The sequence below is a fragment of the Vulpes vulpes genome, chromosome 8 (assembly GCF_048418805.1).
Source record: "Vulpes vulpes isolate BD-2025 chromosome 8, VulVul3, whole genome shotgun sequence".
NCBI classification, from domain to species: Eukaryota; Metazoa; Chordata; class Mammalia; order Carnivora; family Canidae; genus Vulpes; species Vulpes vulpes.
In genome coordinates, this window is record NC_132787.1 from 98047910 (window position 1) to 98119998 (window position 72089).

General features: G+C 39.3%; 2 protein-coding genes, 1 long non-coding RNA gene, 1 other non-coding gene and 1 pseudogene across 6 annotated transcripts in view; 3 read left to right on the forward strand and 2 right to left on the reverse strand.

Annotated features, from left to right (window-relative positions):
* Nucleotides 1-6681, reverse strand: part of LOC112932096 (uncharacterized) — a 212897-nt gene extending 206216 nt beyond the window's left edge. Inside the window, exon 1 of the long non-coding RNA XR_012003227.1 lies at nucleotides 6547-6681. This is a non-coding gene — a long non-coding RNA (uncharacterized lncRNA). The remainder of the gene's footprint in view (nucleotides 1-6546) is intronic.
* Nucleotides 6682-10003: 3322 nt separating this feature from the next.
* On the forward strand, nucleotides 10004-36219 carry NT5C1B (5'-nucleotidase, cytosolic IB). Its single transcript, XM_072767659.1, has 9 exons — nucleotides 10004-13426; nucleotides 15454-15543; nucleotides 16681-16818; nucleotides 18376-18849; nucleotides 19143-19310; nucleotides 20821-20950; nucleotides 23583-23705; nucleotides 24135-24319; nucleotides 33175-36219. Exons 1-9 carry the CDS (start codon nucleotides 13394-13396, stop codon nucleotides 33496-33498), a joined length of 1665 nt encoding a protein of 554 aa, XP_072623760.1. The 5' UTR covers nucleotides 10004-13393; the 3' UTR covers nucleotides 33499-36219.
* LOC112932149 (U6 spliceosomal RNA) lies at nucleotides 20345-20445 on the forward strand (annotated as a pseudogene).
* A 333-nt stretch (nucleotides 36220-36552) lies between the features above and the next one.
* RDH14 (retinol dehydrogenase 14) lies at nucleotides 36553-41812 on the forward strand. 3 transcript variants are annotated; one of them, XM_026014943.2, is made up of 2 exons: nucleotides 36553-37028; nucleotides 40737-41812. In XM_026014943.2, exons 1-2 carry the CDS (start codon nucleotides 36636-36638, stop codon nucleotides 41352-41354), a joined length of 1011 nt encoding a protein of 336 aa, XP_025870728.1. In that variant the 5' UTR covers nucleotides 36553-36635; the 3' UTR covers nucleotides 41355-41812. The 3 variants fall into 3 exon arrangements, with proteins under 3 accessions (XP_025870728.1, XP_072623761.1, XP_072623763.1); XM_072767660.1 differs by having other exon boundaries at nucleotides 36553-37019; XM_072767662.1 differs by having other exon boundaries at nucleotides 36553-36998.
* Nucleotides 41813-63188: 21376 nt separating this feature from the next.
* On the reverse strand, nucleotides 63189-63256 carry LOC112932150 (small nucleolar RNA SNORD52). Its single transcript, XR_003237430.1, has one exon. It is a non-coding gene; the product is annotated as a small nucleolar RNA SNORD52 (small nucleolar RNA).
* Between the last annotated feature and the right edge of the window lie 8833 nt (nucleotides 63257-72089).

The following is a 72089-nucleotide window of genomic DNA, read 5'->3' on the forward strand; positions in this document are numbered from 1 at the left end:
GACATTATTCCAAGAATAAGTATCCTGAATCTAATGATAAGGAACTGTCAGAAAAACCCAACTGAGGAGCATTTTAAAGAATATTTTTCTAATAATTTTCAAAATGCAGAGTCAAAAACAAAACAACATAGAAAGTCTGAAGAATGGTACCATTGATAGAAGATTAAAGATACATATAAACTAATGTGTAACATGTGATCCTGGCTTAGATCCTAGACAAGAAAAACAATAACTATAAGAGACATTATGCTGTCAGTTGCCAGATAGGAATAGAAGCCCAGGATTAGATAATAATATTATATCAATATTAACTTTTCTGATTTTAATAACTACATTGCAGTTATGCAAGAGAACATCCTATATTAGTAAATGCACACTGAAATATTTAGGGGTATAAGGGGGCACAGTTTATCCAACTCCCAAATCATCAAAAAAACCTCTATCTATCTATCTATCTATCTATCTATCTATCTATCTATCTATCATCTATCTATCCAGGAAGAGTGAGGAAGAAAGGGAAAGAGAAGTAAACAGGATAAAATATAAATAGTCAGTGAATCTGAATAAAGGGAATTCAAGAGTTGCTTTTAGTATTTACTTATCTGTAAATTTCAAATTACATTGAAATCAACTATATCATGCATTTACTCAATGAACCTAATTCTGGCTCTCAATCAGTTCACAGTACAATAGCAAGAATTTAAACAACTTCATGAACACCTTGTGCTGGTAGAGATATTTACTGGCATAGTGGTGACCCAAAATTAGAAGTAGTCACCTCTGCTTGAGGAAATCAGTGAACTTAGTTCAGAAGTTCCTGTCAGAAGTGATGAGGGCTGAAACCAGAGGAGGGGACAGGTTCAAGAGATATTGTGAAAGTTGAATCAGTAAAACTGACCAAATAAATGGCTGGATAGCAGAGCTAGGAGAAGCTTTGTATGCCTCTTGTGCTCCTGCTCAGGTAACAGAGCTCACCAGCATAAGAAACACAGAATGAAGAAAAGATATTAGAGGAAGAGAATAAATCCAATTATGGAAATGTTGAATCATCACACTGATCATCAGGCAGCAATGACACCTCTGTTTATTTAGAATAGACTCTGTCAGGCTATCAAGTAGACTAATTAATCACTGAGGACATCTGGCCGAGAGTTGGAAAACCCCAAATAGGTACAATGTCATTCAAGCCTCATGTTGGTGGAAATAGGATTGGGATCTAATTATAGGATCACAGAAACCACCTCCTCAAATGCTAGCCTGACCTCTGACATTGAAAGTCTTTCCAGGGGACACAACGTCTTGACATTCATTTTTTAATTCATCCAGGAAACATTTACTTCAAACACTGTACAAGGCAGTGGAGATACAGAGATGATTAATTCACAGGCCCTGTCCCCCAAGGTTTATCACAGACTAGTGGAAAAGAAAAATAATTATAAACCAGAGTGCTTAGGGTGGAGGCTGCACCGAATGGTGTGGAAGGGAATAGAGTATGACAGTGAACATGCATTTGGGGGTGTGGCTGGTCTTGAAGATATTAAGGAAATCACGCTAAAAGATGCTAAGAAGTGACCTGACCTAATATGACAGAGAGTAAGAGGCAGGACAGATTTTACCTGAGCTACTGGAAGGATGGTCGTACCAGTGACAGGAATAAGAACACAGGAATAGAAGCAAGCTTTTTGTTTTAATGGGGAGGAGGAAGTGGCCAGCAGAGGGGACTAACTAAAAAAACCAAAAACCAAAAAATGTCACAAACACCAATTTAGTCCAAATGCATTACCAAAAACACCAAATGCAAGCTGGAGTGGATTCAGGACTCTACTCTGAGCTGTGATGCACCAAGGGACATTTGTCATTGACCTATATTTTGCAATAATACCAAGGGGGAGGGGAGCGGAGGACCTCTAGAAACAAGCTGTTTGCTCCTTAAATAGCAAACACACATATTTTCTCACCAGGAAATCACACAGACCCCAAATCAAAAACAAGCCAAAAGAAAACAGAGAGACAAGCCTCCTAGTCTCCTGTTCATGGGGCACTGAAGTTCAGGGCAAGGCCCTCTCTAGGTGGTCACACGGTCCAGATAAAATCCTTCCAGAGCCCCTGAAATTTGTTTATGCAGGTGAGTAAGGAGTCAGGGTCCCTGGAAAGGGGATGGTTACTGAGTGCCTGCTCTGTGCCAGGCACTGTGCTTCACCCTCCACGTTCTGCATTTCCTGTCTCTCTAGGAGGTCAGTATAATTATCATTCCTATTTCACAAAGGAAGAAACAGGCTGTGGGGTTAAGCAACTCACAGAGGCCCTTGGGCAGTGGCAGCACTAATGTTCAACGCTAAGCCTGCAGATGACAAAGCTGTTTGTTTTCTCAGCAATGTGTTGCCTGTCTCACTGAGGTAAGCATGCTTGCTTGGGAGCTCCTGGTGGCTGGAAATGAAGCACCTGGGACTGCCATCTCTGATGTGGGAAACAAAGGCAGAAGAAAACACAGATAACATTAGATGTGCTTATAAACCTGCTGCCCATTGACAAATATTTGAGCCAGGCAGAGTACAAGTTTCCTCCAGAAAATCCCCAACTGTCCTACATGTAATGTCTTGCAAGAGGGTAAAATAACTTGGTTTGACAATAGCAAAGCCTCCAGGATCCCTTGAGTCTTCTTTAGCATGTGAAAACCCCTGGGGGACCTCTCCTACCCTTTCTTTCCCCAACCCCAAAGTATATAATCAGTTGCTCCTCACAGTTTTGTGGCAGCAGCTCTTTCTGCCCATGGGTCCTATTCCCATGCTTTAATGAAACCACCTTTTTGCGCCGAAGGCCTCTCAAGAATTCTTTCTGGCAGTCATCTCCCAGTCCCAACAACATTACTCCAAAAACCACATCATCTCCACACATGAAATAACCTGAGGACAATGCAGGGACAGTGTGATGAGTGTGTGTATTAGTAGGTGTCTCAGCCATTCCCTTTGTTGTTTTCTTTCTTTCTTTCTTTCTTTCTTTCTTTCTTTCTTTCTTTCTTTCTTTCTTCTTTCTTTCTTTCTTTCTTTCTTTCTTTCTTTCTTTCTTTTCTTCTTTCTTTCTTTTCTTCCTTTTTTTTTTTTGATACCTAATAGAGAAAGCCCCTCAGTCCCTACAGTCCCTCTCAGATTTTGGGTTTTCTGAGCAAGCTGATAAAGTCCTGAAGGCCAGGAGGCATTTCCCTGCTTTGTTCTACTCAAAACTTGACTCTGGAAAACAGAAGCATCAGAATATCACACAGAACCAGACAGCTCAGACGGCTGCTGTGAAATCCAAAATACGTCCTCTTTAACACACAGGAGTTCCAGGTGCGGCAGTTACGTGCCCTCAACATAAGGAGGGCACATACTGAAGTCCTATTTAGCACTTGGTTCATCTGACCGGCATGCAGCAGGAAACTGGATAATTTTTTTTTTTTTCCCTTGGATGAGGCATAGCAAGCTGATTAATGATGTGAGGGAGAGTGGGCTAAGGAGGGGAGTTTTCCAAATGTTTCCTTTAGGAGAGCCATGGCAGGCATGGGGAAAGAAAGGTGTGCATTGTAAGGGGGTGGCAGGCAGTATTTGGCTAATTAGGGTTCGGTTAATGCTGGTGAGTGTCGAACATTCCTGCTAATGGCTGTTACTAATGGGAGAAATGGGATCATTTGTTAACTTTACTTAGGAAAGTGAGTGTTGAAGGCAGGATGGAGAAAAAAAGGTGAGCATGGCCCACTTTGCCTAAGCCAAATGAAAAGTGGAAAAAACTCCTCATGATTTTCTTTAAAAAAGCAAGACCCTGATTTCACAGGGATACCAAGCTCCTTTGCCTTTATAAGAAAGTGGTCACCAATTTCTACTTTGCCTGCCTGATTTTCAGGCCCTTTGGCCATCTTCCAATTGACCTTTCCTCCCTGTTCGACATGCAGATTTTTAAATGGAAGTTGTCTTGGAGGCATGTGTTATTAAGAACTTACTGTGAACTATGCTCTGTGCTTTGACTTGCATGATTTCATTCAAGTTTTACAGCACAATTGTGAGATGTATATATGCATCTAATTCCTATTTTACAGATGAAAAGATTGAAACCCAAAGCCCTAATCTACACAACTAAGTGGTACTTTTATTTTTCAAGGCCTTATGTTTTATAGAGTATTTTTACCTTTAAGACTCCCCCAGGATAACCTTTAAAACTTATTTTCTAAAGTACAAGTATTCTTCTTTTCTTTTAATTCTTTCCCAATCCTTCGGACATATTCCATTCCAGTGTCCCACAGAAAGATTTCTCTGGCCATTTGAATTCATGGTAACCCCTGAGTCATGTGGGTAATCAAGATGGACTGATCCAAGAAATATGAACTTGAAAAACAACTTATTCTTCCCTAGTAATTCTGAATGACATACTCCTCTCTGAAGAGCCTTCTCAGAACAATGTATGATGCAGCCATGACCTGCGTAGGTGGAAGGCTGACTTTAAAAGTCATCTAGGTAGAGCCTAGTAAATATGCACATTGGCCTCCAGTCAATATTTTGAATAAGGAATTTCCATTTATCAGCTTTCAGCAAGAGTACTCTCCATATATACTATGAATAGGGTTGATATGATAAGCTGCTCCTTAATCATGCTCTCAGACCTGTAAAGACATGGTCTCAACTGATAAGGTTTATATTTACAAATATGAAGACTCATTCTCTAGACTATTTTATTAACTGCATAGGATTTCAGATTGAGGTGTTGTTAACCTTGGTATTGGAGAAGCTCCCTCAAGAGGAAGTTCAATTAAGCAGTTAGTCACTGAAGCTTTAGACAGGTAGGACTGAGAATCTTGATTCTACCAATTGTCTATTTTGTGACTTTGGACAATTTGCTTTACTCTGCTTGGTAGTTGAAAAGTAGCAAATAGTATAAAATGTGTAAAGTGTCTCTTAATTCATAAAGATTTCAAACCATTCCTATGGCATTTGTATCTCAAAAAGGAAAAAAAAAAAAAGGTAGTCACTGCAAACCTTTGAAGACCTGGGTTTTGGCACTTATACAATGTTACTGCCCCAGCATTATATAAGATAAAGCACGTCGCAGGCAGACCTGAATTCAAGGAATGGGAAACAGACTGCACTTCCTGATGAGAATATCTGCAAAATATTATGCATGACTTAGCCACAGAACCGGGTACTCTTAGTCAAACATGCTACATGTATTGCCCATATATTTCTCCCTAAAACACCCTGAAACTAGGTGTTACAGGCCCATTTTATAAATGTGAAAAACAAGGCTTAGAGACATTAAGAACTTATCTGAGATTAACCAAGTAGTGAATAGCAGGTCTAGATCTTAAACAGAGGTTTCTGTTTTATTGTTTTGTTTTGTTTTTTAATTTTTTATTTATTTTTATTTTTTTTATTGGAGTTCAATTTGCCAACATATAGCATAACATCCAGTGCTCATCCCGCCAAGTGCCCCCTCAGTGCCCATCACCAGTCACCCCAACCCCCCACCCACCTCCCCTTCCACTACTCCTTGTTCATTTCCCAGAGTTAGGTGTCTCTCATGTTTTGTCACCCTCACTGATATTTTCACTCATTTTCTCTCCTTCCCCTTTATTCCCTTTCACTAATTTTTATATTCCCCAAATGAATGAGACAATATAATGTTTGTCCTTTTCTGATTGACTTATTTCACTCAGCATAATACCCTCCAGGTCCATCAACATCGAAGCAAATGGTGGGTATTTATCATTTCTAATGGCTGAGTAATATTCCATTGTATACATAAACCACATCTTCTTTATCCATTCATCTTTCAATGGACACCGAGGCTCCTTCCACAGTTTGGCTATTGTGGACATTGCTGCTATAAACATCGGGGTGTAGGTGTCCCGGCTTAAACAGAGGTTTTACTCCAAAACTAACACTGATAACTCATATATACTTTAAAGAATATTCATTCATAAGCAATGCTTCCATGTCTATAGGAAGGAGCAAAGAAACATAAAGTACTTTATTATCACATTTCTTTTTTAGGATTATTCCAAAAAAAAAACCCAAATTAAGTATATAAACTCCCTATTTAGGTGTCAAGGTGCTTCCAAGTCTGTTCCATGCCAGCCTCAAAAATCTATAGAGAAGTGTCCACCACTCCTCCAAAAATGTCCAAAGACATGAATCCAAGGAACTTAGAAATAGGCTCAAACAATGCTTTATATATTACTTTTCTCAGCCTCATACTCTCAAAAAATAGGAAATGTCTTTAAATGAAGTGCCAAGAGCAGCCCTAGTTAGCCCATATCCCCAGAAAGATGATGGTGATCATCAATTTGCAAACTTAGATTTTATTCATTTAGTTCAAAATTGAAAGCTCATTAAGGTCAAGTCAGTTAAATGAATGTTGTAGGCAATAGTCTAAGATGGTTTGTCCACAAAAAAAAAAAAAAAAGCCCACCCTCATCCTTGAATAATTCCCTTTCCTGTGAATACAATGGGACATTACTCCCATGATTACGTTATTGTATATGGAAAAAGGGATTTTGTAGCTATAATTAAGGTTACTTACCAGTTGACTCTGAGTTAATTGAAAAGGAGATTATCCGGGTAGGCAAAATCTAATCATGTGAATTCCTTAAAAACAGAGTTTTCTGTCTGGTAACATAAGAAAAAGGCAGCAAGATTCAAAACATGAGAAAAATTCAACCAAGGCAGGTTCTCTATTAATGAGATGGAAAACGTGGGGCAAGAATCTGAGAATGGCCTCCAGGAGCTGAGAATAACCCTTGACCAAAATCCAACAACTTGGACTTCAGTCCCACAATCACAAGATACTAGATTCTGCCAACAACATGAATGGGCTTGGAAGTAGATTTTTCCCCAGAACTTCCAGATAAGAGCCCAGCCTGGCTAACACCTTGATTTCAGCCTTAGGAGACCCTGAGCAGAGGACCCAAATGAGCCTATCTAGATTTCTGTTTTGCGGAACTGTGAGATAATAAATTGACATTGTTTTAAGCCATTAAATGAGTCGGGATTTGTCATATGGCAGTAGAAAATGAAAACAGCAAGCTGATTCAAGTGGCAGATGGAGACAATGGAAAACCTGAGTCTTTCCCTTTCTCCACAACCCCCCTCTGTTATCTCAACGAGGTACATCTGTGTTGACTAATCTTAGGCCTGATATTCCCCAAACTGTTTACTTTGTAATATGGATGGTATCCATGGATTACTATATCAAATATTCTAATAGTCTTGATTTGAAATATATCATCAGGCCACATAGTCTCATTTTCAATAACTTGCCTTATTAGTAAAGCTTTGGTCATAGGTCATAGTAATGTTTTATGCAAAGTTCTGTTCATAATTCATCAAAACAAAATGATAATTAACACGCATTATTGCTAGGCACCTTATTATGCTATCAGTAATCTTTACAACCTCTCTGACAGATAGATATTATTCCAGTTTGGAGGTCAACAGAACTGAAATTTGAATAAACTAAGTGGTCCAAAGATACTGACCATCAGAAGTAGGATTTGAACCCAGCTCAGTCTTAATCCTAAACTCAGAACTCTATGAGAGAGTGGTGCATAGATCTGTAAAATGGGCTGCCCAGAAAGGAGATTAGTGATTACTTCATGCTGGAAATGGGTATATAGGAGATGATGACAATATTCTAAAATTAACTATAATAATGGTTGACATCTCTATGAATACACTAAAAACTAACGAATTATATACTTTATTTTTTGAATTATATACTTTAAAAGGATATTGTATAGCATGTTAATTATGTCTCAAGCAGTTTTCTAAAAAGAAAATTGAGAAGGATTTTGTAGGATAAGTTGAGTTATCTAAGGTGAGGGAAGCAGGTGTAGAGTGGGTATGGGCTAAGTTATGGAAAGCCTTGCATATCAGACTAATCTAACTGAAATCTATTCCTTCAAAAATAATGGCTCCACACAAAGGGTTTTAAATAAGGGAGTGAAAAATTCTATGAGTTTTTTAGAAAGATACCTCCAATGGTTACATACAGATGAATTTGAGAAGAGGGACATAATACTGTGCATTAGGAAGCTGGCAAAGAGACTCTTGCTTAACTCATTGAAAAGATAGACTTAACCTAAAGCTGATGGAATGGAAGAAGGCCTGGTGTTTGAGGAAAAATGCAGAGAGAAAAGAGCTGTAACTTTTTAAGAGCCTGAGATAAGGAAGAAGGAGAAGTGAAAGACAACTGGGCTTTCTAGTTTGAGAGGCCAGCTTTGTAAGGACAATGCTGCCTGGCCTTTTGTAGAGCATGGGGAACTGGACCCAAGGAAATTGTGGGAGGTAGAGGGAAGGGGAATTGGTACCTAGAAATTCTACTCAGATCCTAGGGCTCAGCCCTCTGGCTGAACACAAATGATGCTGATATGTGGGTCCTATATCCAGAGATTCCGATTAAGCCTGCCTGTGGTTATGGTCTGGGCAGTGGGACTTTTAAAAGCTCCTAAGTCATTCTAACATGCAGCCAAGCATGTGAATGAACCTCTGGCTTGGATAGTTCCTTTCCAGTTGAGGCTGGCAGTGGGTACAGCTATTGCTCACCAAATGCTTGCAGCCTCGCCAATAAAACTTGGCTCTGCTGAACAGAGGTGAAACCCCATCCATCATGAGTAACTTGGGGTCTGATGGGCCCATGCAAGAGGCAGTTTTACTGACAGTGGGTTTTACTACAACGGATAAAATTTAAGGTACAGAGAAGACTATTTGAACCAGTTAACATGGAATCATTGGGCTAGCTAGAAGCTATAATGAGTACTAAGAATTCCTAACTATTCTTGGGCAGTGATTATCAAAGTGTGGTTCTCAAACCCACATCAACTTCATCTAGGTACTGGTTAGAAATTCAGATTCTTGGCCTATAATCCCAACTTAATGATCACAAACCCTGGAAATGAGGCCCAACAATCTGTGTGTATTTTTTAATTAAGTAAACTTCTTAAAATCTTGAAATAATTACAGATTCGTAGGCAATTGTAAGAAATAATACAGAACAATCTCATCACCCTTTGCCCAATATATCCCAATGGCAATATTTTGTAAAACTATAGTATCACAGCCAGGATGTCGACATTGATATAGTCAAGTTAAAATACAGAGTACTTCTACCATCATAAGGATCTCTCATGTTGCCTTTTATAGCCATATCCACTTCCCTCTTGCTGTCACCTACTTCTTAACCCCCGGCCACTATTATCCCCATTTGTATAATTTTATCATTCAGCAATGTTATATAAGGGAATCAAACAATATAACTTTTGTGGATTGGCTTTTTTCACTCAGTACAATTCTTTGGAGAGTCATCCAGGTGGTTGTGTGAATCAATCAGTTTGTTTATTTGTATTGCTGAGAAGTACGGATGTTTGAATAACCATTCACCTACTGCAATCCTGTTTCAGTAAGCCATCCAGGCAATTCCGATGCATGTTTGTTTTTAAGAACCTCTGGTCTCTAGACAAAGAACTTAAAAAGATAGGGAAGAAAAAAAGCATTTTTGTACTTCCACTTTCTACTCACTGATCTTATGGGTCTTCTCAAAATGTATGGGAAACCACTTCTTTTCATCTTCATCACTACTGTTAACACAATATTCTGCTATGGTTGCCATGCATTCCTTCAAGGACTGATGCATTTATTTAAGAAATGTGTATTGTGGTACCTCCTAGTAATTGTTCTGGGCAGCAGGAAGACAGCAATGGAAAGGGTATACAGGTCCTTTCTCATGAATTACTTTCAGGATAGTGATGCCAGAGAAGACAATAAATAAAGTCAGGTCAAAATAAATGCCATCTGCTTACACCCGTCTTGAACATAGGTGAAGCTCCATCATGAGCACCTGGATTCTGATGAGCCCACTCAAATACATGTTTGAATCTACTAGTCACTGTGGAAAGATTTTGTATTAAGAAATTTTATTTTAGATGAGAAAGAAGATACTCGGGAAAATATCTCTTAAGAGCAAAATCCTGGAGATACTCTAAATATTCAATACCAGCAAAATACTTATACAAATTGTAGTGGACCCACTCTAGAGCATATTGATTCATTAAATTGATGATTAGCCAGACCAAGTAAGTAATAGCATGAAAATACCTATTTAATATTACCTAGAAAAAATCAAGATACTGAATTATATATACTATATAATTCCAATAATATTTTATAAAGAAAGAAAGATTAAACTTCAGGTAAATGAATGAAAAAACTTTGGAAGAATATAACTGTAATTATGGCTATCAGGATACTGAGTTTACAGATTATTTCTTTTTTTTAAGTCTATAATTTTCACTAAATTTCATTATCTTTGAACCTGTTTCTCTACATACATATAAACATTTTAAAATATTAATAAATGTGACATTCTGACAAGTTAGTGACTTTTGTGACTTTACACTCAGGGAAGAAAAGCTATGAAGGCAATAGAGCCACTTTCTACAATATTAATTTCAATAGACCAGGGTGGACATGGTGAAGAAAAAGATTCTTCAGTCTTCCCAGTATACTGGTGCCTAGTTGCATTGCTCAATATGCACCCTACATTATGAAAATCTCCTGGCTAAAGCAGAGTTTACTAATATCCCCAGAAATTTGGCTTAATATTACAATTTCATAAGAAAATGAGAAATAGCAGAAGGATGGCCAAGTAGGAATCATGTCCCATAAATGATTCTGCAATGTCTTCTTAGCTCTGTCAAGGGAATGGGTATATTCCTCTCAGTAACCATGGTAAGAATCAAAACACATTTGCCAAAAATAGATGGAGAATACCTACTTAGACATGTTTGTGATATCCTAAAAAGTCTTTTTTTAAAAAAACAAAAATTTTATCCACAACTAGAACTGACAATTAAAATTTCATTATAAAAACCAATTTTGGGTGATCTGAGAAGGGTGAATGGCAATGTCAGAACTTTGCAGCATCTTGAGCTTAATTACCAAGGTTGAATTCATGGAGAAACAATCTAAGACAAGCAGAAGATATGTTGCTATGATGGTTAATTTTATGTTACAACTGGACTGGGATAAGGGATGCTCAGACAGCCAGTTAAACACTATTTTGAGTGTGTATGTGAGGATGTTTTTGGAAGAGATTAGCATCTGAATCTGTAGACTTGGGTAAGAAAGATCCACCCTCACCAATGTAGACAGGCATCATCCAATCCACTGAGGGTTGAAATAGAGCAGAAAAGGTGGAAGAAGGGTGAATTCTGTCTCTCTTCTTGAGGTTAAAATATCCATTTTCTCCTATGCCCTCAGATATCAGAGTTCCTAAGACTCATACCTTCAGACTCTGGGTCTTAAACCAGTTGTCCCTCGGGTTTTCAGGCCTTTGACCTTGGACTGAGAGTTCACCATTAGCTCCCTTAGTTTTCAGGCCTTCTGATTTAGACTGAATTATATCACTCGTTTTCCTGGTTCTCAAGTTTGTTGATGGAATATTATGTGACTTCCCAGCCTTCACAATTACATAAATCAGTTTCCATAAGAAATGACTTCTTATATACCTGTATATCTCCTATTGGTTCTATTTCTCTAGAGAACACTGACTAACACAGCTGCCTACATGTATGTATAATTTTTGGTGCTCAATAACAAAGTTAATAATCAGAAAATAATAAATAAAAGCAAATTAGGAAATCTGAAAAAAAAACAATTATTTAACATCATCCTCAGCACTCAGAACAAAATGATACATTTAAATCTCAGCACGTAAAATAATTCAAAACACTCATGAGGCTGATATTCTATGCTAGGCTGTGTGCTATGGGAAAAGACCAATAATCAAGGAACTTATTGAACATATGGATGCTGATTTGCATGAAAGAGTCATGGAAAGGACCAGAAGCAAAAGCTGATATTGGCTGTAGATCAGAAGGACCAGTCAGAAACCAAAGACTTTTTCATTCCCTAATCTCTGCAAAATCTTCCTCCTATGTTTTGTAGAACACAAGTCTCAGAGCTCTCTAGCTTTTGTTCCTAACTGCTACTGTATCAATTTCCACCTCCCAGCCTGCCCTCCTTGCTCTGTCTCTACTAGTATGGCTAGAATTTAGGATATGGGAAGAATCACCAAGCTGACATTTGATTGATTATACGTGTATATGAACTGTGAGTATTTTAAAACTTCTGTTCCTTCAAACAGATTGCATTGGAGATTAGAGATTTCTATTTGAACTCTCTACTATAGCTACAGTAGAATTATGAATAAAACAGTAATAGTGAACATTTATTAATCACTTATAAATATCAGGCACTGTCTTAAGAACTTCATCTTAGTTCAACTACCATTTGATGTTGATACCACCATTTTCTCCATGTTATAAATACAGAAATTGAGATTTAGGATGATTAAACCACTTGTTTAGGATCACAGTGAAGTAATGGCAGGGGCCGGGATGTAGGGGGACAGTAGAGAAGGAATTCACACTCAGGTCCTCTAAACGTGAGTCTGCATGTTTTACCATCTAGAAGACCCCTTGGATAACTTTGCTTACAGCTATCAAAAACTTCTTCTGATTTTCAAACAAAGCCATCAACTCCAATTAAGAGAGGTGGAAATTTGCTTTTGTCCATGATGGTTTGACCAACTCAGGCTGGTATGTGAGTCTTTTAGCTAAAGCTTGGGTGAAGTTAAAATCAGAGCTATAAAATACATTACATTAGAAGACCCTGTAAACCAGAGTTTGGGGCAGGATTTTACATATTTTCTTGTGTATACAAGAGGGACAAATGTATGTTTAAAAGTTCAAGGATAGGGCAAATGGTGGGGAAGATAGTGCAAGTATCATTCTACTACTATATCTGGCCATAGGGAGAGGACTTTAAATTCGTGACAGGTCTTGGCATTGTGAAAGACACCCGACACTAAAGCTAAAAGACAAGTCTAAACGCCACGTATAATGAAATCTTAGCTGTCAAAAATAATTTGCAGATGTAGAAAGTTCTCCAAAATCTGTCAGGATGAACAATAATACATGATTGGGTCCACAAACAAGTTTACCATTCATTTTGGCAGTGCCAGAAAATGTACAGCCACAGTGGGGCTTATATGATGAGTAATATAGTAATGTTTAAAAAGAAAGAAGCAATGATACTGATATTGCTTCATATTAAAAATTTTAACATTGTTTAGAAATCATTTCCTAAAATCTCTAAGAACGGTTATGAGTGGATTACTCAAATATGAAGAAATACTCTTGGTTTTTTTTTTATAGTCACATATTCAGAGTCAGTTTGTTACTATGGAATCACATATGATGTCATAAATTTGACATTCTAAATGCAAACTTAGAGCAACAGAAACAACAGGAAATGGAGCTGGGGAGAGGAAAACCTGCATAACAACAAAAGAAATTCAAGAGTGAAAAGAAATGAGTCAAACATCTCTGAAACAAAAAAAGAAGGTGAGTGAATTGAATGTCCTAGAATCTTGCCATAGAGCTAAGAAAATGCAGACATCAACAAATGTAAATATCCTTACCTCTGGGAATGTTCTGCAACAATTAAATCATTTCATATACTGACTACAAGCAGAGTAAATGGAAAGAAAATAAAGAATATGAAAAGTGGAGCAAAAGAGGATTAAAGCATTCAGGAGGGATCCCTGGGTGGCTCAGTGGTTTAGTGCCTGCCTTCGGCCCAGGGCTTGATCCTGGGGTCCCGGGATCTACCCTGGAGTCCCAGGATCAAGTCCCACATTGGGCTCCCCGCATGGAGTTTGCTTCTCCTTCTGCCTGTGTCTCTGCCTCTCTCTCTCTCTCTCTCTCTGTATCTCTCATGAATAAATAAATAAAATCTTTAAAAAAAACCCTTCAGGATAAGTCAATCTAATAATTCAGCATTTATTGAGCATATGCTTATATGTTAGTGACAAGAAGTGAAAATACTCTATCTTTGAAGAATGCACAGCATAGTAGGAAAGAGAATACAAAAACAAAGTACAATTCAGCGCTCAGTAAAAGTACGTACAAAAAACACAGGCAACACAAAGGAATGTGTTGCCTGTGCAACTTCTCCCAGGTCATGCTGAGATGCATTTTGAAGGACATTAAAGAGAAGAGGAGGTTACAAGGAAACAGGTTGATATGTAGGCAAATACAAGTCATTTAGCACAAGCAAACATACCTATAAAAGTGTACAGTGGAGGGCAAGTTGGAGGTAGACAGGATACACCATGAGGCTCCTGGTCAATAAAAAAAAAAAAGTGAATGAAGAGTGTACCAAGTGTACCAGAAATGAAGCATAATTGGATTTATGTTTTATAAATTTCACTTTAAATAGATGGGGTCTATGGATCTAGAAATCAGGGAGGATTTGAGGTTATGAAGCCTAATCAAAAGTCTATAATTCTAAGAATGAAGGCCCATAATGATCTGAGATCTGGAACAAGGCAATGATAATAGGGACAGAGAAGAGGAACTGAGTTTTAAATATCTTTTACAGTTATAAGTGACAGGGTTTCATGGTGATGATGTAAGGAATGGCTGGAAGGGTTTCAGGATCAGTTCTAGGACCACACACCTCTGCCATTCTCTGCAGTCACAGACTCAAATGTCCAACTAACACTGATGCAAAAAGGAAATAATGCACATGCTGCTCCTGAGCACATTGATACATATTAGAAGATGAACTCTTAAAATAGGAATTAACACTAGTCTTGATCACATTATAGCTACTGAGTTAGCGTGAAACAATACAAATAATGTTCCAATACAATGATATTTCCCGCAGTTGAAAATAAACATATTTGAATAGTGACCATGACATGAATTATCTCCCTGTTCTCGCCTAACTAGTCTTCCCTCTTAGCTTGTTCACAAGAAACCTCTTTTCATCCTAGCTGGTATGAACAATTAGAAAATATGTACAGAAGGTAGGACTGTCAATAGATCTGCACAGGATTAATAACCTTGATTTTAAAAATCCAGCTAATATAGGTGAGGCTTAGATCCACAGAAGATTGGAGTTCAGGTTTATTAAGAAAAGAAACAAAAGAAGTTTCATGGCCAAACGAAAAGTTCCTTAAGTAGCAATCTTTAGAGTAGTAGAGAAAATAAATGTTATTCTGTATGAGCAATTTCACATTTAAATCAAAGTCCTACTGAGCTCTGAAAAGTCATCCCACAGTATTTCCTCTGGCATCATTTTTTAAAATGATAAATGCCTCATGCCTCAAATCTATAAACCAACACATTTATATATTAAAAATTGTTTATATAGTTCTCTGATATGTATTATTTTTATTTATGCCTCTTAGAACAAGATGGAAAATGTCTAAAATGCATACATGTATATACATATATATGTACATATGTTTTTTTATATTGGCAAAGAGACAAATTCTAATTTTTGTTTATCCTTTTATTCCCAAACCCAAGGTTTCTTATGCTCCTGTGATTAATTAATAAACATTCTTTGTTTCCATATTAAGAATGAGACTGGATCGAAGAACTCAAAAGACAGCATAGACACAGAGAAAAGAAAGGATTCTGACAAATCAGGAGTTCGTCTGAGCACTCAGGTGAGCTGACCTCTTAAGAGTTGGTAGAGAATAACAGAGCAGAAAGCATAACAGAAAATTTGAGGGGGCAGGGACGTTCTGGAAGATAAGACTGAGCTTCCAAGATTTCTATTAAGGGATATCTAATATCCTCATGGAGAGGCTAAGGACAAACTAGGAGAAGCTGGTCCCTGCTTTCCCCACCAGTACACATCCCCATGTTCATGTAGAATATATAATTAGAAACCACAGCTACATTCTCTGCTCAGCCTATGGGAGGAGACTGGTCTTTGTTCGAATCAGGGAGGGCAGGGGAGTCTGGCCATCGCATTGACCATTTTCTGCACAATCTTTCAGATGAGGCGTGCAGTCAATCCGAATCACTTGCTGAGATGTTGCCCCATGCGAGGTCACTCGTCGTGTAGACGCTGCCTTTGTGCAGCTGAGGGAACAGTACCTCTTGGCCCTTGCCGCACAATACGTATTTATATTCACATGTGCCTGTTGTGGGAGCAGGGCCGGCAGATCACCATGATCAGGGTGAGCAGAGATCAAACTACTGATTTTGGAGGGGAGCCACAGGCAATCTGGGTGAGGGGAAGGATATGGGGAATAGAAACTCTTCCACTTGCCTCTCCATAGGGTCCTCCAGTTTGATTCCTCCCAAAGGAAAAGCTATAGAATGCTCTATTCCCTCTTAGGCAGCTGCTTGGGAGCCCTGCTGCAGCCTCACTTAGGTGCTAGCTGCCCTCATCTTTGTAGTGTGCTCAAAAATGGTAAATATATATGTCTTCCTAGCTTCAGCTAACAGGCTTAACCTTAAGGGAGAAAATGAGAAAAAGGGAAGAAAAATGGTCAACTCTGCCATCTTCCATTTAAGAAGAGCCACAGGTGAAAAAATATGAGACATCAGATTTGTTTCTTAGTTTTGGATTCTCCTCCAGGTGGATCTCTATTTTTTTGCTCCTCAGAGAGTTTAGGATTGGGCCAGAGCTAGAATAGCATGTAAGGGCCAAGGTTGAGTTAAGGCCATATAGGACAAGGACCTTCTCTTTGGGCTCTGCTATGTTCAGCTTGAAGTAGTTGTTCTGTAGGCATGTGCATGGCAGGAGTGGGTGATGGGGTGTTACACCCCTGGGTCTCTTGTCTCCTCCAAAGGGATCACAGGAATTATCATTGCCAAAGACTGATTCCCGAGGGTTCCTTGTGCGAAATCAGTGGTCCCGAACTTCACAGAGCCCATCTACCAGAGGTCCATCAATAGACGAACCCAGAAGCAAGAGCACCAGTCTTAAGGTAGAGATGGATATAAAATTATGGAGAACATGATATAATGATAATAGTTAACATTTATTGATGCTTTCTATGTGCCAGGCCCCTCTATGTACTTCATGTTTTAGCTAATTCAATCATCATTAAAACAAACAAACAAAAACCCCATAAGCCCCATTTTAAGTTGAGAAAATTGACACAGAGTAACTTACCTAAGATCTCACATTAATAACACTAATAGAGGTAGATTAAAGCCCAGGGTCACTAGGTCTATAAGCTGTACACTTAATGATTAAGCCCTTTGGCTTCTCCCTTTTTTCCTTTCTTTCTTCTTCCTTCCTTCCTTCCTTCCTTCCTTCCTTCCTTCCTTCCTTCCTTCCTTAACAACTATTTACTGAATAATCAAACCTTAGAAGATGGAGTGGAAAAATCAACAAAAGAGATAAATTGTTGAAAAGTGTTAGATTGTGTGTTGTTTTGGTCCCTTAACTAGGCCTGGCCCCATGAAAAGAAAATGTTAGTTTTGAGATCAAGTTTTTGATACAGGGAGAGAGAATGACACAGACCTAGCCACTAGGAAACATGTATCTCTGTGAAAAGTGGCTTAATAGTCTAACCAAAAATATGCCTTTTGAAACACATGAAACAGTCATAAAAACTGAAATAATATATAGATGCTTAATAATTCATTGCACACCTTCGTAAAGGTATTTTTTCTCTAGAATTCTTCTTTTTTACTTAGGAAGATGATTCTCTCCAAATGAGCTCCATTGGCACATAGAGTTATTTTCTTTACTTTTATTTTTTTAAGATTTTATTTATTTTTTCATGAGAGACACAGAGACAGAGGCAGAGGCAGAGGCAGGTTCCCCATGCAGAGCCCAATGTGGGACTTGATTCCTAGACCCCAGGATCAAGACTTGAGCCAAAGGCAGATGCTCAACCACTGAGCCACCCAGGTGCTCCAAGGCACACAGAGTTCTGAAGGCAATGGAGAGATGCTTGGTTCTCCAATCCACCAACCTTCCCAGCAATCATGGCATTAATCAGAGGGCAATGTAGAGAGAGGTTCCTCCAGGTGTTTTGTGGAGTCTGCTGGTGGGAACGTCTGGTCTAGTTGCTCATAGAGTTAACTGGAGGTCACAGATGAAGGCAGTGGTGAGCAAGGACCTGTATTCAAGCCCTCCATCCTACCTGGAGGTCTCTGAGCAAATGCAAAGGAAGCAACAAACGTTGCAAACTAAGTGCCAGCTCCCTAAGGGCAAGCAAGGAAGAAGACCTGTGCCCTATCAACTCCAAAGGAAAAAAAAAAAAAAAAAAAAAAAAAAGCTTGAGGTGCTGACGGGGGAAGGTAGAGGGAAATAAGAACCGTCTATCTCTGTGTCCATGTAACTGAAATAGCCAATAACTGGGGCCTTGAAACATCTGAGCCCCTTCAAGCCCCACTGAAAGGAGCTAGGATTGACTAGGATCAAGTTAAGGGCTATGAATGGGTAGAGGGGAGGGGAAGGCTCCTTGACTCCTCCTGGTTAGAGATGGGCACAGATACGCATCTAATGCAGACTCACTTTCTTGCTCCAGCTCCCCAATAGCTCCACGACCTCCCGGACTTCATCTGCCTCCCCTAGCCAGCACGAGTCCCCAGAGCAGCTGTCAGAGCAGGCCTCTCCGCCCACGCCACCTCTGCCATCCACGCCGCCCATGCCCCTCGACACGCGTCCTCCCACTCCCCCGGAGTCCCATAGCTCATCCCGGCGCAGCACCAGGATGCATGAGAATCCCGAAGCCTGGGCTCACGGCATCGTGCGGGATATCCGCGACTCCCGGGAGTCATCGCAGCTGCGGGATTACCCACGCACGCCCCCCACCGAATGGAAGTCGTATTCCCAGCGCAGATCCACCTACTCCTCCCAGCTGGACCGCGACTGTCTGTCTGAACTGCCTCAACCACCTCGGCAGCACCAACGGGAGGAAGAGGAGGACGAGGAGGAAGCCTACTGGGCCTCGGTGAAAACTCTGTATGAGAAGATCCCGAGCTGCTCGCGCCCCCGACCGGTGAGAAGGGTCCACCCACCTGGTATCTGAGACTCCCCTCCACTCAACCCTGCAAGCCTCAGTTTCCCCCAGCCTCCCTCCTCTCCAATGTGTAGGAAGTCCTGCCCAGCTTCTCCCCTACCCATGCAGCCTTAGGAGTTGGAGGGAATCCCAGCCCTTGGCTGTCTCCAGCATCCCAGGGCTCCAACAGGGGCCTTGCTGTTTTCTTCCCACCTTGCCTTGGCATGAACCCCTTTCCTGATCCCTTCCATCTGTGTGGCTGACTTTCCTCCCAATGGCGCCCTTCTCTGTAGCCCAAACCCAAGAATGCTATCACCATCGCTGTGTCATCCCGGGCTCTTTTCAACATGATGGACGGCAGGAAAATCTACGAGGAAGAGGGTCTAGAAAAGTACATGGAATATCAGCTCAACAATGAGAATGTCATCCTGACCCCAGGGCCTGCGTTCCGCTTTGTTAAGGTACGCTGTTATATTGTGTCTGGAATGGCAGGACTCCGGATGCAGAGGGAAGGACCCGTGAAAACCCTTGGGATCTCATCCAGGTTCCCAGATAATTCCTGGTCCACTCTTGTAATCCTTGTCTTTTTCAAAGTGACCCCAGGTCAGTTTATGCTTCCAATAGAGGCTCATAGACTGACGAGAAAGGGCCTCCAGTTCTAGATTTGGGATGTTGAGATGGCCTCAGTTCAGTTCTAATCATGACACCTTTAAGAAACACCTTTGTTTCCTTCCTAGAAGGAATGGTAACCAGAAGCAATAATGAGTTTACAATGCCTGTAGTAGAAACAAAATGCCTCATTAAAATGAGATGAAATTCACTTCAGCTGCTTTTGACCCAAATATAACATATTAAGAAAATCAAGATGATCTTGGTTGACATGATTTTAATTGAAAATGTAAAGTTCTCTGAACTCGTAACACTGATCCCCTATATAACTTATACAAATGTTACAGAATAACATTATAACCAGGCGGAAATAAATGACACTTCTGCAAGGTGTGAGTAGGAAGTGATTTTCTTTTTTTTTTAAATTTTTTAAATTTTTATTTATTTATGATAGTCACAGAAAGAGAGAGAGAGAGAGAGGCAGAGACACAGGCAGAGGGAGAAACAGGCTCCATGCACCGGGAGCCCGATGTGGGATTCGATCCTGGGTCTCCAGGATCGTGCCCTGGGCCAAAGGCAGGCGCCAAACTGCTGCGTCACCCAGGGATCCCAGGAAGTGATTTTCTTTTAAAGATTTTATTTACTTATTCATGAGACACAGAGAGAGGCAGAGACATAGGCAGAGGAAGAAGCAGACTTCATGCAGGGAGCCTGATGTGGGACTCAATACTGGGACTCCAGAATCACGCCCTGGGTGGAAAGCAGGCACTAAACTCCTGAGCCACCCAGGGATCCCTGAGTAGGAAGTGATTATAGGGCATTTTAAAAGTATGGGAAGAAACTACTAACCTATTCTAAAGACTCATGTTTAGAAAATAGACAAAGCGTGTTGGTAGCATGTATTCTAAAATTAGAACAATACAGAAACCATTAGCATGTCTCCTTTGCAAGGATAATATGCAAATTCAGGAAGCATTCTATGGTTTCACAATAAATGATAATCACCAGATGATAAAGAAAAGCAGATTTTAGAAATAAAAAAATTAGACAAAGCATGAAAGGGTTTTATCCCAATCCTTTTCTCTGCCTACCCTACAGAGAGAATTCTAGGAAACCAAATGTAACAATTTTCAACAAACATTACCTATGTATTCAGTAAACATTAACTGAAGTCCTTTGCATAAGAGGCTGAAAGTACAGAAATGAGTGGCATAACCCCACCTTCAAGGAACCATGATCTCTCAGTGAAGAGTCTTCAGAGTTTGAATTTGACACCAATGATATCTTTTCTCTCCAGACTTCAGACTTCAATGCCCACCTTGCCTGGCCCTCTTTACATGCATTCATGTTTGTAACCTGCAGGCACTGCAGCATGTCAATGCTAGACTCCGTGAGCTGTATCCTAACGAACAGGACTTATTTGATATTGTACTGATGACTAATAACCATGCCCAAGTGGGAGTGCGGCTTATAAACAGCGTCAATCACTATGGTAAGTAAAATAAATACCATGTGGAAGAACAGCTTGCTGCTCTGGAAGAGAGAAGCCATGTTATTTTGCTAACTGTGGCCTAACTAATGCAGTGTCTTTGATACTGAAACCCCCCTCTGCGTGAGGAATGTTTATTTGCCTATGTCAGAGAAAGAGAGGCCATGTTCATTTTTAACTTCAGCATAGAGTTGGGCCCAAAGCTCTGGACTTAACTTGTCAAGTGTGAATTTCAAAGTCTTAATCCCAGCTCCTGCAATATATTTCTCTGTTTTATGTTTTTCACTTCTAAACTTGACTTCAAGGAGCCATCAACCCAGAGGCTTTCCCTGTGTGATCAAACCTCTTGCTCACCACAGATCCGTGTATGAGGTTTACGGGTTTTCACCTTTCCTGGCCACTCTTACAATCTGATTCTCCCTGACTGCTCTCCTCACACATCAAATCCATATCCATGCCAGCAAAATTATCTTTGTTCCTTAACATGGAAATTTTGATTGACTCTAGGTTCTTCATGGCATTTCCATCAGCATGTTGGATACTTTAAGAGAAAATCCCCATTTTCCTGTTATGGAATTACTCAACTTGTTATTTGGGGAGTTTTAGACTATTTTCTAAGTACCTATCCAGGTTTATGGATATGTCAAGTCAAAGTAACATTGAACTTTTGCATATTTAAATTCAAGGTTTAAAGTGGGCATAGTTATAAATAATCAAGCTGTCTTACAACTTATGAGTTTTACATTATCCTAATTATAAGTCTGATGTCTGAGACATACTTTAAAAAATGGTTGCCTTTCAAAACAGCAGCTTTCATAGTGTTACGACATGAGAAGAGATCATGGTACTCATCTATGCTAAACCTTTTATTTTTTACAACACACAATCTTACACAATTTAGTAGGTAACCTGGGTCTATCGATTCTTCACCAAACTGAGCCCATCAAGGGCATAAGAAATCATATGTACCTATCAGTTCTGCTAATGAGCTGGTTGAGTTCATCTTCTCAAGCAACTTTATTCATGAAACAATAGGCTTTCACCTGGAAGAGTTAGTTTCTTCCATTATCTGGGTGCTGAAGGCAATTTGTATCTCCCTCTGCTATGGCCTGTTACATTATCATTTCTGTTTTACATGCCTGGCTCTCAGTGAACTGTGATCTCCTTAAAAAGGGAGATGATGTTTTAATTGCTTCTGAAGTCCTCAATGCCACTAAATTATTTCTGATCATTAAATTAATATTATTTAAGGGTTTGTAGAATACACTTTTGTGTCACTTATACCCAATATTGGCTTAAGTGAAAAAAAGGGTATTTTGTTAATATCATAGCAAACACTTCAACCTTAACTGTGGATGGATGGACCCTACTATTCTGTTAGTCCAAACAACTGACAAGACACAAAATCCTACTTTATATCATGTACAGCTACACAGTTCACTATGTATCTAAAAACACTTTGAATGGATATATACTATTATATGCATAATGTTATGCTTTATTTAATTGTTCTCAAATCATTAGAGTGTGTGCTCTTATAAACAATCTTGAACTGAGACCTTTACACGTAAATCTATATCAGAGTTTCGGATTATTCCCTTAGAATAAGCTAGAAAATGTCAAAAAGTATAAACCAATAAAAGCTCTTGATACATATTGTCAAATTACTTTCTAGATAGCTTGTACCAGTTTATACTTTCATCTAAAGTAAAAATAGGTGCCTATGTCACAAACCTTTCACCAATATCTAGCATTTGTTTTTTAATTGTTATTGATTCGAAAGACATTTAATGGCATTTTAATATTTAGTGTAATTTTAAATTATATTTAAAATTTCAAGTAAAGGGTCACTTGGGTAACTCAGCTAAGCAGCTGGTTCTTGGTTTTGGCTCAGGGCAAGAACTTGGGGTCCTGGGATCAAGCCCTCAGGGAGGGGGTCAGCTTGAGGATTCTCAGGATTCTCTCTCCCTCTGCCCTCCCCCACCCCACCCACCCCCCATGCTTGGTTTCTCTCTCTTTCAAATAAATAAATCTTTAAAAATAAATAAACAAATAAATACAGTTTCAAGTCCAGAAACACTTTCAGACCTTTTGTTCTTGTTTTCAGAAAACAGCTTAAACCCTAGCAGTGCTTGTCATTACTATTGTATTGTCCCTCCAGAAATACAGAAATAGTGCTTAAAATAAAGCCACACATTAACTATCTCTTTCAACAAGTAAAGAGCCTGTGGTTGAAGGAAGAGAACTTTGTCTAGTCTAGTCACAAGAGTCACTGTGAATCAGTGGGCTTAGACAAGTCTTTGTGTCTCAATATCCTTTTCTGTAACAATGATAATAATGCCTATCATACAACTGTTGTGAGTGTAAATTGGCATGGTCTATGTGAACATACTTAATAAGCTATCATACACCAAACACATTCACTATTATATAAAATAATAATATAATTTAAAATATAATTTTTATATGTAACATAGCAGTTTTTCAATATTAATGCTACAAAGGTAATTCTAAAACTTCAGTAAGGAAGTTATTCCTAAGGTTATTCCTCAATTATTCCTAAGATAACTTTGATTTACATTTAAAGTAAGGATATTGTCTCTGACATAACAAAGTCTTTCTTGCCCAATAATAGGCTTACTAATTGATCGCTTCTGTCTGACTGGTGGAAAAAGCCCCATTGGCTATTTGAAGGCATATCTTACCAACTTGTATCTTTCTGCAGATTCTGAAAAAGTACAAGAAGCAATACAAGAAGGTATTCATTGGGTTTTATCCCTCAAGTTAATAAAGAGGTTTGCACTAGTGTTGACTTTCATTGGGCTTCATATAAGATTATATGGCTTATGTCCTTGTTAAATTTTCTGCTAAGGTGTTTCCACAAGAGGCAGCCCCTAAATCTGTCTTTTAGAGCTTTTGACCTTCTTGGAGGTGGACATTCTCAGTGATTGTCCTACAACCCATTTTACACTTTCCCATCCATTACAGAAATGGAAGCAGTGCATAAACAACTGTTTTGAGATGTGTGGTTATAAAGAGCAATTGAGTCATCAGGTTAGCTAGACAAAAATATTGTGAGGTCTGGGCGGACTTTTTCTTTTTCTTTTTCTTTTTCTTTAATCATTAAAATGGTAGAAGAAACTGATGCCCCTGAGAAGAGTATTAATAAATCTCCATGGTCTGCCAGGGATCGCCTCTGCAACAATGTTTGATGGAGCTAAAGACATGGCTTACTGTGACACACAGCTCCGTGTGGCCTTTGACGGGGATGCCGTCCTCTTCTCTGACGAATCTGAACATATCGCCAAGGAGTATGGGCTGGACAAATTCTTTCAACATGAAACACTATTTGAAAATAAGCCTCTTGCTCAGGTAGGTTCAGTGAGTTCTAATTATTTTTCATCTGCTTATTTTCTAAAATACAGATATACATAGTTTAAATTATTTTAGGCAGGCCACTCCTCATTTCTTATTCTTTACACTTTGCTCCCTTTCTTATCCTTCATACTTTTCTCCCTTTCATGAACTCCTCATTTTGAAACATCTACTAGTCAGTTGGGTTTTTTGTTTGCTTGTTTTGTTTTGTTTTAGCATTCTTTTATCTATCCTTTTTGGAAGTGTTTCTATGATGTTCTCGTGATAATGAGTTCACCTCCAAATTATAAGTAATAGAGGTAATATGGTTTACCAGTGAGCCATTTCTACATAAGAAATTCCCAGAATAGTAAAATGATTTCCAATAGGTCAGTAAACATTTGTGGACCTCTTTGCCCATAAACCTCAAACTCACTAACGGCATTACTTAATTGAGAAAATCTGCACAACTAAGAGCTCAAATTGAATCAAAATAATGAGCCTCAAACAAGTGCAAGCTATGAACACCTAATCAAAATGAAACTGAATATTTCGTTTTTTTGGAATCAGTCCATGAACTGAAGTGTTAAAGTCACAGTCTGAAATGAACAAAACTTACAACTTCTGAACCAAAGAAATTTGAAACATCAAAATATTCTCCAAACTGAATCTGAACTGATGGGTTATTTAATTTTAATCTAAGAATTTTACCAAAGAATTGGTATTTTTTTTTCTTAGCTCTTCTAGAACTTAAGATAAACTTAAAGTTGTTATTTTCATTACACTTCTAAAAATATAAATAGACCAACTGAAAGCTGAAAAGTTTCACTAACTCACCTCATGTTACAGCAAGTGATATTTAAACTGTGTGTATGAGTGTGTGTGTGTGTGTGTGTGTGTGCACATGCATATAACTTCATGGCCCCTCCATAATAGCTTCTTTGAAGCCTTGATCTTATGTTATGAAGTTGCTTAATGCTAACAAATTGAGAGGAAAGTCTTTTGTTGTATTTTACTTAAAGTCTGCTTTGCTGAAATTCAGAGGCCATTGTATAGTAGGCTTTAACTATTACTGAAATTTGGAAGAGTCCCAGAAAAAGAACACTTAAAAAAAAAAAAAACTTCAAAAACATAATTACTTCAAGATAATCTTAAAATATCATTTTCTCATTACAGGTAAATAATTCAAATTTCTTTTAGATTTGGCATTAATCATTTCCCTTTTCCAAGTTAAAGAACTTGTTCTTCCATTAAATGATTGAAATTTTGAAGCCCAATACTAGTTATTACTGGAATACCCAACAAATTTCTATTAAACCTACTTGTTTCATTATGCAGTCCTTCTGGCAGTGGATAAAGATGTTGGTTTTTTTTAACATAGAAGAGGGTAGCTTTTCTATAAAGACTGGCTTTGCCAGTGTGTTCCACTGATGAGAAAGATGTTATTGGGTGAAATTACTGCCCAAACTTTTCAAGTATGTTGATCATGGGACTTGCGGCTTGGTCATGACAATGTTCTAGTCATCTCAGATGGAGTAGACAGCTGGACAGGATTAACTTGTCCACTCAGTGCAATTTATAAGCCTCCAGTGTGGCACCACAGCAAGTAACAGACATTTCCTGATTTGATGCCTACCTCATCTCACCATTCTCAGCCAGTGGTCTCCAGTCGTGTGTGTGTGTATGTCTGTGTTTTAATCAGAAATATTGAGGTATAATTTATATATAGTGAAATTCATAATTTTTAGTGGATGCTTCTAAACGTTTTTGACAAGTGTATACAATTATGAAATGATGACCAAACTCAAAATACTCATTATACTCACAAAATTCCCTCATGCATCTTTGTAGACATCCTACCCTGCAATCTTCAGGATCTATCTCTCCACTACTAATTTGATTTGTTTCCCAAAGTTTTTCCTTTTCTAAATGTCACATTAATGGAACCACACAGGATATAATCTTTTGAATTTGACTTCTCAAATAAGAAAAAAGATACATCCACGTCATTCCATGTATTAGTAGTGTCTATTCCTTTTTATTGCTGAGTACGAGTCTCTTTTATGACTGTACCACATTTTCTTTGTCCATTTACCTGTTGGGTGGATATTTAGCTTATTTCCAATTTTTGGCATTTATAAATAAAGCCACTTTAAGCATTTGGATACAAGGTTCTATATAAACTTAAGATCTGATTTCTCTTGAGTAAATAATTAGGAGTAAGATTACTAGGTCATATAGTATATATGTCGCTAGGTCATATGTTTAACTTTGTAAGATACTGGCAAACTATTTTCCAAAGTGACCAGATAGCTTTGCATTCCCAATAGCTCTATATGTGAGATTTTGTTGCTCCGCATCCTTATCAGTATTTCGTACTGGCAAGTTATTTTTTGTTTGCCTCTTTTAAACTGTTCTAGCGGATATATAATGGTATCTCATTGTGGTTTTAATTTGTGTTTCCCTAATGACAAATGGTATTGAACATGTTATCAGGTGTTTATCTGCCATCATGTGTACTCTTTGGCAAATATATCTGTTCAAATGTCTTGCTCATTTGTATTGGGTTTATTATTGAAGTTCGAGAGCTCTTAACATACTAGGGATATAAGTCTTTTAGCAGATATACTTTGCAAATATTTTCTCTTAGTCTCAAGATAAACATGTTTTTTTATTCTCTTTATATATTCTCTTTCAGTGTCTTTCAATGAACAGAAATCTATTATTTTGATGAAGTTCAATTTATCAATTAGTCCTTTTATGAATTGTGCTTTAAAAAAAAGATTTTATATTTATTTATTAGAGAGAGAGAGAGAGAGAGAGAGAGAGAGAGAGAAACAAGTTCCATGCAGGGAGCCTGATGTGGGACTCTATCCCAGGTCTCCAGGATCACACCCTGGGTGGAAGGCGACGCTAAACCGCTAAGGCACCAGGGCTGTCCATGAGTTGTGCTTTTAATGTCATATCTAAAAACCGTCAAAGTCACATAAATTTCCTATGTTTCTTAATGTTTTCCTATGTTACAAAATTTTGTAATTTTAGGGGTTTTAAAAGGATTATAAATCTATTTTGAATTAACTTTTGTATTTGTGCAAAGTGTTGGTTAAGTTCACTTTTACTGCTTATGGATGTTCCAATTGCTCCAGCATTATTTGTGGGAAAGACTAGCTTTCTGTTCCTTTAATATAGGTGCCCATGCTTTTACCAATATCACACTGTCTTGATTAGTACAGTTTTATAGTAAGTCTTGAGATTAGGTAGTGTGAGTTCTTCAAATTTGTTATTTTTCAAAATTCTTTTGGATATTCTAAGTCTTTTGCATTTTTTACAGATTCAACAACTAGCTTGTCCATCCTTGGAAAATGAATTCTGCTTGGATATTTTATTATGATTGTGCTGAATTTTTAGCTTAATCTTGGGGAGGGGGATGTTTTAATATCAAGTCTTTCAGTCCATGGACATAATATATCTCATCTCTCCATTTATTTAGGTCATCTTTGATTTTTTTTCATCAGTGTTTCAAATATTTTTGTATACAGCTATCACAACACTTTTTTAGATTTTATACCTAGGTATTTCATATTTTTTGTGCTATTGTGAATGATAGTTTAAAATTTTGATTTCCAATCTGTTTGTTGTAAATATACAGAAATACAATTGGTTTTTGCATATTGACTTTGTATCTTGCAACTTTGTTAAATTCACCAGTTAGTATAGAAAAATTTTTGTAGATTTTTTTTGAGATTTTCTACATAGACAATGTTGACTGGAAATAAAAGCACTTCTATTTCATTGTTTCCATTCTGTATGTCTTTTAGTTATCTTTCTTGCCTTAATACCTTTGCTAATGTATTCAATGGTGTTCAATAAGAGTGGTAAGAGGGGACATTGTTGTCTTGTCCCTGATCTTTGGGGTAGGTCATTCACTCTTTGGCTCCTAAGTATATATAGAGAATATATATTTTTTATGATTTCAATTCTTTAAATTTGTTGAAGAGCCCAGAATATGGCCTATCTTGGTGAATGCTTGATGGCTACTTGAGAAGAATGCTGATTCTGTGTTATTGAGTACTCAAAAATGTCAATCAGATTAAGTTGACAGTGTATTAGACAGGTAATATTGCCCAGATTTTCCATACTGCCAATGATTTTCTATCTTCTATCCACTATTGAGGAGGCAGTGTCAAAGTCTTGAAGTATATTCTGAGGATCGATCTATTTCACCTTGCAATTATATACATTTTGCTTCATGTATTTTTAATCTCTCTTGCTTAGTGCCCAAATATTTAGGATTGTTATACATTCTTGGTTAAATAATCCCTTTTCATTATGTAATGTCTCTCTGTCTGAAAGTCACATAATCACACAAGCTTTTTGCTCTTTGTATTTTTTTTTGGACTGGTGTTTATATTGTATATCTTTTCTATAATTTTTATTTTTATCCTATTTTTGTTTTACATTTATATTGCCTCTGTATTTAAATTGGCTTTCTTGTAGATAGTATACATATATAGTTCATGTTGCCTTTTTTGTACAATCTGACAATCCTTGTGTTTTAACTGCTATTCTTAGATCATTTGTATTTAATATGATCATTACTTAATATTAAAATCTACCATCTTCCTACTTTTTTCTATATGTTTCATCTGTTGTTTCTTCTTCCTTTTCTTACTTTTTGGATTTATTGTATGTATTGTATGTTTCCAGGATTCCATTTTATCTCCACTATTAACTTATAACACATTTAAAATTTTTCAGTGATTACCCTAGGATTGACAACATACAACTTTAAGTAAGCACAATCTACTTTCAAACAATATATTGCCACATTATGTACGGTGTAAGAATCTTACAACAGGATACTCCCAATCCCTTCCTCCCATATTTTATGCTATTGTCACACATTTTATTTTCACCTATACTATCAACTCACAGTACTTTGCTACTATTTTTTATTGGGTAATCAATTATCTTTAGAATGAATATGGATAAGATAAAATATATGTCTTTTGTATTAATCTTCATTTTAACCATTTCTAAAAATCTTCATTTCTTTGCATAGGTCCAGGTTTCTCACTGGTATCATAGCTATTTTGCCAGAAAACCATTAACATTGAATGTAGAACTGATATGCTATTACCAAAAGCTCTGTTTTTCTTTGTTTGAAAAATTCCTCATTCTCCTTCATTTTTGAAAAATATTTTATTTTGACCGCATATAGTTTTCTGCATTTACCATATTTTTCTTTCAGCACTTTGAAAATAGTCAACCATTTTTTTTTTTTTTTTTTTTACTTCAACAGCCATCTCCAGGCCCACTTCCAGTGGTGAAGACTTTTGTTTCTTTCCCCTTCCCCTGTAGTAGTGGATCTTTACCTGTGCCCTAGGGGTGACAGTGTTTAAAGCCCTAATTCTGGCAGTGTAAGACTTTTGTTACTTAGGAAACATGGGGCAAGGTGGAGTTTTAGTCTTTTCTCAGAGTGGTAACTGCTCCTCTCCTCCATGCCTGCACTAACAATGATTGCATTCTTTCATTTCCCATCCTGCCTACAGTTTTCCTTAGAAGCATCTAGTGAAGTCCATTGAAAAAACCTATAAGGAAATGTGTGTTTCTTGGGTATCTGGCTTTCAGGGCTTCTTTGCACTTTTATTAGTCCACATTTGGCCTTTTGAAAAATTATCTCAATTTTTCATACTTGCTTTTATGGTGCCTGGTATGTCTTCCTCCATTGCTTTGCCAAAGATGTGCCAGTTCTTGAATTCCATCTGTCCTTAAAGATAACTTTAGATTTTCCCTTAGATTTTTTTTCCTTACATTTCATGTCATTCTGTTGCCCTGTTACCTCAGCTCTCTAATTGGCTCAATAAATGTTCTGATCTTTTTCTTAGATTATCTGGCTTTTTCTTATTTTAGATAGGAATATCATCAGTTTTTCTAACTTTCTACATCCTAGGCAGATTCCAAACGTTTTAAATCATATAGCTTCTCAAAAAGTATTTTTTAGGAACTTTACTTCATATTTGGTATTTTTATTGACAAATTATATACCAGTACTGCTGCACAAATAAGTTGTAAAACATACCCAAAAATAGAAAATAAGAAAGGATGACATGGATACCTGGTTTGAATATAGTAACATAAACTGACTTGTCCCTATTTCTCCTTTTGGAAACCACTCAAAAGGAGCAAGGAGAACTGTACTCCTCTGTGTTTCAAAGCCAAACTATTGTGAGTTGGTGGCTCCTGCTAATAGTTCTACTGTTGCAAAAAAAGAAAAAGTTAATAGTTTTTTTTTCACATGCATAGAGATAGATATAGATATGTTTTTCACCTTTAGAAAGTGAGTATTACTTGTTTTTTTCCTGATATATGCAGCCTCAGGGACACAGTGATCTAAATAATGTTTAGATCAAAACAGACAGTGATCATCTAAATAAGCCATGTTTATTAAAAAAACAATTTATTTCCAGGACAGCAGAGAAGAAGGGATCTTTGGAATTATGAAATCAAGTCAGCCTTAGAATATTATCTTTTACCTTTGCCATAAATCCTCAAAATGTTCCAAGGAAAACCAATCTGTTTCAGTGATAAGTAATAAAAAGAGAACCGGCAAAGAATATAAGCAAAGATACTGAGAAAAGGGAAAGAAGGGCAAGATCTAATAAGACACGTAGATCTCTCACTAGAAATAGAGCCAAAATATGATAAAAAAATATCACTAAACATTTACTATAACTTTTAAAAACTTAATAAAGCAAGTCAGGGTCATAGAGTAGAATTGCAAGAATCAGGGGACAGATAGTAAAAAGCTAAATGGCAGAACTCTGGAAATAAGTAGAGTTGGAAAATAAGTTTTTAGAGAGGAAAAATGACAAAATAGATCACAGGTAAAGAAAACATATACATAAATGGAATCCCTGAAGAAAACACTGCCATTATATTCTGAGGGGAGGAGAGGGTTGTGTGTAGTAAATACAAGGATGCAAATTTATATAAAAATATGAACCAATAAAACATCCCAAACTGTCAGAAGATCTTAATGCATACATTAAACTATTAAAAGATTAAAGGCCACATTATATAATCAGAAATTGAACAAAGTGATCCTAAAATTGGAAATGTTCCCTAGTAAAATTGTTTTACATCAAAGATAAAAAAGTAATTCTTTGGGCAATCTGCACATATGAGTGGGGAAGAAAATCAAGCTGTCCTCAATCTTCTCCACAGCAGCACTCAAAAGAAAAAGACAGTGGAGCATTACTTATTAAAAAAAAAAAAAATCTGGGATTTCAGGGTGGCTCCCAGGGTGTGATCCTGGAGTTCCAGGATCGAGTCCCACATCAGGCTCCCTGATGGAGCCTGCTTCTCCCTCTGCCTGTATCTCTGCCTCCCTCTGTGTGTGTGTGTGTGTGTGTGTGTGTGTGTAATAAATAAATAAAATCTTTTTAAAAAATCTAAGAAAATGGAAGGAAAATCTAAATCACAGATTCTATACCCAGCTAAAAATTCATTCATGTAAAAAGAATATAGATCAACAGTTGAAAATATCAGGGGTTGTTATTTCCATTAGATTTTCTTGAGAAAACTAGTCTAGAAGACAACATTTCAGCCAACATGTAGATGATTGGAAACACAAAGGAACAAATGGGCACAGGATATATTTAATCCCAGAACTAAAACTAAAGCAATTGTAGGGAATATGGTGGCAGAAAAGAAAGCACACATTATGTGTCCTAACAATGTAGAAATGATATAACTAATGAAAACTGGAGAAACGTGGAGGAAAATACCTAAGGAAGAGTAAGTATGTTGCTATCTTCAGTAATAATAGGTGATCAAAGGATAGGATGTAAAGCTGATAAACAAAAATATAAGAATCTTTAATAATGCAAATGTAAACACTGAGAAAGAGGGAACAAGTAAAATCAGGTGGTGCAGAAGAAATAGAGGATAAGAGAGAGGCGAATAAGTGCTGTGATTTAATTATTTCACACTGTAAAAAAGAATAGATCCTGGATTAAAAAAAAATAAAAAACCAGAACTATAAAAACATAGTTACAGAGAAACCAATAGAAAGAAAGAATACAAACCTTCCTAAATCTTAGATAAAACACACATACACACATGCACAAAGGAAAAAAAAAAAAAAACACAGTCAATGAACAATTCTTTAAAATCTTTAAACAAGGAAAATGCAATAAAGATCATAAGGAAGAACCATCACATATATGTATAATACCAATAAATGTAAATGGCCTAAAATTCTACTTTGTTAAAAAAATTAAGACTTCCAGATCGGAACACATAGCAAAACCCTATTCTTGTTCTATTCCAGAAAACAGCTGAAATTAAGTGTTCAGAAAGGTTGAAAATAAAAGTGAGTTTGAAGATCATAAAGGTAACTGTAAATATGAGACAAGGTTAGATTCAAGCCCAGAAGGCACTGAACTAAATAAAGGAGTATACTTCATAATAAAATGTGCAATTCACAAAAAGAAAACTAAAATAGTTCTTTTGGTGATTAACCAAATTTTATTTAGAGTATCCCATTTTGTCATGGATAATTTACATCTGCTGCCCTGGTTTAAATTTTTATAGAAACTTCTTTCACTCTTAAAACATCAATATTTAAGATAATAAATTATACGGTCATCCTACATTCATTCCAGGAATGCAAGGATAGTTTCATACTACAAGGAAATATATTCACATAAATGCATAGAATTTCAGGATTGTTCCATTGGTATTATAATACTGCATGTCTAGTGCAGTACTATATCCTTTTATAAGCTCTTATAAGCCTCTGCTTTTTTTTCAGCATTCACTTCCTTTAGCTCACTGGATCACAGTTGTGACATATGTTCCTTTTACAGGGTCCCTTAAAAGGCTTTCTGGAAGATTTAGGCAGACTGCAAAAGAAGTTTTATGCCAAAGACGAACGGTTACTTTGCCCTATCAGGACCTACCTGGTTACAGCCAGGAGTGCAGCCAGTTCAGGCGCCCGTGTGCTGAAAACCCTTCGCCGCTGGGGTCTAGAGATAGACGAAGCTCTTTTCCTTGCTGGAGCCCCCAAAGGTCCCATTTTGGTGAAGATAAGGCCCCACATTTTCTTTGATGACCACATGTTCCACATTGAAGGGGCACAGAAGCTCGGCACCATATCAGCTCATGTACCTTATGGCATTAATCAAAAATGAACAATTAGGGATGGAGAGGAGAAATAAAGCAGTGAGTCCGGTATTACAGAAACCACTTTTTGTGGATCTCTAGGTTATTAGATAGGTATTTCAGAAGATCAGGCCAGAACTTAGTTCATTTGGAAAAGAGGTTACCTTTTGATTTTTTTGAAAACATTTTGAACTTTCAGGTTACCTTCAACTACTTCTCTCTGAGCTGTCAGTGCTGTTGAATACAACTGCACCTACCCTCATGGGTAAATCATAATGATGACTCTTTAGGATAAGCTTAGTACTTGAATGCTTAAATGCTGAAAGGCTAAAGCCTAGTTGGTTTTACAAAGCATTGCTCATTTTTGGATGTTGGTAGATAGAATGAATTGTTACCCATCATCACTGTAGAATATTGGTCTTCAAGGAAGGAAAAGAGTAAGGTTAAACACACTCTTGAAAATTAGAGTTTATTCTGTTGCCTCTATGACCAGCTTTTTAATCAATACAAAATTAAAAAGTCATTCCACCTGCATAAGTATACCAATTCTGACACTGCTCATTCAGAAATAAATCAGCAGGTTCTTCATATTGGGCACTTTCCATCTAAGATGAGATCCAGACAGAAGTTCCTGGGTAAGCAAGCTCCTTTGAAGCTTACCTGGTGGGTCCATTGCCTCTGGACCACAAGGCTTCACATTTGAAATCTTTAGCTCTGGGCCAGCAGGTAGGTCCAAGGTTTACACAGGAAAAAAAGCCTTGGCTGCCACTTCAAAATGTAACATAAAGTATGGTATCCTATATCCTAGACTTTCGCTGTTACCATTCTTTTATTATTTTTGTTTTGTTTTCAAGAAACATTGACCAGTTTTTAACCATAATCCATTTTATAATAGGCACAGTGAGCTGGTTATTTTCATGCCACCTCATTTTCCTACAAATCAAATGTTTGTAACAGAGTATTATTATTATTATTACCCCCATTTTTATCAACGAAGAAGTTAATACTCACAAAGAAAAAGTAGCTTGTCCCATAATGTGCAGCTAATAAATGGCAGAACTAAGACCCAAAATTAGGTCTTAACTTCAAAAGCTATATTCTGTCTACTTTCTCTATGTTATAGAGCCTTCCACATCAAGTTGTTCTTATTAATTCCATGGCCAAAGGACCCATCTTGAACAGATTCGTCTTTCCATTAAGTTCTATGCTTGAAGTACACAGCAGTTACATAGATCTGGGGATTTCCTTCCTCCTCTCCTTTTCATGCCCTCTCCTGTTCTTTCTATCCCCACCTCTATCTCTAGTGCACTATGTATACGTACTCCACCCCAGCTCTACCTCGAGAAAACTGCTGCTTGACATATAGCTTTTGCTCTGCTTCTTAATTTGATGTAAGCTAGTCCGAAATATATCAGTCATGACCCTCATTCAGTACCTACTATTTTCTCTGCGTTCTTCAGTGTGAAGACGACAAAAGAAACTCAGACATAATCCCATCCTTTAGGAAATTGAAAATCTCAAACAATCTGGTAAAGTAAGTCAAGCATGAAAACTGATATAGTCAACACAAGAGGGCTTTTTTGTCCTCAGTACCAAGAGAAGGTCACAAAGGCAGAGATCTGCATGGGCTGGAAGTGGTCAGACCATAGAATTGAGGTCCTCTTTGAAGTAAAAGTAGATAGAAAAAGAGGAAACAGATGCTCTGGGATCAGTGAGTTTGAGAGGCAGCTTCAAATTACAGAAAGGGTGGAATAAGGGCCCATCCCTGGTGATTTCTGCTCTGGTGCCTTGTGGAATCACCAGGGACAGTGCTCCTCTCCACCTGTGAGCTCCATCTTCAGCACTCACCTGAAACCTTCTCCTGACATTCTAACCCTCTTCTATTTGTAATGCGACTGTTCACTGCATGTTATATCCTTCCCAGATGTACAGGAGTGAAGAAGTGCCTATCAAAATAATAATAATGTAGGGAGTTTATTTCAAACTACACACGTTGTGTGTCTCTTCTCTTGCCCTGAAGATTCTATGATGGGGGCTGTGGCAGTGGAGGTCTCTGTACCAGACGATAAGCACCTGCAGGGCAGAAATGGCATCATCCTATTTCTCTGTGACTCTCACAGGGCTCGGGGTCTGGCGCATATTGGATGCGTGAGTAGATGAATGAATGATGACTTGAGAAAAGCTTGGTCAAAAGCTATGACATCTGCAGCCTGAAGATGGGTCCCTGTGGCAATAAGCCCTGACAGTTTTCAATCACTTTACAGTGTACAAAGCACTTGCACTTCCATTATTACATTTAATCGTCTCCTGGAGCGTGCGTGGAAGTACTTGTGAACGGACCTCCTCAGAAGCGTGTGTCTACAGTAAGTCCAGGCTTTCCCTCTGTATCTCGAGCAGCATCGCCTAAGACCACTGCAGGATGACTCTTGCTGTAGACATCAACACCGCCGTGGCTTTCAGTTCTCAGGCTGTGGTCCATCAATCAGCAGCGCCGGGATCACCTGGGAACTGGTTGGAAATGCGAAGTCTCAGGTCCCATCTGGACCCCGTCGAAGCCTAAACTCTGGTACCCAGATCCTTCAACTGGGGGAGGCGGAGCCGGAGGGTTGTGTTGCTTTTACGAGCTCTGCAGGGGATCCGGATACGACACTAAAGCCTGAGGACCACCGGTCCATTCTGTCTCCCACTGGTTCATGTTGCTAAGTTCTTCGCCTCATCATAATAAAAAAAGAGCCCTTCCTCAGACCCCAGAAGGGCGGACATCACTCGTTCTCCGGAGGGTGACAGGCACCTGCACTGAGGGGGTAACAAGTTCCGGGGGTCCTTAACAGGAAAGCACACCAAGCAAGCCCTGGTATGTGGGATTTGCAACCTCAAAATATTCATTAGGTATTGCCATGGGGTCGACCACCACCGCTCACCCTCCACGCTCAGGCTGGGGGCCGGCTCCATGCAGTCACCGCGACCCCGGGCGCCGTAGTCCCCTCACCAATCCGGTGCCCTCGGAAGGAAAACTACAAGTCCCAGCATGCCCCACGCCGCTCCGTCAGACGGCGACAGGCCCCGCCCCAGAGTTCTCGGCGTGCAGGTGACGGCCTCAGCCCCGGGCTTGCGGCGACTCCGGAAGTCCCGCGCGGGGGCCGGTGGGCCCTTGGCCCCGGCGGCTATGGCCGTGGCCGCGGTAGCGGCGCTCCTGGCCGCACTGAGTGGGGTGCTGTGGCTGGCGGCCCGGCGGTTCGTGGGGCCCGGCGTCCAGCAGCTGCACGGAGGCGGGGACTCGGGCCTCATGCACGGGAAGACCGTGCTGATCACCGGGGCGAACAGCGGCCTGGGCCGCGCCACCGCCGCCGCGCTGCTGCGCCTGGGCGCGCGGGTGATCATGGGCTGCCGCGACCGCGCGCGCGCCGAGGAGGCGGCGGGGCAGCTCCGCCGCGAGCTGCGCCAGGCCGGGGGCCGCGAGCCGGGCTCTGACGGCGGCGCGGCCGGCGAGCTGGTCGTCAGGGAGCTGGACCTCGCCTCGCTGCGCTCGGTGCGCGCCTTCTGTCAGGAGGTGCTCCAGGTGTGGGGCTCCGGGGGCCGCGCGGACGGGCGAGGCGGGGCCGGGAGGTGGCCGCCCCGCGCCCGGGGTGTGACCTTGGGAAGGACCGAGCCAGGGGCTTCGCGAGGGCCGGGAAATGAGTGAGACGGGCCTCTGTTTACCAGAGATGCTGAGGAAACATTGGCCCCCAGAGGAAGAAAAGAAGCCAGGTTCTCGACATTGTCTTTAGTCACGTGAGGACGGCCCAGGCGGGGATCCGCCAGGTCTTCCTCTTTTTTTTGTTGTTTTTTTTTTCTTCTGTGTCCGCAGTGAGTGCACCAAGCCTTCTTTCAGGGAGCCTGAGAGCCAGGGACCTTGAAGTTTTTTTTTTTTAATTAATTAATTAATTTATTTATTTACCTTGATTTGTGTACTTACCTTGAAGTATTTATTTACCTTGAAGTATTTATTTATTCATTTTTTTTACCTTGAAGTATTCATTCATTCATTCATTCATTCATTCATTTTCTCTCTCCTGCTAGGGTAGGAAGTTTGGCTCTCTGCCACCGCTGGACTCACTACACCACCTCCTTAAACAGCCACTGGCCCGATTTCTAAATACACTGGAGCTTGGAATCCCAGTAGCCATGTGCCCTAACAGGGACAGAAATAAATTTAATACTGAGTATTTATTGAAGGTTTTTCTATGTGCCAGGAGCTTTTCCAAGAATTTCAGATATTTAAATTTTTTTTTTCTTTTAATGAAATTAGAGTGCCCTTGGCTGCTATTGGCTATGAATCCTCAGTAACCCTGGTAGGCATTGTTTTTTCTTTTCTTTTTTTTTTTTTTTTTTAAGATTTTTAGCTACTTATTCATGAGAGATACAGAGAGAGAGGCAGGCTCCATGCAGGGAGCGGGATGTGGGACTCAATCCTAGGTCTCCAGGATCACGCCCTGGGCTGCATGCCAGGCCCTAAACCACTGAGCCCTCAGGGCTGTCCCCTGGTAGGCATTATGATCCCCATTTTACATTAGGCAACAAAGGCATAAGTAGGCAAATAATTTACCCAAGATCTGTCTCCAAAGCTCTTGCTTTCAACTGCTATACTCCTGCTGCCTGCCAGTGAGGTGTAGGATTTCTGTTTAGATGATAAATATTCCACTGAAGTGGATGTCCTCTGTTGAAATTGAGATTAGGAGAGTTTCCTGCAGAGGTGACTTACAAAAAGGCATATAGCAGAGTGAAATTGAGAATTTGCCAGCTTGGGAAAGCTGTATGCTATATAAAATGGAGCCTCTTGAGTCTACAGCAGAGGTTCCCAAACTCTCTGGTTTTTTCATGATAACCAGTAGGCCGAAGGAAAAATATCTATCAGTTCATTGAGTAACTAGGTCCAAACAACCTAATATGTATTTATGTCCAAACAACTTAGTAGCTGTTTGAAAAAATAATACACATAATTGAGAGGAAGAAAGGATATTTCATTCTTTAGTAACCATGATTACTACCGAGAAATGTGCACTTGTTCACTGCACCAACTACTCACTCTTTGGAATCAGATCGGAAATGTCCACGCTCATTTCTTGCTCTACATCGATTTTTGTTTTAAAGATTTTTTAAATTTATTTATTCATGAGAGACACATACAGATAGAGGCAGAGACACAGGCGGAGGGAGAAGCAGGCTCCACCCAGGGAGCAGGACATGGGACTCCATACCCGGACTCCAGGATCACGCCCTGGGCTGAAGGTGGCGCTAAACCACTGAGCCACCTGGGCTGCCCTCGATTTTTAACATTGTGCTAAAAACTCAGCTTTGCAAAGATAGGACACCTTTGAAAGGAATTTAGCACAATTTGATGTTGAAGGTATGACCCACCTGCAGCTATTAGTTCTTGAGATGTTGAATGAAGTATCACTTTTTTTTTCTCTGGAAAATCTAAAATTATCCATAGCACCCTATGGAGTTCCTTGTGAGACTCTGGGGCATCTTGATGCAGTTTGCAAACTCTTGTAGATCTGGAGAAGTTGTTTGTTCTTTTGTCATAATGGCTAGTGTTTCATTATCACGTAAAACAGGTTAAGAAATAAATAATACTAGTGTATAAAAGATGTTGAAGCATTAAAAGTGGGTCTTCCTATTGTCCATTAAAAATGTAGATGCGTTCGGGTATGTTTCTCATTTCTGATACTTAAGGCATTTTATTACTTTGGCCACTTGAGACAGAACCTATTAAAAGTTAAGGAGATAAACTTTACTAAGTTTATTTCTGTCTCTGAAGTCCTGTGACTATACCCAGAATTTTTTTTTTCTTTTTTTAAGTGGAAGTGTAGATTTCCCACAGGTTGGTATTCAGGATATTTATGTCATTTATCTCCTAGAATTTAAAAAATAGTGAATGATAAAGTCTTAAAATAACACAAGCCGAGCAAAGAATGATGGTTCAGAAATGATTAATACAGGAAACTCGTCCAAAGGATTAGTTAAAAAAGAACACTCCTTTCTTTCCCCCACGGGTGAACTTTTGCCTTCTTTTTGAAGTTGACTGTTGGAAAAGCCAAAGGTGCTTAGACAGACAGAATGATAAATAGTTAATCCTCTGACAGGTAGGCTGTGATAACAGTTGTGAAATTTAACACATTTTTCTTTTTACTTAGACTTGGCAAAAGGGCCAGTGAAATTTGAAATTTGACCTCAAATTGATTTAATCGTAGGTCATCACTGTGTCTTTACACCTGGAACATGTTGTACATTTCTTTTCCTCTGCCCATCAAAAGAGACAGAGAGGAGCCAGGAAAGGGCTAGGGAAAACCAACTTATATGAATTAGGGAATGAAAAGACTTCCTTTTTAGGACAGTCTGATTTTAGCATAGTACTAAAATTGGACAAATTTTGGTACTGGACATGGACAAAGTGCAAAATTCTGACTAGATAGATTTGCTAAGCCAGGGGCCCCTCAGAGTTCAAAAACAGGTAGATTTTATATAGCGAAAAAAAAGAACTGAATTCTAGATTTATAATAAAAGGTAAAGGTGTTTGTTGGTCCTAACTCCTTTCTAAAGGTCCTTTGCTATTATTGTGAGACTTCGTATTTATGATTCATTGTTTTGTTTCTGATATTTTTACATTACCTATTTGCTTTCATAACATTTCTACTTGTGACATTCTGTCCAGTTTTAATTTGCATCCCTGACCCTTTCTGTTGCTTGTCCCAGTTTTAAGGAAACCACTTGAAGTTGTTCCATCCCTGTCATACCATTTGCCCTTAGAAAAGTACAGAGCAAAGCAATTCTAGTTTGTCCCTGGTGTTGATAATAGCTCTGGGAATAAACAATGCCGACCTGCCTTCTGCCAGATTTCCAATTTCTAGCTCACTTAGACTCTATAGCTATGGTGTGAAACTCCCAATTAGACAAGCAGCTAGCTTACTAATTAAAAACAGGGGCATTGGTATCAGCAGATTTCATCTTCCAGTTTTTGTTTGCCACGAAGAGCCCTGTGATACTGCACGAAGCACCTACCTTGGGTGCTTCAGTTTGCTCATAGAGTTGATGAGGGGAGGAAGGTGAGAGAACACAAGGCCTGGCCCCTATTAAACATGCAAGCCTTTCCCTCTCCCTCCCCCTCTCAGTTGTTGAAAATCCACAGAGGCACTTCATAGAATTTTAGTAGTTTGCAAGAATTTTTAAAAATCTCATTTTAGGTCTGTGTTCATAATTGTCCTATTCTCTTTTTTGACATTTAAAGGAAGAACCTAGACTGGACGTCTTAATCAACAACGCAGGGATCTTCCAGTGCCCTTACATGAAGACCGAAGATGGGTTTGAGATGCAGTTTGGAGTGAACCATCTGGGGCACTTTCTACTCACCAATCTTCTCCTTGGACTCCTCAAAAATTCAGCTCCTAGCAGGATTGTGGTAGTTTCTTCCAAACTTTATAAATATGGAGACATCAACTTTGAAGACTTGAACAGTGAACAGAGCTATAATAAAAGCTTTTGTTATAGTCGGAGCAAACTGGCTAACATTCTTTTTACCAGAGAACTAGCCCGCCGCTTAGAAGGCACAAACGTTACTGTCAACGTATTACATCCTGGTATTGTGCGGACGAATCTTGGCAGGCACATACACATTCCACTGTTGGTCAGACCACTTTTCAATTTGGTGTCCTGGGCTTTTTTCAAAACCCCAGTAGAAGGCGCCCAGACTTCAGTTTATCTAGCCTCTTCACCTGAGGTAGAGGGTGTGTCAGGAAAGTACTTTGGAGATTGTAAAGAGGAAGAGCTATTGCCGAAAGCTATGGATGAGTCTGTTGCTAGAAAACTCTGGGATATCAGCGAAGTCATGGTTGGCATATTAAAATAGGAACAAGGAGTGAAAGAGCTATTTATAAAACTGGCTGCCAGTTATATCTGTAATCAGAAATGGTGTGGCTTGAGTACTTGCTACTTGAAAACACAGTTTTGGTTTTACAGTAGTACTGCTAAGAGGTACATATGGATATTTCAAAGTTACGAAAAAGTTATTTTTTGGAGAACATAAAATTTAAGAAAAGATGTTTTAAATATATAATAAGCATAATGAATAGTATGATGAGCAATATTATTATAATATACTTTAGAAATTTAACTGAGCAAGCATGGATTACAAATACTAAGGAATCCAGTGACTTAAACACCTCGAGAAGTTTTTCAAATATCTTTTGAGTTTCATGGCCAAAGTGTTAAATATTTTTATTGCAGTGCCGTTTTTTGTGTGAAAATAACATGCCTGTTGTGTGCCCAGTTCTTACTTGGAATAAATTCAGTGATGCAAATTCTTAATTGTGCTTTTTGTTTTTTTTTTAACAAGTTTCACTGGAATGAGTCCTTAATCATCTTATGAGCCTCCACTGATCTTCGTATGCTCAGTGTTTGTTCTCCCCACGTATCTTGCATGCGGCATTAAGAAATAATATTTCTAAAACCCAAATTTGTGTCACAGTGTCCTGTTCCTTAACAGTATGTGGTGATTTACATTTGCCCATAAGTGGGTTTCTAAGCCTTTTTAAGTCAAGCTGCAGAATTCTTTCTTCAAAAGAAGTCTCAAACATAGAATCTGGGTGGGTGAAACAGGTCATAACAATACTGCAGGGGTAGAGTTTCCCTACAATTATGTTCCTTTTGCCAGTTCCTGAAAGGACTTTGTATTTAAAGTTTAAACTCTTGTCCTCAGTGCTGTCCAATAGAACTTTCTGCAATGATAATTGTCCACACTGTCCTCTATGGTACACTCTGTACACTTGTGGTTATTGAGTACTTCAAATACAACTGGATTTCTAATCTTATTTAATGTTAATTTAAATTTAAATAGACACATGTGCTTAGTGACTAATGTCTTAGCATATCTCTGTTCCATTTTATAACCCCTCCCCAGTATAGACCATGGTGACTTGTCTCTTGGCCTTTGTTTGTATTCTTTCAATCCCTGTAGGCAGAACCAGTCCTTTTTCTATTTTGTTTTAATTGATCTTGGCAAGTTTACTAATTATATGTTCAAAAATCCAGTTGGACAATTAAAATAATTCTCCAAGGAAAAATTTTATTCTTCTATTCTTAGTAATTTTCCTTCCTCAAGTATCAAGTATCGTACTTGACACACAGTAAACACTGAATAATGATGTTTGGATGAATAATAACTAATAAACCAGTGGTGTACCTAAAAATAACAGTCTGAGTAGGGATATTTTAGGTATCTGTGAAGCATCAAATATTAGTAATTCTTTGTCTTAACCATCTATTATTAGAAAAAGGCATTAGGACAGTAAAGGATAGACCTACTACACTGTATTTAATGGCCATTTTGGTCAGGAATAATCTTCAATCCCAACAATTGATTATTGTTTTTGAAACTATATTATCTGGTTACTAACTATCAATTCTTTTTGAGAATGGCAGGATCTTGGCCGATCACACAGAAGATCTGTTTGCTGTTAGAGCATTGAGTTGTGAATATGAGAAACAGTGTTTGTACTGTCACAGGTGTGTCTTTGCAGGTGTAGTGAGTATATCTGCATCATGGTCTTTGAAATGTATTTTTTAAAAATAATCCTACAAAGAGACTTGCTGAACTTAGAAATATGGGCAGGAAATACACCAGAATGCAACTTGGAAAAATGGGAGCTAATAAATCTGTCCTACACCTCGGCTTCATTAAAAAGACCGCTTTTTTTCTCTTTTCTTTTTTTTTCTTTTTTATTCACTTAATACCATCTTTTCTGGCTGCATTTTGATACCTGATGCTTTTCAGGGGAGTTGGGCCTTTTGTAAGAGTTGAGCCTTTCAGAGTTCTTGTTTGTGGCACCATAATAAAAATAGGATATATTAATTTATCGTGATGGAAAACTAGAAACTCATCTGGAAACACCAAGTATTTAGGTAAAATGAGCTGCCATTTGGAAGATGTCCTTCCCACCCTGTGTTAGATGGAATTGAGGACTAATAGCTATAGGATGACTAGTTGGATTTTGAAGATTATTAAACCTTTCTGTTCTGCTGACTTAACTTCTAACCACTTCATTGGGCAAAGAAGTAAAAGGCAATTTTGTTACATTGATACTTTTCCCACTCTTAGCAAAATATTCTTAGAAGGATGCAATGTGCCAGATAGTGGACTAATGGAGTTGGAAATCCATTTTCATGTTGGTTTCTGGCTTCATCTTCTGAAATGTTGACTTCTACTTCAACCAACTTGTTCTACTTCAACAAACTTATTCTGAAAAGAAGTGAGTTTGCTAACTCTTCCGTCTCTACTCAGAGTAACTTTTTTATAGGAGGTTCCCAGGAGCATTTAACTGGGAGAGGGACCTTAGGACATAAACACACCACCACTTTGGATTTGATAAACAGCTCCAACTACTCAGTTCTCCCTGCCACATTGGCAAGATACTTTACCGCCACCACCACCACCTACCCCTCAGCTTCTGTTTTCTTGGCTTTGTCACTGAGATAATTCTTTAAAGGATTGCTCAGTAAATAAATTAACAGTATATAAAGCATTTAGCAAAGTGCCTGGCATGTATTGGGCACTCATCTGTTTCTCCTTCCCCAATGCACCTGATCATTACTATTAGTAGTAATAGTAGTAATGTTTACATAAGTACATATGATGGAAACAAAACTAAACCAAGGGTCAGCAATTTTTTTATAAAAGGCCAGAGTGTAAATATTTAAAGTTACTAGGCCATATTCAATCTGTTACATGTTTTTTCTTTTCTTTTAGAATCTTTTAAATATGTTAAAACCATTCTTAGCTCATGCAGGCCATATCATTATGTTGATCCAATAGCCTAATGGACTGACTGACTTTTGTCTTTAAGACACTGCATGGCAGCAGTTCTTGTGTGTACTATAATTCTGATTTCTTAATATGGCTCCTGTTGTTTCTCCATATCATTTCTAATCCTATAGAACTATTTGTTTGCAGACCCAGAAAGTAAAGAGAATGTATTTTTTAAATCTCTCTTCAGCTATCGATTCTGGTATGAGGAATCATAGTTATCCGCCTTCAACTCTCTCCCCTCACAAACCTGCTGAGCCTGGCCCAAGATCTGAGAGAACCTCTATTTGAATATTTAATTGATTCCAAATGTCCTAAGGAACACTGAAGAGAGAACATGTTACTAATCACCCTTCAGGAGCTTGGCCCCTACAGACAGCTTCAGATGTTTCACAAAGCATAACTGGACAATAGGGAGTTAAATTAGTTACAGGTTAACATGGAAGAAGGTTGTTTATTCCTAAAGGAAAGTTAGGTAGAGCGCTCCTTTTTATGCAGACAGTAAGGAAGAGTTTTTGCTAAATTAGATGTTTAACCAAAGTACAGAGAAGCACCTTTAACCATTGTTGAACAGATTTACTGTAATAATTCCATTCTTTTTGGAAAACGTACTGACTGATGCCCACTGTATGCAAATGCTCTAGGCTGCAGGCTCCCCTTCAGCACACCCTTGGCACTGTTGTTCCCACCTGTTAGATCATATATATAGGTAGAGAGTTGTGTAGCTCTCACTTGTTCATTTAACAAATATTTATTGAATGCCTATCATGGGCCAGGCATTATTGTAGGCTTTGGGGATGCAGGAGGCAAGAAGGAAACCCAGCCAAACCTGTGTGTGTGTGTGTGTGTGTGTATTAGTTGTCCTTGCTATTAATCATAATGGAAGTTATCCATCATAATACAAACCAATGAAATATGAGTACAAAGAGAGTTTCTATGAAAAGTAAGCTGAGCGCTTTCTACAAACGAACTGAAGGCAAATCACTAGAAACTTACTGTTGAATAAAGTTTCAAAGCAACTGTCAAATACTAAAAATAGATATCATAAAAATCTAAAAGGTGTCTTTATTTAGTACTTTGCAAGTAACTTTATTTATCTGAAAGAGAAAGTGTGTGAGAAAGACCAAGAGAGCATGAACAGCAGGGAGAGGCAAAAGGAGAAGTAGACTCCCTACTGAGCAGGGAGCCCAATGTGAGGCTTGATTCCAGGACCCTGAGATCACGACCTGAGCTGAAGGCAGAAGCTTAACCAACTGAGCCACCCAGGCACCCTGCAGGTGACTTTAAACTTTGACTTCATTTTAAAAACACAGAAGCGGGAAATCATCGACTCTATTGTTTAAATGACTATAATGCAAAAAGATGAAATTCCAAGTGAACTCATACTTAGAAAAACAACAAAGAAAAGCCCTTAACCTTGTATCAGAAGATAGTTAAGTGAATGAGTGTGCTGTTTTAAGTTCAAATAATAAATTCCGGGTGCATATGATTCATCTTTATGATTTCCTTCTTTAATCAACTTGTTTGTGTAACCAACTGATTCCAAATAAGAAGGCTAGTACTGTATAAAATAAAGCTATCACTGACATCAGAATAGTTTCAGTTTGAAGGAATTGGCAATTAATGTGTTCTGCATAGTGAGTCATATTTTCCCTAAGACTTTTTTTTTCTTTTTTCTCCCTAAGACGTCTAATCTAAAATTGAGATATACATATTTTTAGTGCCCCAATATACCTAATGGATTATTGGATTTATTTGGTCCTGTTTTGGCAGCCTGATTTATTTTCATCATCAACCCTGTGTCTGTTTCTTTTTCATTTAAAGCTCCTACTAATTGTGTTAAATAGTAAGTTCCCGAATATTTAAGTTATTTTTTCAGTATGTCATTTTATCTTTAGAAGTTGCCATGTTACATATAATATATGACAGCCTGGTCTGTCCTAAGTTGTTAAGTTTTCAAGTCTATTATAAAAAACAAGAGCAAATAAGAAATAACTTCCTTGATAAATTTTGACTTAAAAAAATATTTGTACCTTTTTTTTTTGAAGGGGGTATATCCATAGTCTAGATAGCTATCCAGTTATTAGAAGAATGATTTTTAAATCCTAAAGACACATTTTCTGCTACTATGAGAGCAGTAAAATGAATGAGTAAATAGAAGTTTAAGTTGTAAATATGGTCAAAAGATCTTTATCTGTACAGACCTACATACAGTGTTGGCATTTCAGGAATATCTTGAAGTTGTACACATGGTTTGAGGAAATGCTGAGCATGAAGAAATACATAATCATTATTAGTTTGTGAAAAAAGCAAAGCAAGTTTCTGCCACCAACCCATGAAAGCACAGGAAATGGCTTCATGTAGTAGGTGTCGGAGTCTGAGGAGTCTGAGCATTCTGTTGACAGAAGCGGGTTCTACCCAGGGGTTTTGTGTTAATGTAATCAAACACTTCAGAGCTGCAGCCTAGCAAGCTCAAGTCCACCCACCTCAGAGTTTATCTTTAGCTCATCTGGAAGAGTTTATTTTAAACATTGAACATTGTTTGCTGCTGTTGAAATGAAAGTGAGAGAGTTACAAGCTTTCTTCCACTGCCATCTGGCAGATTTACTGATGGATCGGGTTCTTTAATCCATGTAGCCCCGTGTGTGGGAGCTATTGTCTTTGTGTTGATCATGCAGCTGGCTTGGCTGAACTTTAAAAAGCTCACACAAAGCTATCAAGACCCATCCTATAGATAAATGAAGTTGGGGAGCCTTTTGCAAGAGGGTGGAGAAGGCTTGGATGTATACTTTTCATTCTTCTCTGAACACACATTTTAAAATCTATAGCTCTCTTTGTGACCCGGAAAAGAGGAAGATAACCATTTTGGAATATCTTAAAAGAAATAATTGAAGCTACAAGGAAATGACTATAGCTAAATTATAAAAGTATGCAGCAGAGTAGAATGGAAAGGACAGCAGATTCAGAGGTCTATATCTCATTAGAGTAAACGTGAAATGTAAGAAGTCAAATGAGTGTACTCTTCTTTTCAGCAGGGATTTGTTTTATTTATTTATTTATTTATTTATTTATTTATTTATTTATTGCATTATGTGTGATATGGGGACATTCAAAGATACATACATCATGTACTCAATCCTTCATCGTAGCCTCTGGGGAAAGGAAAGATGTAGGATCTCACTCAGTACATTACACTGAATATAATTTATGACTAGTTCCAGTACACAATTCTTATCATATCTACGGATGCATACACATGCATTAAGTGATTGCATGTGAACAACAGTAACTGCTCATGTGCAAAACAAGGAACTTCAATATACCCTGTATTAAGTTTATAGGAACACAAGAAGACAAATAGAGCCAGAAATATCTTACATATGTTCGACTGGCATTCAGGTTTCTTTCCTAAAAATGAAAACAAAGAACTACGTAGCACACAGTCTGGATGAAAACCAGTTTCCAACAAATAGGTGCCCCCAGCATGAGATTTTTGTAGGGAGGATTAAAAAGGAGGGCTTCTTCCTACCTTTTTTGGCTATTTTCTCATAGTCCTGTTTCCAAGACCTTGAGAAAAATACTATTACTGTTGTTTCTTTTTATTCAGTTTTGTTTTTGCTCTTTTGTTTTGCTTTTTTGATAACAAGAGGCAATTGAGGTAGACCTTTTGTTCTGTGTCCGCTCACTTTTCAAAGGGTGTTAAGAGGGGGCTGCAATAGTAGCAGTATCCTGATTCTGGTTTCCTGATCCCAGAGTCAGTTTGGTATCTTATAACTAAGTATTTATAAGCACCCTCTAGGTTCCCACCTTCCTGACCATGGCAGAAGTAGCAGCTTCCTCTTACAGGTCTGTTCTACAGTATTTCAGGATTCATTCATATTACTGTAACCTTTTTCAGCCCTTCTCATTATTTTGTAGGTACCAACTTACCTACTTTATTATATTCTATCCCTTTCTCCTTAAAATATCTGTGAGGATTCTGTTTCCTATTTAAAACAACAACAATAAAACAAAACAAAAAAGCAGATTAATAAGATTACTGACCAGAGAGAAGAAGCATAAAGTTTCAATATAAAAATATAAAAAGCATCTTGCAAATGAGCAAGCAATGACACAGAAGACACAAAGAAATTGAGTGTTACAGATTGAAAGGGAGGGGGCTGATGAAAGAGATACAGCCATCACGGAATTTCTTTGGTGAAATCATTGTAAGGTACAATGCTTGTGCCCTAGCTTAGTAGCTTTATGTATTTGTACTAACCAAAATGTCAGCTGACAATGTGAAATTACCAAAGGAACTGGAAACCTACCAAAGGAATTTGGGTAGCACATAGTATCCCAATGAGGAGATCTATCTGTGGAACCAAATTATAACCAGAAATTTGATTAGTTATTATAGACTGAGAAGAAAGGAGTCAATTCTGTTGGAGTTTGAATGCCTGGTGACATTAGCAGTGATACCCATATTAGGTGAATCCATAAGCAGGAGCTTTATGCTCTGGATGGCAATGGCTCTTGAAGTGGGCCTTGTAAGGATGTGTTCTGTTGTTGCTGACTACACCACCTTCTGAGTGACATTTTCTTTTCTCTTTTTTTAAATATGTGTTTATCACCTAAATATTGCTAGTCTGCCTCAGGAAACATTTCACCTCTGTTATACCCCACAGAGAAGTAAAAGGAGCCAAGTCAATTAGCCACACTCAGAGACACAGGTACGGGTAGAGGAATATATTATTCATAGTTGGAAAGGCTGACATGTGAGAGAGTATCTGCGAATCTTTCCTAATATGAGATTTCTGGTGAACAGATTAATTTATCACAGCTGTTTTCCATTTAGGAAAAATGTAATAAATACTAGGCTTCCTTCAGCAGGCAATTTGATTAAGATTGTAGAATGACGTGTGATGGATAATCCTGCATAAGTGTTTCGAGCAGTGTGAATGGATTAGAAAGACATTCATAACCGAAACCCTGGCTACCCTAGGAATATTTATTTCTATTTATCTGCTGCAAATCAAATCAGAGAAGTAAAGGTAAGAGGGGATTCAAAGGCTAGATGTGAGTATTTAAGAATGAGACTATAGTGCATTGAAGGCAAGGAACATGTTGGAACATTTTCTGCTTCCTGCTAACATCTGGCACGGGGCTATAATATATTAATTATTCACAAGATATTAGGTTGATTATTTAATTAGTTATTTAATGACAGAAAACTAAGGTGTCTATCACCCTATTGATGGCCAGGGGAGATGGAGCCGATTTAACTGGCCTGGCAGATAGTCTCTTCCTAAACCCTGGAAAATAAATTCAACCTTCACAGGGAATCAAGGGGGCTTTTGGCTTGTGACAGTAACGCTGGATTGTTCTGTACACTCTTACTTAAAACGGAATGATATGTATGAAAGAGCTTTGAGTAAGTATATCATCATTTTGGACAACTATAGTCAATAATAATTGGGACTTCATAGGAGGGAAACTAGAATGTCAACAAAAGAAAGCTCAGAGACCAAAAAAAAAAATTAATCTTGCCACAAATTCCCCTGGAAACATCTATATAGTTCATTCAAATTATTGACTAGTGCCTTTCAGTTCTTTCTGCAGATTCCTGTGGATTCCAGTAGGTAGTCTTCCTTTGGGTGATGAGAATGGATTCGCCAAAACCAACACAATTAATTCTGCCACAACCAGTATGTATTTATTGTGGCTCATAATTAATTTTTAGGGATCCCTGGGTGGCGCAGCGGTTTGGCGCCTGCCTTTGGCCCAGGGCGCGATCCTGGAGACCCGGGATCGAATCCCACGTCAGGCTCCCGGTGCATGGAGCCTGCTTCTCCCTCTGCCTGTGTCTCTGCCTCTCTCTCTCTCTCTCTCTGACTATCATAAATAAAAAAAATTAATTTTTGAATAAGTATTTATGCATGAAAAAAAGTAGAGAGGGTTTATTTTCCCTTTAAAATACGGCACCATTCTTGCAAATCCCTGAACCCATGGATTGTCAATTCATAGGACAAATTAGGAGATGTGATTAAACTCACTAGAGAAAGTTCCTTCTAGAATAATTATGTGAAATATTTCAGATTTATTATCTCTAATCCTTGTAACAACCTGCGAGGTAGTCTAAGTCCTAATTTGCAGGTAAGGTAAGAGAGTTTCAGAAAATCTAAGTGGCTTGCCTGGAAAGTAATGAAACTAGCATTTGAACCAAATTTTCAGATTGTAGAGGCTTTGGCTTCTTCCTACCAGTGTACACTTCTTTTAGTGAACTAAAATAATGGACCTAGAAAATTTTAAATTTACTCTCAAACCACAACAATAGTATATACTGCATTTTCATATTTGTAATAATTATTTTCCCAGTCTGTCCATTTAATATATTCATTTTCTAGAATAGATAATATTTTAAATAAGGTTATTTCTGCATGATAGGTAAAGAATGTGTTAATTTTTTTTCATTGACTACTATATTTAGTTTCTCTGTCAACACAAGTTAATTGAAAAGGTTTCTGCATAATATCCCTAAGTGTAAATTATTTATCAGGGTGGTTAAAAAAACCCAGTGCCCCATCCAGACTGTTGGATTCCTGCCAAAGGGATATATATCATCTTTCATGGGTTTGCAGAAATTGCACAAACAATGAAATGTCTGAGTTAAATCATAATACAATGATCAAAAGAGCTGTATTACTGTACTTTATAATAAACGCATCTATTTCTTTTGAAATAAAGCAGTTTTAACTCTCCAACATCTGCTGAAAATTCAGAGATTATACATATCCTATTAGTGAAAACCCTCTAAAGGGTCCAAATACTTAGAATAGTTTTCCCACTTTGCAATTGATAGCACACTTGACATATCAATATTAGTTCATGTAAAATTTTCTGAATAAAGTAAGAGGTGACAAGGAAAATACTTATTCTGTTTCATTTTCAAAACAAAACAAAAAATACTTGAGGGCACTTTGGCTTCTGAAAATGACAGGCAAGCCTCCTTAGACCAATACTTGCTCAAGGACAACTGACAATTCTGGATAAAAATAGAACAAATATGTGAACAAGATGGTGAGAGATTTTTAGATCAAAATGAGGCAAATATGAAGTAAGAATCCTAGAAGTTAAGAGAGCAGGCAAAATTGCTTTTGCCCAGAGGACGCTTGTCTTCTTAGCAGAAACAATGGTGAATGTGAAGTTTTGTTTTGACTGTCCAGAACTTGAAGAAGGGTAGAAGGGAATCCTGCACAAAATCTGGAATCTGGTACACACTTACACAAATACGCATCAACCTGGGATCCTGAAGGACTCCACACTCATGGTAAGTATGAACAAAAATTAGTGCTGAATTATACTCCCAACTTTCCCATGGAACAGGGAAGTTGTCTTCACTTTGAGCAGAAAAGGGAACATATGAAAGAAGAGAAAACCCATCTCTGGAAGAAAGGCTAGGTCCTGGCTCTCAGGCAGAAATGTGTGTTGATTTCACCAGAGCAATCCAAAAAAAGCTCAAACCATCATTTTGGTCTAATGTCACTTAAGGACTGGTAGTCAGTACCCTAGATGACCAGCAGAAAGAAACCCAAATCCTCTTCTGATGAAGGGCCTTCATCAGGGGGCTTGGACAACCTCCATAAATATTTTTTTCAAAGTCAATGAATAGCTAAGGTACCCACACAGGACCATGAGTAGGAATCAGCAGCATTGATCCAAGAATTTCAGATACAGGAATTATCAGACATAGATGATATAATAATTATACATACTATTCTTAGAGAAATAAAAATGAGTTTGAAAATTTCATTGGAGAGAAACTACAGAAGTGAAAACTTCTATATAACACTTCTAGAAATGAGCTTATTTACATAATTTATAGCAAATCATAACAAATATAATTTATAACGAAATTATAACAGATGCAAAATTCAGAGGTGGATTTGGCTGCTAATTGAACACAGTGGAAGAGAGAAGTAATAAACTAAAGAGACGGATCAGGAGAAATAATGTGGAATGCTGCAAAAGGAGACATAAGGATGGACATTTTAGGGGAAAGATCAAGATATGTGGTAGATAGAAAGTAATATATTTTTAAGGGAGCCTGGGTGGCTCGGTCAATTAAGCATCCAACTCTTGGTTTCAGCTCAGAATCTTGCATTAGGTTCTGTGCTGAGTGTGGAGCCCACTTGAGAGTCTTTCTCCTCTCTGTCTCTGCCCCTCCCCTCACTTGCTCTCTCTCTCTCTCTCTCTCAAAAAAAAATTTTTTTATTGGAGTTATAGAAAGAAGACAAAGAGACAATAGGAATACAGACAATATTTGAAGAGATAGTGACAGAGAATTTTCCAGAACTGATGAAAAACAATAATCTACAACTTCAATAAGCCTAATTCTAAAAGGAGTATTACAAAAGGCACACAGTATAAACTAACATTTATACAACAAACTGCACACAGATATTTAGAGCAGCCCTACTCCTGAGTGCCAAAACTTTGAAGCAACCAAAATGTACTTCAGTGGGTAATTAGTTAAGTAAACTGTGGTACATCCAAACAATGTAATGTTACTCAGCACTAAAAATAAATGAGATCTCAAGACAGGAGAAGACATGGAGGGATCTTCAGTGCATATTGTTAAGTGAAAGAAGTCAATCTGAAAAGGCCACATCTGAAATATATACACATGTGAAAGGTAGTAATGGACTGAATGAAACTAACTGCCAACCCAGAATTCCATACTCAATCAAAGTATATATCCAGAATGGGTGTAAAATAAAAATGTGAACATAAACATACCAGAATGGAGAGAACCGGCCACAGCTGAACCCCATCAGAGGACATTCTAAACAATTCACTTCAGTCATAAGAAAAGTAATTCCAGATGGAAGTCCTGAGGAGATAAGACCAAAGAAAATATGAAGTATATAATGGATAATTATATTAGAAAATAAGAATCCTATGAACATTTATTGTATAAAGATAATAATGTGAAAGAATAGACTTAATATACCTGGTAAGATTTAAGTAGAAATCGGGAAGCAGTGAGCTGAGTTGAAGTATTCTAAAGGTTTTCCATTATCCAGGAGTAGGATTAAAAAGTCAAGATTGGATGCATGGTGTACTAGAGGGTAATTACTGAAGTAATTTTTAAAAGGTATAGTCTCCAAACTAATACAGCAGAAAAAAAAAAAAGCACAATAGAATAAAAATCATCTTCCTAGGAGTGCCTGGCTGGCTCAGTTGGAAGAGCATGAGACTCTTGATCTCGGGGTTCTGAGTTGCAGATAAAGATTATCTAAATAAACACAAAGTTTTAAAAAATAATCTTCTTAAAAGAAGATAAGAAATAAGAGAAAGAGTAGAAAATGTGAGACAAATACAGGACACAAAATAATATAGTAGAATTAAACCAAAATGTATAGTTATAGTAAATGTAAATGATTAAATACTCCTGTAACAAAGATTTTTAGACTGTTTTCTTTTAAATGCAATTGTGCATTGTTTCAAGAGATATATCTTAAATGTAAGTATGAGGATATTGAGAGCAAAAGAAAGGAAAAAGATGCATCAAAGGAAAAGAGTCACCAGATGAAAATTGACATTATTAAGATGAAGTAAAATGTAAGCCAAAAAACATTATTATAGATAAAGAAGGTCACTTCAAAATAATAGTTTTAATTCACCAGGAGGTTATGACAGTTTTTTTCAAACATTGCATGAACCTAATTGTATAAAAATTTAAAATTATAGGCCTCAAAATACACAAAGCAAAAAGCAGAAAAGCATTATCTACTGTCATCGTGTTTTGATTATTTGTTTGTTTTGTTTTTAACATATATTGCTCAGTAGCTAATACAGAAAGCTGACCAAATGTCAATGAACTTGCAGGAGATTTGAACAATAATTTGATTAACAAAGTTTATTTAATGGACAGCTGCAGAACACTGCGCTCAATAGCTGAAGAATACATGAACTTTCAAGCAGATACAGAAAAATTTCAAAGTGATTTTATATTGGGGTATAAAGCAAGTTTCAACATATCTCATAAATTTGAGATCATATAAAATGTATTCCCCAATCACAACACAGTTAAGATAAACAACAGGAACTAAATAACAACCAGAAATAAAGTAAAATTTACATCTATATTTAAAAGAAAAAAAAGAAACCACATCTTGAGTTTAATTGCCCTTAAATCTACTGAAAGACTAACATGCCTTAAGGTTAACATACCCCATGTGATGGGTGGGGTACTTCAACAAAAATTTGTTAATATTTCTAGGAGAGTGTAGTCATGGAGTCATACAGTCCCTTGCCACCAATACCAGATTTCTACTCAGAGTTCAGAAACATTTTTTTTCAGATTTTATAGCATCAGACAAGCTTGCCAGGAGATCATCAATACAATAATTTACTAAAAATTCTTAGATCACTCACTTGAATAAATCATATAGGATATATGAAGCCAGCAGATTTCTATTATTCCCATCTTGCATAAGAGAGAACTAACAACTTGAAAAACTTCAATTTGTATATAGATTCCTGTGAAAATCTCAGTGAAAATATAAACTGAGATAAAATAAGTCATCTAATGTAAGAAAAAGAACCTAATTAAATTTTAAAAAGAAAAAAGAAAGGGAGTCACTTCAAGAGACTGTATTGTTTTGGCAAGAATATTGGGTAGTCTTTGACATTAAAACCTATAAGACCATGGAAATCATGTAACAACTCTAAGCCCATTTTCTTTCTCTTTTAAAAATATTTTGAAATCATTTCAAACTAGTAATTTCATAGAATAAAGACACTCCCGTACATAATCATATGTAAAAAACAAGAAATTCTTTTATGTTTCAAAATTAAGAAATATACTTTTAAATTATCAATGGGTCAACTGAGAAATCAACATAGAAATTTTTAAATTTTTTGAAAAAATAAAAATAAAATAATAGTTTCGAGGAATATATGAAAAATAGAGAATAATTGGGAATCAATCAGCTATACATTCATTTCTGGAGGTTGAAGAAAGTAAAGCAAATATTGGCTCAAGAAAAGTGAAAAAAAACTTAAAGAGCAGACATTAATGAAATAGAAAATAAATTTGTAATAGAGAAAATCAACAATGTTGGTTCTTTGAAAATGTTTATAAAATTGGCCTACCTTTTGTAGAGAAGGCACAAATAAATAAACAAATAAAAATGTCACTTACAGCCCTTAAAGCCCTTACTGGAAGAATATTCTTTAAGATCTTTCCTACTTTCACTAATGATCTCTGTGAGACTCTTCCAATGTTCTGTCTGCTATCTAGTCCCAAAACCATGGCATCTTTATCTTTATTTAATTTTATGCCATTCCACTAACAGGTATCAAAACTTCTTCTGCCTCCCCATTGCTATGAAACACAGTACTCTAGAACTCAGTTACTTAATAATAGCAACCATGCATTTTGCTCTTGTGTCAGCTATTTGGGACTGAGCTCTGCATGGGGTGGGGGCTCACTTTTTTTCCTCTTGGCAGTAGCTGGAACACACATTGGTTTTGGAGTGTGTAGTACATGTATGTACAGAGGCCCTCATGCTCATAAGAGGACCCATGCTTGGGTTTTAATACTCTGTAGTCTCTTTCTTCAACTTCTATCTTTGAATTTGTGTTTTTAAGTGAAATCTGATAGGACAATGAAACGTGCAATAAAGGGCTGGAGCCTGGGTTGAATGTAGGTTAGCCTCAGCCACATCCCAGCACCCCAAGGAGGATTCCTAACTGTCTTGCTCCTGCCTCCATCAGGCACCCACTTGAACCATCCTTATCTTTGCAAAGTACCCAGGTGCCTTTGGGGGTCTGCACTCACTTGGTATCTATCCCTGCGCCAAAGGGTACATGATACTAAATAGCAAACAACAATAACAAAAATCTATAACAGGTGAATCAAGAGGTCGTAAATAAAAGAAAGTTTTTCTCCTACTTTAAGAACACGGGTCTCTGAATTTTCAGTTGCACTGGGCCCCGAAAATTATGTAGCTAGCCCCAATTGGGCAACTTGCCTGAAATGGAAGATCCAGTTCCAAGAGAACTCATTCACATGGCTGGATACTTGGTCCTGGCTGTCAGCTGATTGCTCAGGCAGAACTGTTGGGGAGTGGGCGGGGGGATGGTTCTTCTCCTTGTGGACCTGTCCATGTGATGTTTTGGACTTCTTATAGCATGGCATCTGGATTTCAAGTGGCAGCTGCTGTTTCCTAAGGCCTGGGTGGGGAACTCTGCATAGCATAGCATAGCATAGCATAGCATTACTTTTTGTCAGATCCTATTAGTTACACTAATGGTAGATCCCATCAGATTCAAGGGGAGAACAGTCTAAATCCTGCCTTTCAGTGGGAGGAGTTTCAAATCATTGATAATCATCTGTGATCTTCAATACACATATGTAAGTGATAAAACAATACAGCAAACTAAGACAGTGAGGATCACAGAAGGCAGGATAATGAATAACTATAAGAAGGAGGGAGAAAATTGTGATCTAGGTATCTGGGGTGCTGGGAATGATCTATCTCTTGAGTGGTTGGGTACAGGCACTTTTAACTTTTTGCATATGCACTATGATTTTTTTTTGGTATATATATATTATTTTTTAAATAAATAAGAAGTAAAAAAGGAAAGTAATTGAATTTAGAACTAAGGTTAGTTTTCAGAGGTTTACAAGATAGTTTTAATATTATCAAAACTATTGCTAAGTTATGTTTGGAACCTAGAAATGCATCTTTTTCCTAAAGTAATTGTAAATGAAATAAAACCTCATTATTTAGACTTAATTAATTGAACTTTGGAAATAGCATGTTTGAAGATGAAATGAATTGCTTTCACATTCTCTGAGGATGAAGCGTATCAAGCAAATGAACATGCAATGCAGTGTTTCACCTGGTCAAGAGAAATTGTTTCCAAACATACAAATAATTGACATATCTAATGATCACCATATTTCATTTAGAGTTTGTCTTCTACAGACATGTAAATATTTGATACAGAATTTCTAGTTTATAAATAATGATTCACATTAGCCCTTCTGACAAATCTATTTTTTCTGTGATAATCTACTACTCTGACTAGGGTAACCTAAATTATAGTATTCTGAAAATTAAAACTCAGATTATTTTTATTTAAGGATACATAGAATGAACACAGGTATTACAGACTCTGTCTTTAAAATTTATAATCCATCTATGTTAACATTCCTTAATTTCTGACTACCCCAAAATACCATTTTATATGTCTTTCATACATCACAAGAAAGTTTCCCTGGGAAGAAGATTCTGAACTAGAGATACACATGCAAGTGGCTTACTGTAGAGTGCTTACTTCATATAAAGAGGTGTGGGAAACAAGGTTGGGTATTGGAAGAAGTTTGAGAATTTACTTGGATATGGACTGCATTTTATCGATATTATTTAAAAATTGCTTGAAATAGTCTTTGAAAGGGAAGAAATAAATCAACATAAATCAGAATAGTAACACATTTGAGATTAAATCATCGAGTAATGGATACTCATTTCTTGGTGGTGTTTGTTGAGTAAAGAGCAAAATGAGTGCTGAAAGACAACATATAACCTCAATCATATGTTCATTGGGCATAAGCTCATTATTTCTGTATTCAGTTATACACTAAATATATATATATATATATCTCAAAGGATATAAACAAAATACTAAAAATATTACTTTTAAGATTATACCAAAACAGGCCCAATTAGGGATTTTGTCATTTCTAATTATCTGGGATCAGCTATTGCTTATAATACATCTATATTGGTTGTTCAGCCTAAATATAGCTGACTTTCAGACACCTGCAAGAAACATATCCTGTATGGAAATCACCATGTGACTTTACCTTTTAATCTTCGTAAGACCTTGTGAGTCTATCTCATTAGCCCCGTCTAGAGATGAGGAAACTGAGTCTTGGAGGTGTGAAGTGACAGCTAATGAATGGCAGGGTGGGAAGTCTCAGCCTTCCCCTGCCTGCCATCATCCTTCAACCTCACGAGCATTTAGGCCTTTCCCTCAGCAGATCCATGAATCTCTGTCAATGTGACCCAATAAATCTTAAGGTGAGACTCACCTCTTTCTCAATGAGTTTTACTTTTTTTTTAAAGGCTCTGAAAGACCCAGTTGAATGATTATTATGTACTGCTGGAACTTCAAAAACTGTAAATTAAACTAGAAAGGCCAGTGGCTACTCCTGAATCCCATCCTTCCATATATTAATCCCAGTTACCAGGGGGGGAAAAATCTGGGAGAAAAAGGTTCTGGCCTTTTCTGAATAGTGGGAAATCTTTTTCAACTGATCACCATCATCTTAAAGGGCTTCCAGAACTGCATAATACCCCCAGAATTAAATAAATTACACGTGTGGTTATGAGAAAGTTAAGTACTTATTTATCCACATCATTAGTCATCGAAATTCTTGTAGGGAGTAACAGCCAGCCCCACAGGTCAGCCACTTCATGTTTCCTTAACACTTCCACTGTTTTTTAAACACCCGCTTCTTGATTTATGGCTGTACTGTGGCCTCAGCCTGGGCCTAATAACACAGCACGTACCACCCCTGATCAGAGTGACACACACATTCCCTCGCACCAATGTAAGTCATCCCATATGTGGGCCATCGCCTTTTATTCTGCTATCTGGAAGTTCATGAAAACAGGTGACCTGCGTTGCAAGCCAAGGACCTTCACTTCAGCATGAAAACTTTCAGCAAACGATACTTACTTTTTAGCTAACTTCAGGCACTCAGTATTCTTGAAGCTTTTTTGGCTGCTTCTTCGTTTTCTCCAACTGGGTCACTTACTTCTGCTGGGAATGCTTCCCCTTGTTTTCACCCTCCACGGGCAAGGGATTGTTTTTCACTTCCTTCATAAAATCACTAGCCGTGTGATGAACCCCAGATCACATGCCACCTCAACAGGAAGCCTTCCCCACCCCCATGTGCTTTCGGGTGCTGAACACACTACTGTTAAGTCATGTCTGTCTCTAGGCAGACCCACGTGCATCTCTATACCTGGCACATATTAGGCATCCAGAAAAATCTTACTGTTTCTAAGTATCTATTAAATTCCAGGTACTGTGAGGGGTGCGGAATAAGACCAATTTTTGCCCATCAAGATACTCCCAGTCCAGCAGGTATAGATAAATACATGCATACCAAGGAGCTAAACACTAAGCGATTGGATCTGTGATAAAGAGCCCACAGGACAATGAACAGTGAGTGGGAAAGCTTTAGTGAAGCATGTGGTTTTGCATTGGCCTGGGAAGTGTGGGTTCCCTGGGGAAGAAGGAACAGAAGGGGGTCACAACAGTGGAAGTACAGGCTGAGGTCCTTGGCCGTGGCGTGGCAGGAGTGTGGACCCTACAGAGTATGAGAGAGATGGATGAGGCAAGGTTCACAAATATGTGAATGGCATCTGAGGGACAGAAAGGTGACATAGGCTTTTACTGTGAGGCATCGTTGGGGTTTTGTGGCAGGTGAATGGCACAGCTAGCTCTGTATTTCAGATAGGCAGTGATCACAAGGGCGAGGTAATTGAAGCGGAGGACATGGTGCAGACAAACCAGTTAAAGGTTGAAGCTCCCGGGATCCCTGGGTGGCGCAGCGGTTTGGCGCCTGCCTTTGGCCCAGGGCGCGATCCTGGAGACCCGGGATCGACTCCCACGTCGGGCTCCCGGTGCATGGAGCCTGCTTCTCCCTCTGCCTGTGTCTCTGCCTCTCTCTCTATCTCTCTGTGACTATCATAAATAAATAAAAATTAAAAAAAAATTAAAAAAAAAAAATAAAGGCTGAAGCTCCCAGTCCAAGCTACAGCTAGTCAGAAGTGATAGCAACTTTGGAAGGAGAACGGACAGCTCAGGGAGATTTATTGGATGCTGGAATAGAGCAAGAGAGCGGAGGTGAGGAAGACTTTAAATGTATTAAAATAATTAATCTGATTCTTGGGCATCCGAATACAAGCATCCTGACAGCACTGCCCTCACCTGAAACAGGGCCAAAGGAACTCTGATAACCTCAGGTAGAGTTCTTTCCCTCTTGGACTTCCCTGAAGTCACAAGGATCTTCTCGGACCCACCAGAAGAGAGACCAGGGGGGTGGCTATTGCCCCTGAATGAAAGGTCTGTTTGCCCAGGGAAATACAATGTTTTCCACTCACTCACTCATTCTTTCATTCCACTGTCCATCCAACATTTACACAGCAGCTTCCTTGTGATTTCAGTGAGGTTGGAGGAAGTAAGCAGGTAGTTGGATGTTATGGGCTGAATCGTCTCTCCCACCCAAACTCATATGTTGAAATCCTAACCCCCCAGTACCTTAGAACATGAATCTATTTGAGACAGGGCCTTTAATGAGGTCATTAAGGTAAAATGAGACCATATGAGTGTTTCCTAATCCTATATGATTGGTGTCCCCATAAAAAGAGTAGGTCAGGACAGACACCATAGGCAGAGGGATGGCCGTGAGGACACACAGAGAGGACAACCATCTGCGAGCCAAGGGAAAAGGCTTCTGAAGAAACCAAGCCCGCTGACACCTTGATCTTGGACTCCTAGCCTCCAGAACGGTGAGAAAATAAGCTCCTATTGTTCAAGCCACCTAGTTTGTGGTATTTTGTTATGGCAGCTCTAGCAGACCAATATAATGGATAATTGTAATTCATAGTGATACGAGTGTGATAAGGTCTAAATCTGGTATCATGGGGCACAAGGGAATCGTGATCAGTTCAGCCTGGGAGAGCTAGGAGATGAATACATTCTCCAGTGAGGTTTTGAAGGCTGAGTAGGAGTTGGACAAGCTAAAATTGAAAGATGGCATCCTGGACAGAGGAATTCCTCCTTTCTGGCTCCTCAGTTCCTATCTCCATGTTAGTTTTGGGGTCCATTGTATAGGTTTTGTTTGCCTCTACTGACCCTCAGCCAGTCATTACTAACAGAGAGAACACAAAACCTGATTTTTCTTGAGGCCCTGGGCTCTGCTCTACCTGCCTCTGCTGGGCTTCATCCTCGGGCAAGCTGCCTACCCTTCTTTGCAGGATGACAGCCTCCAACCCCCAAGGCCCTGCCAGCCTGGGTTCCTCCAAACTGCCCCTCCCCTAAAGCACACTGATCTAATCTCATAGTGTGGCCCTGCTTGAAACACATGCCCACCTCTGTGTACCACCATAGTCAGGGGGGTAGTGTCCCCCAGTGAGCCAGGCTAGCCTAAGTGACAATGTCAGGCTTGTGGTCACTGCCATCTAAACCACGTGGAATGGCTTTAACATGAGAAGGAGGAGCTGCTTTATTGCACATAGAAGCAATACCATGTAGCTTCTCATCACACATTATGGTTATTCCTACTCGGAGAAGAGAAAGCAGATTTGGAGAGGTTAGTTACCTGGCTTCCATGCATTATTTATTCATTCATTACATTTTCAACCATTATTTCTGACTATATGTTAAGCACTGTGCCAGGAACTTGGAATCGATCAATGAACAAAACAAAGACTCTACCTTAATGAAACTTGAATTCTAGTTGAGAAGGACATCAGTAAAGAATAAAATTATATGAATACTATAAATAAATCAATTATAAACTAATAAGGTGGTAGGAAAAACCTGGAGAGGATAAAGGAGGGCCTGCAGAAATAGTAATAATTATAAAACTCCCAGGGCATGTCTTGTGAAAGGGTGACATTTAGGCAAAGACACAGAAGGAGGTGAAGGAGCCAGTGAGACGGAGGGAAGAGCATTCAAAGGTCATAAAGTGGGGACTGTGTCCAGCATCGTTTGAGGAAAAACAGCCAAGAGGACATTGTAGCTCCTAAAAAGTGTACAAGGGGCAAGGATGATCAAAGAGGTCACACCAGACAGGGTCTGGGGACACTTTTAAGAAGTTAGGTTTCTGCTAAGAGAAGTGGGGAGCCACTGCAGGATTTTGAGCAGACACGATAGCTCTGAGTACATGTGACTCTGGCTCCCTCTGACACCGGAGTCAGAACTCTCATGGACTCTGCTGAACAAGGAAGGCCTGAAGTCCATGAACGTGAGGACATGGATTGAGAGTCTACATTCGGATGCTCTGTACTTAGCAAGGTCCATGTCCCTGTGGCCCTGTCCTGCCTCGTCCTCTGACCAGGGTGTTAGCTAATGAAGAGTTCATGCCCAGGGTGTGTGTGTGTGTGTGAAAGGTCTCTAGGCCAGTCTAGCCCAACCCAGCCCACCTTAATTCCTGGGAGAATGAATGGATTTTGTGGCACGTTTAAGAACTCTCTTTGCTTTATCATTCACACATTTTTCTTACTTTCCTTTATACCCAAATGATGTCTTACAATTTATTTCATTGAAAAGAACATCATTATGCAGATCACTTAATTAAATCACGCATTCAAAATCTCCCCAGTGTTCTCCTTCAAAGTAGTTTTTTGTGGGACAAGGAAGCCTGCATCTGAATGACAGTTCTATGCCCAGGTTGGCATAATTGGGGTCAAAATGTATCCTCCTGGGGCACCTGGGTGGCTCAGTTGGTTAAACATCTGACTGGCTCAGGTCATGATCCCCGGGGGTCCTGAGATCAAGCCCTGTGTAGGGCTTCCTGCTCAGTGGAGAGGTTGCTTCTCCCTCTGCCCCTCTCCACTGCTTGTGCTCTCTCACACATGTTTCTTTCTCTCTCAAATAAATAAATAAAATATTTTAAAAGAAAGATTTTATTTATTTATTCATGAGAGACACATAGAGAGAGAGAGAGGGGCAGAGACACAGGCAGAGGGAGAAGCAGGCTCCATGCAGGGAGCCTGATGTGGGACTTGATCCCGGGTCTCCAGGATCACACCCTGGGCAGAAGGCAGTGCTAAACCGCTGAGCCACCCAGGCTACCCTTCTCCAAATGAGTCAGAACTTAATTTTTGTCATCAATACCAGTGTCAGAGACTTTAGCCTGAGAAATCATCATTCTCAAATAAAATTTTAAAAATAAAATTATCCTCTTTTTCCTCAGGCCTAGGTCTCTATCCTCAGTGAGCTAAATGTTCCCCAAGAGCCAGCATCTACAGAGCACCTGGTCCAAGGAGTAGGGAGGTGGCCAGGTGGGAGTTAAGGGGTGACAATGGGGGACCCTGCTCAATGACAACTGACCATTAGGTCCTCTAGGCTGAGGTGACGTGCCCTCCCGCCTTCTGATGCCTCATTACCTTGGTATTTGGAAGCTGCCTGGCATGTAGGTTAAAACAGTGGTTCTAGAACCAGAAAGCTAGGTTTCAGTCTCAGCTCTACTGTCCCTAACTGTGTGCTAGGGCTCAGTTCCGTCAGCTCTCTAAGCTTATCTCGTTGGCATGCAAAATGAGTATAAGTGGGACATAAGTAAAATACTCAATGGAGGGCATGGCGCACAGTAAAGACTCTGAATATTCGCTATATCAATAAGCATGCAGATTTAAGAGCCCTGAATCCAAGCCCTGTTCTGTCCCCTCTCAGTTTTATGGACTGGAGCAAGTTATCCTCCCCTGATTCATCTGTAACATGGGGTTAATGATCCCCGACTATCTTCAAGCATTATTTTGGAGACTGTGTGACACCCTGGATGTGCAAGTACCTTGCACATTGTAAATGTACTGTACAAATATATGAGACTCTTATTGTTACAAAGCAAATAATCTCATGAAGGCCTCGTACTTTCAGAAGCTTTTGATCTTGATAAACTGACGAAGGAAAAACATGCTTCATAGACTTGGCTCGGTTGGAGTTGTAGTCAAGAACTGAGCTATTCATAGCCGGGGGCCCCCCAAGCTAAAAAATATTTCATATGGGAGCCGCAGGCAGTGGGAGCCCCATCTTAGTTTTACTGTGAAATGGGTCCCTTGTATTACCTGAGACCTGTAAGCACCACCCTCAAGCATATTCCCTATCTACTGCTGCCGCACTGCCCAAATTTTAGGGCAAATGGGCAGATGGGCAGGAGGTAACAGAAAGAAAGTGAATGTCCGTATACTCCCTCCAGGACCTAGTGTTACACAAGCATGGAAGGAAACACAAAGTCACAATAATAATGGAAATGACAAAGATTTTTGGAGTGATTATTAAGTCAAGTATTCTGCTGAAGGTGCAAAGGCATTAATTTTCACAATATTCCTATGAGGCTGGTGTTACTATTTTTACTGTACAGATGAGGAAACGATGTCAAGAGTCTTGTCCAAGATCACACACTGGTAAAGGCAGAGCCTGTATGTCTGCTTGCAAGCTCTGCAGCACTCCCCTGCCCTGGACTCCAGGGGCTTCGAGTTGATCTGAGGGGGACAGTTCTAGACTGTACCAAGCACAGCAGATGCTGAAATTAGTGGAGGTAGGTTTTCAGAGGAAGGAAGGGTCTTTGTGGATGAGATCTGTCTGGACAGCCTTCCTGGAATAAGTCAGAAATGGACTTGGTGGGAGTGTTGGAAAAAGATAATAGGAGAACAGCAGAAAGAAACTAAAGCCTGAAAGGAGCACTCTTTGTTCCTTGCTTAGGATGAAAGGGCGAGAGTACTCTTGGGCTTTTGACGCAGCCTGTTGGAGGAAGTCACCCTTGACATTTGAAACTAACTGCAAGGACTGCTCCCGTGGGTCAGGTCTGTGGTCTAGTGGGCTTGAAAACCTAATTGAGAAATAGAGCAGAAATGTGAATAGGCATTTCCAGAAAAGGCACCCTGAAATGCAATGAACTTGAGAATGAATGCTGCTAGCAATCAAAATAAGAAGATACAAATCCATTTCCATTTCGTGAGCAAAAATTAAATGGTCTCATTTCAAACATTACCAGAGCTAGTGGTAATGTTTTACACAAACACTCACACACTGCTGGGGAAAATGTAAAGCGGTTCGTCTACTTTGGAAAGAGAATTGGCAACAGTAAGTAATGAAATTAAAAATGAGCATCCTCTTTGGCTCTGCAATTCCATTTCCAGATGTTTATTCTAAAGGGATTCTCTAAGAAGTGCACAAGAAAACATGTGCAAGACTATTCATTGCAGCAGTGTTCTTAACAGTGAAAAATTGGAAAACACCCCAAGGTCCATCTATAAATAAATAAATACAATGTACTATATATGTAAATTCTATTCATCTGTTAAAAAGAATGACCCAGAACTATACATACAAATCTCAAAAACATATGTTAACTTCCACTTCTGGTTATGATGCAGTAGCTACAGCAAACCACTGTTCTAGCTGAGAATAAGAAAAGTAGATAAAGTAAAAAGGCAGCAGAGAGCTACTGAAGCAGCCAAGATTTTTTGGGCTGAGTTGTGTGCACGATTTTTTAAGCGCTGTTTTGATGCGGCGTGTTTGCCAGTTCTTGGTGCAGAGAGAGGGGCAGGGAAGCCTGGCGGAGGGTAACTGCTAAGAGGCAATCTCAACAGCCTGGGCAGATAAACATTGGAATTTAGAACTGGCCGGGGCAGGCAGGAATTGGCCCCATGCAGGGCCATGATTCTGGAGACAGCAGAGACTCAAGGAAGTGACAAAAGTACTCTGTGGGCACTGGACTATAAGGATACTGACATCATGGTATTGTTGTAAGAACGGAATAAAACGAATGTGCCTGCTACAATGCTTTCTCAGCAGTGATTTTCCCCAAAAAGGCAACGGTGTGTGCCAATGTGCTAAAAACATAGGAATGGCACATTACTGGAGGCTATGTTGCTGGGTGAATCATATATGAAATTTTAATCCTTATTCTAATCCTTTTTCCCCATTCCCTTCTCTGAACTTCCACATTACTTTGTATATTGCATAGTATGGTAGAAAGTCAGATGAATTTAAACATAGTACATGAAGGGCACCTGGGTGGTTCGGTTGGTTAAGCATCTGCCTTCAGCTCAGGTCATGAGCTCAGGGTCCTGGGGATGGAGCCCCTCCTTGGGTTCCCTCCTCAGCAGGGAGCCCGCTTCTCCTACTCCCTCTGCCCCTCCCCCTGGCCCCTGCTCTCTCTCAAATACATAAATAAAATCTTTTTAAAAATAAAATAAGTAGTACACTAAATGATCAAAATTCAAAATAACTCTAATTTCCAAACTTTATACAAGTTAAGAATTGCGTAATGACCAACAGCGCCGATTTAGTTGTAACCTGGTCTCGTGATTGCCCATGACAATGCTATAGTCCTTGGCACACACAAGTTCCTCCCCTGTCCATTCTGCTGTTTACCCAAAAAGGTCAGGGGAGGGAACTCTTGCTGTCATTTCTTTTGCTATTCTGTGTTCTCATCATTTAATTCTTTTTCTATATCTTACATTAATGTCATCCAAGGGTGCATTAAGCGGTAGGGATAGTGCTTTTGCTGAGAAACATTCCTGAGAATAAAAACCTTAGAAAATAGATCGAGATGTTCTTAAATACCACATGGATGACCAACTATATATGCCAGAATAACTCAAGCAGCTGATTTTGAGTTGATTTAGGAAAACACTAGAGCTAACCCCGAGAAAATTCTTAAAAAGCAGCATTCAGCACACATCTCTAAGTCTCCTGAAAGTCTTTATTTACGTATTACTTATTATTTTAAAAGTACATTCAAAGCAAAAGAAAAGTGCAGTCTTTATGATAATTCTGAATTTGTAAGTCTCAAAAATGCATCCTTCCTTCCTTATGCCTATAAGAAAAGGAGTTTTGGATTATTCAAATTTCTAATTTTGAGAAGTCTCCAGTAGTAAATCCCTCGCAGAGAAGGGGATCGCCCTGTGCTGGCCTCTTCTTTTTGAACCCAGGCCCTCGCTCTGTGCCGGTGGCCTGTCTTCCCAGGCCTGGGGGAAGTTCCCAATGGGGGCAGTTTCCCAGAGCCCCTCTAGCTCCTCAGTGGCCATCAGAGGGCCATGGAGCCAGCGGGCTCTCAAACCTCCCAGAATCCTTACCCCAGGCCTGAGGGACCAGCCCAAGATTGCAGGGCTTCCGACGAGGCAAATAAAACTGACTGGCTAAACCTTGAGAGGTTCAAGTGTAGGAACTCGATAAGGCGGTGAAAGCTCAGTGCGAAGAACGGCTGTGCTCCAAGTCTTGATAATTTCAATATGTTTCTCAAACTTCACAGATAAGTGCGGCCTCCAGCCAGGCTCTCACAATGACCTTGAGGAAAGGCAGCACTACCCTTGGATGTGTCTCTGCTGGGAGAATCAGCCCGTGGAGCATGTGAAAGAGTTTAGGGTGGGAGGCAGCAGGGGGGCATATGGGTGACCATGGGGGGAAGGGTGGGGGAGGCTCAGCCTTGCCCGCACAGCATGTTCCACCAATTCTTTTGGCCTCCATTTCCTCATATGCAAAATAAAATCTGCATGAGATTATTTCTGAAGCTCCATCTTTCTTGATAGGCATATGATAATAAAAAGGAACTATCTACTGCCTGTGTCCTTCCCACTCCACCCTCCCTAAGAAACTAAATGTAAATTTTGTGTGTGTGTGGGCACTTTTTTTTTTAAGATTTTATTTATTTATTCATGAGAGACATAGAGAGAGAGGCAGAGACACAGGCAGAGGGAGAAGCAGGCTCCATGCAGGGAGGCCGATGCAGGAGTGTATCCTGAGACCCCGGGATCATGACCTGAGCTGAAGGCAGATGCTCAACCACTGAGTCACCCAGGTGTCCCTGTGTGGGCAAATTAAATATGCTTTAATAATAAAGGATAGATGTTGAAGTTCTTAAAAATGAGCACTGGGTATTACATAAAACTGGTGAACGTAAATTTTAAGGCACAGCAGAGCCACACGGTCTTCCTTCTCCCGAGCCACTCCTGCCACCTTGGGTTTGAAAATTCTCAGAGACCTTCCCTGTGCTTTCCATTTTTATGATTTGAACTTGACAGAGTCCAGAGAAAAGGAAGAAAATGTCTCCCTCTTCTCAGGACCATCCCTGTGTCTGCACGTGCTCAGCTGTTAAAATGAGAATAACAATCATTACCATAAGGAAATACTTATCTCCAAGGGATATGGGGAAAGTTCATGAGATAATAGGTCCTGTAGCTAGCTGCCAGGAGGGGGGCGGGCGGGAAGGCGAGCAGCAGCCCCTACCCCCACCCTGGGGTGGAGTAACTCTTTCAGGATCAGGAGGGATTGATCCAGGTCAGAGGAAGGTGGGAGCATCAGGAGTGTGGCATCACAGTTCAGACTCTTGAAACCTCCTAGAGCTTTGGTTCTCTGTCCTTCCTTCCCTCCCGCTGAAAGACACTGGAGCCACAGAGCCCAGGACCTCCTGCCTGGACAGCCCCTCTCCCAATACTTCTGTATCTGACATCTGTTGGGATCACTGACAATACTCTGGAAGACACAATACATGGACATCGCCCACCCTCCACCCCCCCGCTCCACCCCCAGCAAAACTGCTTCTGAGTGTGTATTAATAGAGCCAACTTTTTCAAAATTAGAACTGCATCTCATTGCCCTCCTGTCATTTCCAGGCACCCAGGCCAGTGTTGGGAAAAGACCGTTTTATTTTTAGGTATGGATACTGCCTCACTTTTCACCCACAGAGAATCTGGATGCTTTTGGCCTGTGGCCACACAGATGTCCTCAAGGCCTAACCGTTGCTGTGCTGTATCAGCTCACACCTGAATCATTGCATTAGCCACTATCCAGTGCCCTCCCCGCATGCCATGTAGGCCTCAAGTGCTTTCAGGAGCCACCTGCAGGCCCTCCAGCTCCCAGCATCAGCGCATACCTACCTAGCTATTCCCCTGGGCATGTGCTGCTCTGGGGTTCTTAAGTACCACATTTTGCTATTTTGTCCTAATGACCTTTCGAGGAAGGTAAGCAGTCCTATTATTGCTTCTATCTTAAAAATGAGAAAATTGAATAGGATTGTGAATGCAAGGACCGGAACTCCAATCCAGCATTCATGAATCCAAATCCAGGGCTCCTTATCTGCCTTACGCCCTTTCTTCCTTTCTCAATGATGTTCAGCCTTTATTCAGCATCAGAGTCATCTGTGGGGGAGTAAAATAATGAGTGCTCCTAAACCACCCCTGGAGATTCTGATACAGTAGATCTGGGAACTGGTGATATGTATTTTCAAAAACAGTGATACTGTGGTTCATCCTAGGTTGACAGCTACTGTCTGGTCAAGCAGAGACCTGGCTGTCCTTTCTGACTACCTCCCATCTCATCCGTGGCCACCGTGGGTCTGGTTGGGCTGGTAAATCCACCGTGTTCTGAATTTCCCTGTTCTACCCTGCCTGTGCTCCTGTGTTCCTGTGGGACCAGCTGCCTGCCACACTCCTTCTAGTCCTCTCTGCCTACTGGAGAGCTCCCCTCCCAGGGCTCAGGTCAACCCTGCCACTTCCACTGGACCTGCCTCGAGTGTGCAAAGCCACGAGATTAGCTCTGCACGGGAGCTTTCTCCCCACAGGCAGCCTGAAGCATGCATCATTCACTGCCTTTGTCACTCTAGACACATTTTATAGATTTCTCTTGTCACTGCAGATGGATGGCAAAGGGCAGAGAAGGTGAATTTTATGTGGCACAAGAAGCATAGTGATAAAGGCCCTAGCTCTGCCAACCACTGACTACAGACCATGGGTTCTTTATTATTGTTTTTTGATATTGTTTCTGTCTTTGAGTCTCAACTATCTTTCTTATAAAAAGGAGATAATAATGGTGCTCAGCTGTCTCAAGATTGTGTCTCAAAAAGCACCAAGCACTCTCACTGGCATCTAATAGGGTCTCAATCCAAGACCTAAGTCTAGGCCTTCTGTCCAATTTTGTCTTCATTATACCACAGGAGGGTGAGACCTGGATTTTCAGAGGCAATCACTTGAAAGGTGACTTTTCCTCACCTTCTAAAATCGGGAGAATCTCAGCTCTGCAAACACCCGTAAACAAATATTGAACATAAGGATAAATGAATGAAGTAAAACAAATTCTGTAGGGCATAAGCTAAGAGGAAAAAGAGAGGGATTTAGTCCATCTGGTAAGAGAGAGAAGACTTCTTTGAAGATGTGATATTTGGGTGTTGAGGTCTGAGGATATAATTAATAACTTCTCTCTTCACCCTCAGGATTCAGAACTGATCAAGCATGAGAGATGGAGTCACATGAAGAAGCTAAAAGCATCGGTGTTCCTGCTGCTACCTCTGAATGGGAGAACATGGCCTACTCCCGCCCCTCACCCCCCACCCCCGCCCTTGCATCTGAAGCTTGGGAGGCCCCTGTGAGGGTCTGCAGAGCAGATGTGCTTAGCCTGCCTACTGCAGGGACATCACTAGTTCGGGCCAGTCCTGCCCCAGGGGACAAACAAGCACAGAGAGCGGGCTGTAGTGACTGCTTCTAGAAGGCAGCAATAAGCCTTGGCCACAGGCAGCTGGTAGGGACCAGGCAGGAAGCCATTGACCTGCAAACAGAGGGAGCCCTCCAAATAGGGAGGGAGGGCTGAGCCAGTGTATGTGTAGGTCCTGGGCCCTGTCAACCCTTCCCTGTGAGAGGTAGAGAGAAGACCAGAAATGTTCCTCTACTTTTCCACCCCTGGAGAGGATAAGGAAACCCTCCACCTTGCCTCTCCTTCTCTGTGAAAATATGAAGAGCATATAAGCATTTCTCTCTAAAAATGCTCATGAATGTAGCAAGAAGACAGTCCAGAATAGATTTTCAGACAGAAAAAATCATATGTACAAAGGCTTGATGTGAGAAAATGTGGAATGTGTGTGCAGAGGGGGGTGCTCCGTGATGCCTGAAGCCCTGGGTGCTTATAAGGAGGTGGGGGAGGATATGACCAGAAAGATATTGCCAGATTTGGAGAGCCTCGAATTCCAGGCTTAGGACTTTGACTTTGATCATTAGGCAGTGCAAATCCATGCCTCTTATTGGAAACATAACTCTAAGCATCTGCCTCCACCAAAGCAGAGAGCAGGGCTGGTTCTGGCAGAAAGAGCTGGTTTTAGCCACCCCCTTCCCTTTACCTGCTTATGAGCAATGCTAGGTGTATTCCTGTAGGCTCCAGGATGAGATCACACTACATGTTTACCTAGAATATAATACAGGAAATCTGCACTCCAAATCCTTGAGGTAAATACAGAAACAACAGAAATGCAAACAGTGCCTGGGTGGCTCAGTCGGTTAAGCATCTGACTCTTGAACTCGGCTCAGGTTATGATCTCAAGGGGGTGAGATGGAGTCCTGTGTCCAGCTTTGCACTGAGTGTGGAGCCTGCTTGAGATTCTCTTTCCCTCTCCCCTCTCCTCTTTCTCTCTCTCTCTCTAAAAAAATAAGAAAAGAAAAGAAAAGAAAAAGTGCAAACAGCAGTTGACTGAGAATGGGACCCACTGTGGGAGGACGGGGGTCGGGAGGAGGCAGAGGAGCAGACTATATGGTGTCTGGCCCTACAGCTCCTCACACTCCATGCACTCTAGAGAGGGGACAGGTCTGTCGGTGAGCACTGAGGGATGGTCACAGCTAACATGCAAATGTGCGCTCGACACTTGTTAACTCAAGTCAGAAATAACATTAGGGAGAAACAAAGATTGACCCATAAATAGAAGAATTTTATTCAGCTTTAGAGAGATTCCTGCCAATAATCCAATTTAAGGGATGAAATGAACCGGTATGTGACTATCCTTCCAGTTTCTCTCCCCCAAATTGATAGCGTCAACTCTTTTTATTCATTCAGCACATTGTGCTTGACAAAGCCCTTTCATGTGACATTATCTCATGAAGCCTCGCAAACAGCCCAGTGAACTAAGGAGAGCCCAGTCCCATGACCAGGTCTAAAATCAAGGCCAGCTGTCCCTCTGGCTCTATCATAACCTTGTGGTTTTGTTGGTGGGGGGTTTCTTTGAAG

Bases quoted from the DNA above. Each gene is read 5' to 3' on its own strand.
- NT5C1B (XM_072767659.1), top strand. From the start codon at position 13,394: ATGAGTCAAACATCTCTGAAACAAAAAAAGAAG. The intron at 16,819-18,375 runs GTAGAGATGGAT...TTCTTGCTCCAG, and splicing joins GCAAGAGCACCAGTCTTAAG to CTCCCCAATAGCTCCACGAC. The intron at 24,320-33,174 runs GTAGGTTCAGTG...TTCCTTTTACAG, and splicing joins AAAATAAGCCTCTTGCTCAG to GGTCCCTTAAAAGGCTTTCT.
- RDH14 (XM_026014943.2), top strand. From the start codon at position 36,636: ATGGCCGTGGCCGCGGTAGCGGCGCTCCTGGCCGCACTGAGTGGGGTG. The intron at 37,029-40,736 runs GTGTGGGGCTCC...TGACATTTAAAG, and splicing joins TCTGTCAGGAGGTGCTCCAG to GAAGAACCTAGACTGGACGT.